This window comes from Tinamus guttatus, unplaced genomic scaffold (genome assembly GCF_059628265.1).
Source record: "Tinamus guttatus ecotype Peru unplaced genomic scaffold, ASM5962826v1 Tinamus_guttatus_pri_ptg000423l, whole genome shotgun sequence".
Taxonomy (NCBI): domain Eukaryota; kingdom Metazoa; phylum Chordata; class Aves; order Tinamiformes; family Tinamidae; genus Tinamus; species Tinamus guttatus.
In genome coordinates this window covers 1,068,967-1,141,055 of record NW_028288957.1, presented here as the reverse complement: position 1 = coordinate 1,141,055, position 72,089 = coordinate 1,068,967, and positions in this window count along the sequence as shown.

Sequence of the window (72,089 nt, the reverse complement as noted above, 5' to 3'; positions counted from 1 at the left end):
CTTGATACCTCTCAATTGTCCTACTTTCTTTTTAAAGGATGTTGCCATAGTGATATTAGAGAATCTGCAAAACTGGCCCAGCTATTCATCATGGAGATTAAAATATATTATGAAATAGATTTTAATATATTATAAATTATACATACTGCAACACCAAATTCTATTATAAAATAGGCTTTAAATAACATATTGTGAAGCTAGAGTAGCCATCCCGCAGTTCAGGTGGAAGATTGCTTTGTATTATAAAGTCTGATTTTTCAGTCTCACTAATGGCCCTGAAAAGGAGTCATCCCCTGTGAAATTTTATCTACATCATTTTATTTATTGCCAGGATCTTTCTGAACAGGAGCAGCTGGAGGAGGGCACTGGGTTAGATTCAGTGCTGCTAGCTGGGCACCCAGTGTCACTTGAGATGCTAGAGCATATCTGAGACTTTCATGGAGGGTCAGCAAATGTGACACAGGACTTTTGGGAGAACACTTGGCTGCTCTGGACAGCAGCCAGAGGCCAGGAGGGACGCCCCAAGACTTTTCTGATGGCACTAGATGCCTATTCTAAGAAAGGGAATTGAGACAGAGAGATGTTTACTTTGCTGCAGGAAAGGTGAGGTTAGAAAGAAACAGTCAGATTTGCTTCTAAAATGGCTCTTGCCGTAGCACTTATTTTCCCCATGTTTGAGAGCTCTGAAATTTTCCACTGGATTCAACATTCCCTTCCATATAGCAGCATATTTAGCAAGTATGAAACTGATTTCATTTTCTGGGCTGGAGAGTGCCTCTTTGGCATCAAGGCATGGCATAACACGCAGCTTGTAAGCCTTTTTTTTTCCTTTTCCTTTTAATTTTCTTTTTCTGCCTAGGTATGTGACCATACTGAATGGCTATGGCACAGAAGTACACTCTCAGCAATTTCTCCAACAACTCTGAAATATGACAATTCATTGGCATCCTCATAAACAAATGGTGACCTAAAGAGACCAAATCTGGGGGTGCCACTTTGCAGCTCAACACCCACAGTAAAGACCAGGCTGCTTTACGGTGTGCTGATTCAGGTACCTAAAAATCAGAAGCTAAAATTGAATATCCAGGTTCACTCCTTTTATCAGCATTATCCAATGCAGGCATAAATCAACCCAGAATTTTCTATGGTTCTCTCTAGTCACCACACAAATCACATTTACATTGAACCAGAAGCATCAGGGAAAAAAAAAAGTCAAAAATGAATCAGCATTTTTGATTACCAAACTTCTCAGACACAAAAGATATAAAGCACACACTTTAATTCATGTAGATCAGCTAAACCCTCAGCAGGAAACACTGCCTGCCTGCAACAAGAGCTGCTTGACATTTTGTCTTGATCATCATTACATATGTTTCTACACTAAGTAGACCCACAACTAGACTAACGATATCTAAGTGCCACTTAAATTGCAAACCAGCTCTTGTCAAGCGAGTACTTTGAAAAGCCCAAGAATATTTGCCAAAATAGATAAGCGTTGAAACTGGCAGTATTTTATGGAGAGATAGGATGACAAGTGTTGCAAGAGAATGTCTTGATCATATGTTTCAACACTTTGAGGCATATGGGACTGGAGCCATGTATTTTTCACAACAAACAGAGAAAGCAAGGAGAATAAAAAATATATATACATATATATGTTCAGCATGTACTGCTTGCCTTATGGTTGTGACCTCAAGCACCTACAGTGAAAGGGCACAACTCTAGCCAGGCAGGATCCTTGCACCATCCCAGGTAGTTACTCTGCAGCATCCTGAAACACCAGAAGCGCGGGGTCAACAACAGGCACCACCTTTGAGAATTGTCTAATTGTATACAATCACAAGAAGAAATCATCCTGTGACCCCATGAATTAACCTGTGATACTGTGAACAAGTCTAATAGCCCTTCCATTGGCAGTGCTCGCAGCTTGCTTTGGATGAGCAAGCATCTGACGTCTACTCAAACACACCTAGAACCATAAGCAAGTTGCCAAACCCAGTAAGAGTTTGACACTACTTACCATGAGAAGTATCCAGAATGACTATAAGGAACACTTATGCTCTCCTTAAGGCCTTTCTGCCTTGCTAGAGAGAGATGAAAAGGCAGGAACATAAAGAAGAATTAGAGATTATCTCAAAAATGTATTTAAATTAAGATTTCCCTAACATATTTGGGCTTTCTAAGAGCAGAGAAAGAAAGGGGAGAAATAATATAGAATTTTCTTGGTCTTGTTCCTAGAAATGATTGGATAATTCTTTTCTCTCATTTTTCAAATGTCTCAGCCAAGATTAAGGCTCTTAGCAAAGAGCAAAAACTAAAAATTGGAGAGCAATACGAAAGATCTAAATACCTGACCCCAGGGAGAAGTCTACAGCATGTCCAAACATGGCTATAACTGATGTCTCATAGCTCTACCAAATTTCTGGTAGCAATGGTGCATCCCTCTTCCCAAAATTCCCGGTAGCTGGCACGCTCTGTAAATACAGCGACTTTTGACATTCTTGACGGGGATCTTGATATTTCTGCTTGCACGGAGGCCAGCATGCATGTGGCATCCAGGTCTCATCCGAGTGACCAGACTGAAGCAGCAGCACACGCTTCCCAACCTCACCAGGAACAAGTTGGTGTGTTTGCTACAGGAGATGAAGCATACGGCACAGTGACGGGATTCATCAAGCCCAGAAACAAGAGCTAGCAGGAGTGAAAACACAACTTGCTCTTTGCTTTGTTATTTTGAAACCTCTAAACTGCATTACTATGGAAATGAGGTTGGCATCTCTGCAAGATGGAAAAAAAAATCCAGGAAATTGCGAGTTGATGGCGGATTTTTTTTTTAAATGTCTGTTTTAGAAATGACAGATGCTGAAATTACAAAGACACATGAACATTCTGCACATGCACATTCACATCTGAATAATGTCAATTGGAGATAAACATTTTTGTTTCCCTTCTTAAGAAAAAAAGGAAGAAAGGAGCTCCAATTGTCTTGACATCTAAGGCATATACTAGTCTTTTCAGAACATACAATAATATACACTAATTACTAATTGTTCACATTCTTAAGAAAATGCCACTGTAAGCAGAAGTTTTCAGTGGCTTAATTATCATTGGAATATTAAGAGACGATTAAGAACCTTTTTGTAATAGGTATTTCCATTTTGAAGAAGCAATACTGATTTTTTCCATAGGATTAATCCAGTTCAATCTGAGATTATTGGAAAATGTATAGATATAAGAAAAATCATAATCATATGTTCTATATTCATTCATTCCCCTTTTTTAAACATTAAAAATTGCTTTGAAATTACAGAACTCGAAAGATGTCACACATCTTTAAAGTCAAATCATTCATCTCTCACTCCCATCAGAACCTTTCACATGGGCAGTATTTTATTACATTAAGGAAAAAAAAAAACAGGGAAAGAGGTAATCTCATGTAAATTCATATTATTTTTGCTCGTGGTGGGTTGGCACTGCTATCACCACAGGATAAATATTGCAAAGACTGTCATTGCCTTAATCCTTTTCTATCCAGGACAGTTAAGGCATCCAAAAGATTACAGGTGAGGCCACAGAGGCTATGCACTTGGTGGAAGACCCTAGAATAGTTTGATGACTCTCTTTTGAGCCCACCAGACTTGCCCAGCTATCTTCAGTGAGAGCTAAAAGGTAAATACAAAAGCACTTTCTTAGAGTTCACCTGATACTTATGAAAAGCCAATTCGCTGACAACCATGGATTCAGTGATGAAAATGAGCAATTTCAGTTTGTCCTGCAAAAACAACAACAATTTTTATCCCGATATCAACTAAACGGCAGTTACAGTGGTGTCTCCGATCGCAGGCTAATTTCTGGAGGACACTGTTTATACTCAGAAGAGGGACTGAAGAGGGAATGCACGTGTGGATAACCCTCACTGCTTCTGGTAGGAAGCCCTCTTTAATTTCATTTGCAGTCTGGCCAAATTCCATGACAAATGAAATCTCCACCCAGAAACCAGTCTCATGTAGTGCACTCCAAAGACCTCTGTTGACATATGAATCCTTGCATCAAAACTGCAAAACTGTATAGGGATAAATGCTGCATGAAATGCCTCCTGGATTGCTAGCAAAAAAATGAAACAAGAGGAGACCTCCAAATATTTACGTGGCAGTGTATCTTGCAACTAATCAAAAAGCCATCCGAGGCAAGTCCCTTCCCACTCTGTTTTGCAAACCTGGCATCCCTATATTCTGGCTACTGTAAACTTTTCATTAAATTTACTGAGTTATTGAGAGCACAGGTTATATAAGTTTTCAGATATGATAATTGTTTTAATCTTTGTTCCAAAAATAAGGTTTCTGTTCTTTGCAAACTTTGCAAATCTCTGGATAGTTGCAAAAGATGTGAAAAAAACAGGAACTATTGGCCAATCCAGCTCCTGTAAACACAGATTAAAGCAGTAGAACAAATTACTTTTACAGACTCTGCTAAGCATTAGAATTCTTGGCGTCTCATTTTTTTTATAGCAAAGAGCGTAACGAGAAGAAAAAGTGACACAAACATGAATCTATCCCCATGACTGTGATTGACAATGAGCTGGTGAAGGACAGCACCGAAAATGGATCTGCAAAGAGACTGCAAAACTAATTCCTTTTGTGATATAATCCTGACTCAAAGCCACAGTAGAAATGCTAATACATTAATCTATGTCTCTAATGTCACCGTTCTAATTTAATACATTACTGAGGAGATAAATCTCTGAATACATCCTGCATAAATAGCATTCATTGTTATGATTTTCTTAATAAGCCGTGGAAAATTAACATAGTCATTGCTAGCAGCTTCATATCACAACACAAATGCAATTTATTGTTTTGTAATGCTATACACATATACAGACAAGTTATGATATTACACTAATTTCTGCAGACAGTCTTGAGACAGTTGACAAACCAGAAGTGTAATATGCTGTCTGATCCTGTCTTTTCTCTATGCAGCTCTTCAGCATGAAGTGTAGCAGCTCTGAAACATGATCAGCAAAATGATTTTAAGCTGAAGATGGAGGTAGGATGGGGAAAGATGGGAATTTGCCTTTATAGAAACGTATAGCATTGCTGGGCAGTGAGCTTGGATAGCACAGAGCAAAGTTTTGGATGTATCCTGCCCTCTGGCTTCTGGGGAAACGTTTCTGCTTAGAGCAGGGACAGAGAGAAGTGGCAGAACAGATCCCAGTTCTGCGCCATGTACTTGTCCTGCAGCTCTCACAGTTAGAAGTTTATCTGTCCACTCAAGACACTGGCATAGGAGGAAACTGCTGCTTGTCCTGTTTTTACACATGAAGAGGCAGAAAGACATGAGGGAAGGAACCAGGGCATCTGGCTACACATTTGACTCACAGTCAGGGAGCATGTTAAGCTCCTTAACCTTCACCTTGCCTAGGACTTCAATACTTACTCAGTGTGACCACTTAGAGATGCTGATTTTAGTCCTGGGATGCCTGGGACAGCCTAGCATGAAGAAGGTCCTCCAACAGTTTCTTCAGCCAAGCATCACTTGCTACGGCCTAGGGAGACCCCAACCCCCAGTTTAGGAAAGCTGGCTGTAAAATGAGGACTTCAGGTCTGATCTCTCTTGTGTAAATGATTTTTCCTTCACGGGATAGCTCTGGGACTGGAAGAAGGCTGCTACTCTGCAGGTATTGTCAGATCTGTGGGGCCTGGCTATAAATCTTAGGTACCAGTTGGACAATTTTGCCAAGAATCTCAAAAACATCATTTGCAACTCCATTTTCCAAGCCTGGAAATTTTCTTCTGAATACAAAATAGTATTCCAAGAAACCTACTTGGCAGGTCAGTTTAATTACTGGGGAAGCCCTGAAGTGCTGCACTGACTGCAAGAGTACATAGCTTGGAGCAGGGGACACTGAAACCTGCAGCTGCATGGAGAGCCAACCTTAGGTGAAGCTGGATGAAAAATGTGATGGGGATGAAGTAGCAGCACAATTTTATTTAATCCCACAGTGCTCCCAGTTTAACAATGCCACAAAATGAGACGGAAAATATTGCAGTATCACTTACAAATCCATGATGCTTTAAATACTGCAAGCAGAGTTGGACTATGTCAAAAAAAACACTAGCGTAGACCTTGGAAAAGGTGGAGAAAGGCAGCAAGAATGACTAAAGGAACAAGACAACTTCTACATAGGGAGAGATTTAAACAGAACTAGGGCTTCAGCATGGAAAATACAATTTGTTAGGGGTTGATAAAATCAAAATTATCAGGGAGAACAGGAATAGGGAAGAATTGCCTATCATTTTCTTGAGTGGAAAAGTTCAAGGTCATCCAGGTCAGCAAAAGAAACCAGAAAGTTCATAAATGGACCAAAAGAGATACTATTTCGCATGAGGCACAGTTAGCGTATGGAACTCAACCACAGGACACCTCAAAAGTTGACATCTGTCTGGGAACTAGAGGAATTAATAGAAGAAAAAAATCTGCATGTTATGTGGGATAAAGAGCAGCATCAAAATGGCTGTGTAAATCACAGCATTACGAATTTTCCCTTCCTCTAAAGAAAAAACACAGTTCTTGTTTAAGGAAAACCCTAGTTTCGATGATTGTAACAGTACATTGAACTGCTGTCTACAACTTGTTTACCAACAGGGATGCTGCAAGGCCAGTCTCTGGATTTTTCCTGGCTAGAAATCTGTTCTGGAGGAAAATCTTTCAGCCAGAAATGTGAAAAAATAGACTTCTCAGATTGCTTCTTCAAGAATCAATTTTAGATAGATATTACAAAAAGTAGCATGGTAAACATGTATGCCATGTTTCCTTATCCAGCTGCAGCTGGGAAACCAAGCAATAAATACTATTTATTTATTTTAATAGTATGCTTGGTGAAAGTATTACCAATATTTCCTAAGCTTAAAACCATCCACAAATGTATTTTACTGTGAGGCTCAGCATTTTCACAGTAATTTACAACTTTAAAAGGGTAAACTCTATTACTCTCTGTCAAACCAACAACTGGGTAAGTGCAGAATGTTACCATATGAAGTATGATGAAATTTATTGCTGCAGTCATTAGTACATATTGATTTTGTTTATAACAACCCAAGGGGAATACTAAACCTATTAGGCTTGTGCTGTGGTCCCTCTCGCGTGCTCGGACAGGAAGCAGACTTGGCAATGCCAGTCTTCAAACCACCAGCTCCCGTTCACTTTCCTGAAAAGAAGAGTTTTCCAAGCGAAAGCATCGCTCCCATTTCCATCACTTAGCTCTTTGGATCATGCTCCATTTGGTGGATACACCGTGTGTCTCTTGGTTTGAGCATTCCCCGGCTGCCAAACAGCCAGGACAGACACAAAAACTGTTTTGCTACTCCACTGTATCCCAAACAAATTATTGGTAAGCATCATTTTCACAATTTAAATCAGTCTTTGATTAGCTTACCCCCACATAGAGCCTTGAATCAGTTTAAATTGTAGGTAGTCAGTAGCACTGGTTGAGAGATTCCCTTATAATTATTTACATTGAAAATGCCATTTCTTTAAAATATAGGAAAAAAGACTTTTACACAGAAAAATCTGAAGCAAAATGTTTCTTCCTGGTTTGAACTTGCATGGTAAAGTAGCATCATAGGCAGATTTAATTTTTAACTGACTAGAGACAGGACACTTTATACTTCGGTAAGAAAACCACATAATAAATTTGGTTTATTTGATCAATCTGATTGATAGAGGAGTTTCAACTAAAATGTTTAATTATTTTCACTCTGCAATCAGGACAAAAGACACAGTGAAACAGAATTTCCCACATCCACACAGTATTAAGCATTAGAGATATCTTAGAAACTTCCCTAATTAACCTCGAAGGACTGATAGAGTTGTTTCATTCCATTTTATCATTGTTACCTAAAAGATATTTCTTTAATTGAAAAGTTATTTGAGTCTTAATCACATGAGTTCAGGGGAGAAAAAATGAAAGAAAAACACAAGCCTGCTGATTTAATTTGCAAAATAAAGTTACTAAGTCTCAGGCTGCAGAGACAGTCTAGAAAACACCTTCTTCCAGACAAAGTTGGCAGTGAGAGGCAATGCATGTGCTTCTAAAGCTTTGGGGTTGAAGCAGAGACTTATGGAGGACAGGCATCCTGCAAAAAACACCTCTGCCTTCAACACCCTCAAGATATTTTTCTTGGTCTACTTCAAGCACTCCTTTTATTAGTGTCGAAGAACAAAACAGTGCGGAAGAGCATTTAGGGTGAAGAATAAATTATTACATTCATTACTTTCATTACAAGTGCCACATCTCCTTCTACTGCAGGTATTACAGAAGTCCAATGAAAACCACTAGAATAAGAAACAAAAAAGAAAATTATAGTGACTCCACAAGCAGTTCTCACAGGCTGTCTGTTCCAACTAGTGTCGGGCTAAAGAAGTATTTCAGTGACTGCATGAAAGACCTGACTGGTATGAAAGATTGTCACCTGAGGGGGAATGAACCAGCTCTTCCCACTGAGAGCACCAGTTTTGTCAAATCCACTCAAAGTGGTGCAAAGGAGCCAGCAAAGCCAAGGACAGGAGGACTCTGGCAATATGCAGAGCAACAGCACCCAGCAGCTCAGCAATGCCAGCAAATCACTTTCTGGGTGCCCTGGCACAATCCTTTGACGTTGTCTGCCACAGCAAGGCATGTAAGCCATCATCCTGAGAGCACGTCCAAACCCGGATCCCCGGAACCCTGCAAGCATGCCCACCCATCATGTGCCTGATCCCAAATGCTCAAATCCAGCCACAATGTTAGCAGTCCACAACGGATCATTCCGGAAACCCTGAAGATGGAACGCAGGCTTCAGGCATCCATTTTGTGCCTTCGTTTGTGTTTCGTTTTCCTAGTAAAGCACCACCAGCAACACGCAGACCTCCCCAGGTTCTATCAGGAGCTCTAGAGCAGCCACTAGCCTGGCATCTCTCTGGAGATGTGACTCCCTGCACACACATGAGCCGATGGGAACGCCGCGGTGGCAGTGGCTGCGTACTCACCACCAACCGCTAGCAGGAGGCCAGTATCAGACTCCTGCAGAAGAGGAAGGTTCAGAAGCAAATGGCTTCTCCTTGCCCCTTGAGTAGGAGAGTCAGGGTCAATACTCACTCCAGCAAGGCTCCAAAATGGCTCCCGAAAGCCACGTATGTTTATGGACACATAGAGTGCAAACCCTCAAAGCCAGCAGCCCAAGAAGGGGCAGAGAAGTCACCTTTGAGATCAACAGGCAGTCCTAAGAATAATAAAGCTCAGCACCACTGGAAAGCTATGTGACTGAGGACATTTGTGACAGCAAGTACATGACTACATCGGGTCTCTCTGCTTGGAAAGCAACATCATAAAATCAGGCTATCTATCTCTCAAATCTTCATTTTCCATTCCTCTTCCCAGATGCATTTACTTGTTTTGCTCATCTGCTGTCATCCTTCTCATACCACAGCCTGCCCTGGACACTCAGAATTCCTCATGAAGTCACTAAGTAATTTTGCCACTTACTGCTTTCCACCTGCTGTCCCATCAACACTAATTACAGCCTCCATAAATTAGTTCACTAGTGACATCTAAATGAAGCCATTTACAAATTGCAGTAATACTGAGCAGACCATCTCTCTGGTAAGGGCAATGATGGCCTGTAAACACAGTCAGGGTGCACAGGAAAGATGATGTGGTGGAATTGCTTTCAGCCGATGAGTGTCATTACTGTCTAGCAAGGAGCCCAGATGGCATGGAGACAAGGCTTCTCCTTGCATATAGGGTTTACCCGTGCTGCTTGGTGCACAGAACTGCTACTTTGACTGCTCTCGCTCTCTGTATTTGCTACAGAGTGAAAGAGGGAAAGGCATCCTGAAATTTGACAGCTTCAGTTCCTTGCTGACCGCCAGCTTCTAGCATAGTTCCAGGCAAATCTCCCTGCTGCGATCTCCTACTGACTGTCACTATATGGCTACAAAGTGGCAAAATTATGTTTGTGACCTACCTGGAAGATGGGGACAAAGTCAAATGTATTCAGAGGCCATAGCCACTGGAAATCTCTTTAACAAGGAAGGCTATCTGCCAACATCTGCTCTGTCACAGCAATTAAGATGGAGAAGGAGGTGGTTCATGCTGCTGGGTCCTCTAAGTAAAGCCTTAATCCAACCCATTTCTCGGATCTTTCCTCACCAGTGGAATTGCATCCAGATACATCTTAAAACGTTTCCCTCAAACTACTGATTCATGCTTTCCGATGGCAGGTCCATCAGTTTTAGTTGAGCTATGACCCTATTACTGGGTGCAAGCGAAGTGAGGGTCAGACCCATGCTAAGAGATAAAAGGATTTTCTTGTCCGATTCCTGGAATTGGCTCACCCGATGAAGCCCATGTCAGGCATCGTTGATGCACACTTTGGCCTGGAGCTTTCCACACTGCCAGCTCCAGTAGGTGCATGCCCGTTCCTTCATGAGCCACTCAACAAGATAATTTTAATTTCCAGCTTTTCCTTGTGCACCACCAAGAGGGCTACTGCAAGAGGAGCACCCACTCTTAGTAACATAGGGGCCAGACATGCTCATGGCTCCCCGCCTGTTCCTCCTACCCAGACATAGGCTGAACAAGCAGTAAAGGCCACGGAAGACACGTATGGATGTGTCTACATATGAGGGGCAAGAGGGGAAAGGCTAGAGGAAACTGTCCCAGGCAGTGAGGCAACTCTGTCCTCTCTAATCTCATCTGTTTTCTCCTTTTTTCCCCATGACGCAGGCCCTGGGGTTCAGCAACAGGACTCACACACATCTTGGTGCCAGAAAGAAAATCACCTGCAATCCTAGCAATCCTCCAAGCTACTTAATGCTCTGGTTAGACCACGCTGCAGAGATGCAGTCTCATGTAGCTATAGTGAGGGTGTCCTGGAGCAGCTGAGAAGCTCTTCTGTGCTGGCTGGAGAAAGCTGGAACACACTCACAGCCAGCTAATTTGAAATGAAATCAGTGCAAGAGAGGCAACCACAGAAACAAGAGCTGCTCTTATCCCCTTGAAAGGCAGCATAAATCTGGTAAGCTTTCCCTTCCTCAAATTCACCCTCTGCAACCCATAGCATCACAACTTGTTAATTGCTAGCTAGTCATCCTAGAGACACCCACTGCACAGGCTTTCATGGGAGAAACAATAGGCCACAGACACCCACAAAAAAGTATACAGATGCTGTTACAACACTTTTAAGTAAGGTGCTCTTGGAAAACAACCCATTCAAGTGCATTGATTGTTTCTTGCTTGCAGAAAACTCTGATTTAGGGCTCCCATTGATTTATGCCACATTTAAAAGCCTAGTTCTCTTGAGTTATTCCACTACATTTCAAGTCAAGCAATTAATTGAAGGTTTTTTTTTAAAAAAAAAAAAAAAAAACTATCCAGTATAGAAAGTTTCTGGAGCTACACACACCACTACAGAAATTAATCTCTTAGAAATATGTTAAGCATTCCTAGCCCAACATATTTCACGGATTTAATTGTTCGGGTATTAGCAGCCTTTGTAGCACAAGTATGCATCACGTGTGACATGTCTGGAACATTTTGTCACTTTGGGTGTCTAGATGGATGGCATTTGGATGTCTAGAGAGTGAAGCCTATTGTCAGTTACTATGAAGCACATCCTATTCATTCATCAGATCCGTGCTTTATATGCCGAGGTAAGCCAGGCAAGAAGGGTTAATTACTTGACCACACAGACACAGACTGAATCAGAATACAGGAATGTTATTCATTCCCTCTCAGTTAAAACTTAATTGGAAAAGAAAATTAGATGCATCATATTTTAGCAGCTAAAATACTAGAACTTGCATATGCAGTTAACCTGAAGGGATCCTGCAACTCCCTAGATTGCTTTGGTTGCCATTCTGATCCTCACTATCACAAAGACTTTTCTCTTTTAAACATCATTCAGTTAAGGGCTGTTATTCAATTGCTTATTTTGAGTCCTTGGCTGTTGTGCAATTGCCAGGGAGCCTACAGTCACAGGCTCCAGCAGGCTTTGAGAATAGCAGCAAACACCATGGCCAGGCTACAGGAACGAGCAAATCTGTGGATCTGTCACGATTATGCCGCTTTTCCCCCTGGGGTTATAGTGAAATTCATGTTGTTGCATTGAAGATGAATTTTACTTCTGATTTAATTCATTCATCAGAAATAAGGCTTGAAATTCAGCTGGAGGCGGCTATGAAGACTGGCTGGGTCCCTGGGCCATGATTACTGCACTGTCAGTCTGTGCTGCACAGCCGAGACCTGCTGAGCTCAGTACAGCTATGCCTGTTTGTTAGAGAACAAGACATTGCACCATGCTTTTTCATCTGCTCCATTATCACTTCTAGCACTTCTGAGGGTCCTGACAGATTAATTCTGCTGATTTTTGTTACTGCAGTTTAAAATACTATCAATCACCCACACATGCCTGGGCTGGAGGCAACCCTCCAGAACTCCATCACTCAAGTATGGACTTCCATCAGCTTTAAATACTGACAAAAGTATCTTTGCACTTAGCCACAGGAGTCTGGACGAGGACAGCTGGGGCACAGGTATATGCTCCCTCCTGCAACCATGTGCAAATAGCACAAGGCACAACAACTGGGGGAGGAAATGTCTTAAGCAATGGTAGCAACACTCACGAGCACTTGTCCTCTTAAGCCTCTACTGCCTCTTACCATCCTCGTACAAAGATCACGAGCTTCCCAATAATCTTGTCTTCCGTGAACATGCAAGAAGAAAACATTGCACTATGCACTGCATAGTTTCTGGTCTAAAACCGTATGAAAATTGTTGCAAGTCCATTGTCATTGTCCCTTTCTCCTGATCTCATCTCATTCCTCTGTCTCTCCTTGTCTTTCAGATGTTCTTCCCATATAGCTTGCCTTCAACACTCTCTGCAGTTTTTATCAGGATTCACGGCAATTGCAGTTGCGCTTTGCAACCACAGTTGAAGGCTGCAGCCACAGGCACATCCTTTCCCACAGATTTCAGCAAAGGTTCTGACTTCCCCAACATTTCCCATCATAAATACGGATGGGAGAAGCACCCTCACCCTTTCCCCAGCCTGGGAATCACAGCTTGAACGGAGCAGGAATTGGGAGCAGAAAGACCTTACAGTTGCCTAATGTGAAGAGGAAAAACCTGTGACTGTCAGGGCTTCATAGGGGCAAGCTGGTGACAGGCTCATTTGAGCTGCCATTTAGAGATTTCCAGGCAAAATTTGTGCTAGCGCCTCTGAGGCAGAGAGCTCGCTGTAGACTTGCTAGTTGCTATTTAAAAGGAGGGCAACATGGCTTTTCTTTTGCCTCTATTTGTGTGGGGCTTAGAGTAGAGCCTGTCTTCCCTCCTTACTCTAAATTCCAAGACTGTGGAATAAAAATCATTTGCTGTTAGTCAACCAAAGCTGCCTTTTCTCTCTCTCTTATTGATTACTCCTGAATAATCAATCGACATTTGGCACAGTCTTATTTATAATAATTCAAGTCAGCAGCAACATTATTTAGAAACTGGCTACTAGGCATGTGTTGGTAATGAATCGAATCCATGGATAATTCAAATTCATAGACTAAAAAATTACATTTAAATAATGTTAAGGTTGTGACAACCTGACAAAAGACTGCAAATTCAATGTGAAAACTTTGCCTCCCCCTGTGGCTGGGGAGAAAGACTGGGGAAGATGTGAAAAGGGAAGAGCACTTGCAGTCTCCTGCATGATAGTGCTTTAGGATTGTGCACAGATGATACTACCTTTGAGCTGAACCACGGTATGCATGACGTACAGCTAGGACACATGCATGTGGTGAACATCAGGGGGTGCATCCTGATGTGTTCACCTCATCTGCTCTCTCATGAGGGTGGAATTTGCTTCCAGTTGCTACTGGCTGGGAGTAACAGCAGCCCAGGCACAGCTTTGCTGGGCTAGCCAGTAAGAATAGCAAGTCCCACTGGTTTCCTTAGTTATCTTCTCTGAAGGGGCTCTGTTTTCTCCTGCTTGCTCAGCAATCTGAGGATAAGAGGTGCCTGCTGCTTTTTGCCAGCTGCATCTTACGGGAACAACTATGCATCACCAGGTAGGTGTCCATGGGTTAATTATACCATCTTCCTCACCACCTCCACAACTGAATTTATAAATGGTCGTGGAATAACGTGATAAAATACCCTCCTGAGAAAGGGTCTCTGTCAGTCACTGCACTACCTCCTTCTTCCTTATTCTGTCATCTCTAGTGCTGTCATTTTATCTGGTAGCAGGGAATGGATTTTTATTTTTACACAACAGATTGCTTTGCCTGGTAAGAAGCCAATACAGTTTACCAAGTAAATTTCCCCTAGTTTTCTGGATTACTGAACTGGTGGGAGAAATGTGCTGTGTTTATCCAGCTGTTGCCCAGAAGCAGAAGGAATGGAAATCATCAGTCATGTCTTGCTGGACAAGAAGCTCCCAGAAACACCTCTCTCCTGTAGTGAGTACAAAGATGGTCCTCTCATTCTGCACCCTGTGCCAAGTTTTACTGTGAACAGAGCCTTGGCCTAGCATGGAGGGCTACCCTTAAACCTACAGCAGAAAAGGCCTGGATATGGTAGGTAACTCCACACTGAGCAAACCGACAGCCTGCCTTGGGGTGCAACATAAGCCACTCAACAAAATAAATTCATTTTTAGTCAAAGTACAAGCAATTATGAGCTGTCTGATCAGAACATGCCCATCACTAACCATAACTGGCCGAAGCCTGGCAGGACGTGGAACATGAGAAAGCTTCAGGCAGAAGTGGAAAGGGGAGCAGAGGAACACCAGGCAGCACAATATATTTTTTTGTGACAGCAAAACTCCTTGCCATCTATAAGACAAGGCCTTTATCATTGTCACATTGCTGTCTGATGATCTTTGCAAAGATGCAGACATTCACAGTAGTTGTTGTACGCAACTTGCAGAAATAGAATAATACAATTTTTAACTGTTGGTGATCCTGTTCATTTTCCATTGGGACTGCAGAGCTGCAGAACCCCAATCAGAAAACGAGCATGTATGCAGATATCCCAGAAGGGCATGTACTCTCGGGAAGCATCACTGCTTACATGGCACCCCTGTGTTTGCACGGGTCTTTCACACTGTGGTGGTGGCACAAAAACCTGAAGTCGGAATTCTGACCAAAGCTAGTTCCTTTATAATTCCTGAACCTCTCTGTTCAGCTGGGATGGAGTAGAAGCCTGTCATGCAGATGGTCAGCAGCATCTGACTGCATCAGATTTACAGCCTGTTTCACACTTGGCCAAACTCTTTTAGTTATTTTCTAGAGTTAAACACATTGATATTGGAGGCCAAAAATGTTCCAGTATGTATTATTTGTTTGCTCTAAGAAGCATTCCAACAAATTATTTTTTCTCTAAATGGAAACCGCAGTGATTGACTGTAACATTTCTTTAGTGGGATTAAATAGCTGACACTTCATTAAAGCTGTTATGTAGCAGAACCGAAGTGATGGAGCTGCCTTGCCTGAGAGGAAGCCCTCTCCAAGGTAGCAGCACCAGGGACTCACCCCTTCTGCTCTGATAATATGGTTGAGACCATCCTATGAGCAGGTTCACTTCAGCTAGACACCTGAAAGTATTCATGCTTCTCCACTCTTCTTATATCTGTGAAGTTTAAAAGTACTAGATAATTTTTACTTCTGAAAATGAAAGAATTTCCAAACTTCTGGATTAGAAAAACTGCAGAGGAATAACTAAGATCACCAGAAAGCCAGGATATACAAAAGATGAGCCCAAAGAAAGGCTCTTGAACCTCTTCACATTTATACAGGGCCTGTATTTGGAAGTGCTGAGCAACCAGGACTTCCCTTAGGGCTCACTGTACAGACAATGCTTAGCCCACATAAATATTTTGTGTGAAGCAACTGGGTGTCTCTGTTGGCTACTGAATTCAGAGGACATAAAGAAGGCTGCAGGCTCTAACTGCACCAATAGCCCCTTACTGCTATTCCTAGCCTCCCCAGGGGCCTTCACCCACACAACTTCTGCTCCATATTGTCATGCCTGAGCTATGTTGTAGGTATTTTTGTGTCTGGACCTGTCCCTTGCTGAGTATGGCTGGCTCACTGCACCTCCCATATTGCCCTCCGGACCTGGCTGTTGCCTTACCTGTGTCTGATGATCCCGGATGTTTGGATGAAACCATTGCTGTCACCAATCCTGCTCTGCTCTCCTTGCTCAGGTAATGTGGGACGGTGTCCCTGCTGGTGAGATGCTTGCGATGTGGTCAGTCTTGGATCCTGGCTTGTATTTTCTCATGGAGGAGCCCCACTTTTGCTGCTCCCCGATTCAATCCTCCTGAAGTTGATAGGAAACCCTGGGCAGAGAAAGATAGGTAAACTTTAGCAGCCAGATACAGCTTCTGCTGTTCTCTGCAGCTTGGAAGAATCACACTGCTAACTGAAGTTCCAAGTGTAGATGTAGTAGATGGATTTCTGCCTTTGAGTTCACCTACCAACTGGTTTACATGACTTGGACACTTAATTCCCATGAAGTAAGGCATCCAAATAACTTCATCAGCTTTCCAAATCTTCAGTTTTATTTGGGCTCATGTTAGATGAAAAGGGGAGACAAAACCAGAGAACCTAGAGCTAAAACCATGCACCTCCTGTAGAGATGGACAACGGTTCAACAAGGAAAGACTGCAAGGAAAGGACTGTTATAGTCTCATAGCCTTTGTGGATCAGGGCAAGGGCAAGATGGATACTGCATGATAGAACATGACACTGAGTAGTTTGCCTGTTGCTGGACATGTACCTAAAATTCAGGAGACCCTGGTGGAGTACAGAGAGAAAAGCGATTTATACAGGGACTGCAGCATAGTTATTCATGAGCCCAGACCTTCCAGAGGCATCACCCCTTCTGAGAAAAAGGCCCCAGAGACCAGTAAATGCAAATCATTTCCTCTTCCCCACTGATACTTTTTGATTTCATACCCTCATCACCATCATCTCCCTAATTGCCTTATTAAGATGGAACTACACAGACAAACACATTAATGAATTGTTATATATCTTAGCTATTCAGAGGGAGTTTGATATAAGGCAGCCATTCATTTTAACCTACCTTGTATATATTGCCACAAAAACCACAGAGAAAACTTATTGCTGGGTACTAGATTGCAAACACTATGGTCTTTGCAGTGGAATTTCAATTATGGGAGGATGCACTGTCAAGCCCTCATTCAAACCCTTAATTACCAGTGCTTAACCACCACGTATTATTAAAGGAAACTATAATTCACTTTAAAAAAGACCGAGTTTATACCTATAATTAAATTAATCATAATTAATTCCAACAGCCACAGCTATAGCTACTGAAGGAGAAAAATATTAAAGAAACGCATTGTCAGGGATTGCTTAGGGTTCTAATAGTGTGGAATAAAATGGTGTGTTGTTTGAAGCACTGCAGTTTGTTGCAGAATTTTGGCTTTTTTTGCCCCAACACAATGAAGGAAAGCTTCAAGGTGACCTTTTAGCCCACATTTGGTATTCTCTGATGCACGTCCCAGGACCATGCCTCGTGGGCACTGAGCTGCTCTTGTCTACCTGTGTCTCTACCTACCTGTGCTGCTGTGGTGGCACATGCTGATGTGTGTTCAGGCATCCCTCCACTGAACGTGAAAACTGTCCATGTGCCAGCACGCCCCAAGCTGCCCCGAAATTCTGCCTCCAGGTTTCTGTACTCAGCAAAGGATGCTAAAATTTTGTCTCCTTTTCATTCTTGTCCTTTAATGCTCCTTTCTCCCAAGATAAGCCAGGTCGAGATTTTGGACATTTACGGGGTAACCCTTCTAAGAGCTGGCCTTTCCTGTTTGTCTAATAAATACATATTTTGCACTTTTTTTGAGCTGTTTTGCATCCCTTCTGCCAAGTGAAGAGTCTGCCAAGGGATCATCTTTCCAGCCTGCTGTTTGAAGTACATGGCTTCCCTTCTGCATCCTTCATCTGGCTCCCTAATCCCACACAGAAGGGCCTTCGCTCTTGCCCTTTAGGCCCTTTACCCTCCACTGAGGCAAGGCCTCTTTCTCTGATACTGGAAAATATTTACATTTCCTTTTCCTACCTCTGACTCACTGCCTGTGTTGCAATTTACTGCACATTCTTGCCAGCCTCTGTGCAGCCTCTTAGCAGCACTATGGAAGGCTAAGTCATAGGAAAATTCAGCCGTGAAGAAAGCTCTCAGGGAGCCCTAATCAGTGCCAGGGGCAGGCAATCAGGAAAAAGAGGGCATAGAGAAGTCACCGTTTCTCCTCTTTCTTTAAGGGAACAGGCAGCATGAAGGGACGGGAAATATTACCCTACAAATTCTGAATTATAGTTGAAGTGTGGTGCGCAAACAGATTATAGTGTTTTATTGCACAGAATGGTTAAATGGCAGGAGCCTTTTCAAGCATCCACATCAAATATTGCACTCATCTCATAAGCAATAAGCTGCTAAAAGAATACAGTGCACATCATATTTCTTGACTTGCACAGCTTGCTCATTGGCTTTTATTCACGCCTGCTTTTTAATTTTGAAATCAGAATATATCAAGCTGCTTTCATTCCTTCCACATTCTTTTACAAAGCGGGCTTGTTTTGGTTTTGTGTTTGAAAGGAATTTCCTTTCAAGTGTATGGATTCATATCCCTTAGCAGCCTTCAAACAAATTCAAGTCCGCAGGGCTTTTAGCACATTATTGGCCAGCAGAGCAGCCTAGGTTGTTTCTTCTTTGCATCTCTGAGCATTGCTGCGCTGGCCCTGTCTACCGCAATGACGACATCTTATTTATTTTTTTGTAACTTCAGGAGCCCCCTTTGCATTATGAACTGGTTCCCTATGAAAAAACATATGTGTCCAAACGTCTTAGAAAGGCCAATGAGCACTTTAAGACTGTGCTGAAAGAACTACATGGACTTGGAGAAGGGGAGGTAGATGGTCTGAAAACAGCACACACTGACTTTGACGAAAGCAGTGTCTGCCCCAAAGAGGGTGTTTTTGATTGTCTCAGTAAGAATAGACATCTCTGTTGGTGCTATGCAAGATGCACTGGTCTTCTGCTAGCCCCTTAAGTGCTGGAATCAAATGAGAAAAAAAAAATGTTCTAGTGACTGTGATTCCCATCACACAGCCCAGATGTGCAGAGCCACAGTTTTTACAGCAATAGCAGAAAACTTGACTTTTTAGGGCCATCTTGTTGTTCTTGTAACCTTCTTCTTTCAGCAACTATTTTTTTTGCCTGCACCTAACACCGTCAATTTCAACAAGGGCTTTGCTGAAAAGACTGTCAAAGTGGAGGCATCAGTCTGGCTGGTTTTTGTTTGTTGGTTTCCTATCTGGGAGCTTTTCGTTACTTCAACTACCATAAACCCAGACCAAAATTTGAATGTTCCATTTCAAACAAACTATTTTTTAAATGAGATGGTACTGATCTTTACAAAAGTGCTTTACAAGCACCTTTCCAAAAATAAATGTCACCTCCAGAATTGTCACACTCCAGACAGCCATGCTATCCATATATAGTGTGATAATCCTTACTCAAATCCAGAGAATTGGATGAAACAATACTTTTTGAAAGTGATTTTCCTAGAACTATTTACTGAATGTTGATGTTGTAGCTGCTTTTTCCATAGTATCCATTCCCACCAAATCTTGAACTGACCCTGTAAGCAAAGATTCGCAAAGCTCTGGGCGAAAAATTCTCGTTGGAAATGTGCAGTTTTTTCCATTGGTCTCTCTGACACTTCATTTTCTGGGTAAACACAATCTAACCTCTCAAAAACACCCAGATATGTGTGCAAGCCAATAAGCAAACTGCATGAATAAAGAAAAGAGATCTTTCCCCACTTATCTGTGTTTTTTTTCCCAAAGACTTTGAAAGAAAGATTCGGGACGAGGTAATGTATCAAGGTGAACTGCATCTCTTAGGTGTGACCTTGACTTCCCGTGAACCTGCACACATGCAGGCCTGAGATTTCAGCCTATCTAACGTGGCTACTGCTGGCAGAGATGGAAAATGTAATGATAATCCTTCAGTGGCAGAATGGCCCCACTTCAGATTGGTTGGGACTCTGGGACTTTAGGAAAGGTCTCTCTCCCAGGGAAACCCCTGCTGAATTTAACAATTCTATAAGCCAGTGGATGACCTACCTGCAATGTCACTTTGATCTTAAGGGTGTAATAACCTTCCACCTGGAGTTTTTTTTTGTTCCGTTAGCTTAGGGAATATTTGCACGTACCCTCAAGAGCTGTAATGAGCTGATGGCAGTGATTAATTATCTACAGCAATTCTGTAATAGATGAATGAATATGATATCTCATTTGTCAGGGAAATAACCACTTCTTTAAAGTCCATGATCAATCAAGTGAAAAGACCCAGGATTTGTTGACAATGCCAAATGCACTCAAGATGAGAGGTCTTTAGCTGGTAAGGAGGCTGCTGTTTTAAAGCAATGATTTACAAAACCATCTCACCGACACCTTCCCTGTCTGCTCTGCCCCCCTTCTTTTTCTGAGTGAGTTCAGTGAGCAGCCTGATTAAAATCAACACGTCAAATACTAAATGCCAAGGTCAGGACTCTAGTCACAAATGGAAGAACCATTGCCTTGCTTCCCCTGGCTCTGATTAGAGAGCAGACCAGCCAGAAACCCACAAAGTATCTCTTACTTCGCACTAAAATGTCTGCTGACCAACATCACAGAAAAAGGATTTAAAATTGTTTATCCTGAAACAGGACTTGCCTTACAACACAGGAGTCTTTCACTGCACTCATTCCATAAGGACTTCAGGGATAAGGTATTTTATGTTCAGTTATATTTTTATTATTATTTAAAATGTACTTATAGGAGTCTCTGCAGCAGTGTTGATAATTTCTCAGTTATACATTTCAAACATAAAAATACCTCTGAAGCACCTATTTGGGAGTGCCTATTTGTTTTGCTTCACTAGATGTAACCTCAGACTGAAGTATAGATGGGGAACGAAGGCCTTTAACCAACAGAGTAAACTCCGGGATTAGAGTTTGGATAATCTGAACTTCTTGTGTGTGTGTATCCGTTCAGATAGCAGAGCACTCTGGTCTTAACAGTCCATTCCACCTCTGCCTTCTATGTCCACTAAACAAATACGAACAAAGCATTTTAAAATAGCCAGTTCTCCAGGAGAAAAATAAATAAATAAAATAAAATAGAAGGGAATCTACAGATCCTGGGGTGAGCATTGGTGTGAGCCAGCTGAGATTTGCAAACAGTTTAACTGTTGGCTAATACAACGCAAGGTGAAAACACTTAATGAAGGAAAATGACTGTTCAGAGATTTTCTGTAGAAAACATTATGTTCCTGGCACTGACAATCCTCACAGCCAAAGCCCATGAATAAGAGCAGCCTACAAGCACCCATTTTATCACATCCATCTTTCTGTGGGAGGTGGGAGGCATTTCTCAGGGTGGCACTGGAGAAGCTTTAGGTTCCTGGCTTCCTGTGTGACCTTTAACAGAGCCCTCACTCAGTAGAGCTCCAACATGGCATTTTTTAACTGCATCCAGGGCACACAGTTTTCATGTGAATACAGTGGGTAACAAATTGCCTTAGGCCTTAGAGAAAATCAAGCCTGAGACGTGTAAATAGCACTGAGTTACTCAGATTCCTCTCAAATTTAAAATTAGTTGTCTGCCCAAGGTGTTATTTATTTCTGAGAGTCTATGATTTTTTTCTGAGAGCTCCTTTTCACAGGAGCTTTGCTACAGGCTGCTGTAAGCCTGCAAACTCTTGCTAGGCAGTGGCAAGTTTAACGCGGGCTTGAGCCAACCTGGCCGTTCTCCACCATCAACAGGAGGTTGATCTTCACTGGTTGATTCCTGACAGATCGATACTTGACTTAGATCCGTCTGTCCTTATCCACACTCCATCCATCTTCTCAGCCTGGTCCTAGACCCTCCATGTGCCAACTCAATTCAGGAAAACAGCAGCAAAAAGTACAGCTGTGCTTGTGCTGGGACATTTAGGTGAACTGGTCTACAGCCAGGAGATGGGATGGACAGAAGGAAGATGGAGATATCCTTACCGGGCAAACAGTTATGGGACCTGCACAGTCACCTCATACAGATTTACCCCTCGACTGTAAAACCGTTCACACAGATAAAAGACAATCTGTTTGTGCGGAGCATTACACAAAGCACCTCTTGATATTTAACTCACTCTCAGCTGGGACCTCTGCCTACCACTGCGATATAAACAAGACTAATTCACAGAGACGAATAACAGCTTGTGACAGAACCAAATGAGGGCCCAAAACAGGTCTGTGCACTTTGAAACCTCATTAATCCATGGCATTTTATGACAGCCTAATTAGCATTAGAGAGTCTGTGAGGAGTGGCAAAATACATTTATCCCCACCAAAGATGGATAAAACCTATAATTCCACCTGAATTAGGGGTTTCAAAATGCTATGGAAGGAGTTGGGTGTTATGCTGATTTCACCATTATGGATTTTTTTTTTTAATTAGGAGCATGTAATTCATTATGAGTGACCCCAAGTTGAGCGGAGAGTAATCATTCAGTTCTCCAGGGAAAAGAGACACTGGGCAGGTTGTTGCTCTAGCCAGGCATAACCCAGCCTTGACAGCATGGGTACTAAATGTCCCAGTTCTTCATCCCTGATGAAAAGGAAAGGTGTAGGTCCTTGAGACTTCACATCTTTGAAGATCACACCATACTCCTTACTGTAGCTAACACAGAAGGATCAGCTTTGCATTAAACTGCTCCAGCCTGCAAGAATCCGGGACAAACGAGGTCCCCCTGATATGCAGAGGTACCACCTTAAGCATGCCAGTTACTGAAGCATCAACATCCTCTTCCCCCCAAACACACACACGCGAATTCATGGCTACCAGCAGTTAATGACAGATTTGTTAATTAACAGCATGAGGCAAAGCCAAGGTTGATGTTCTAATAAACAGGTCATTAACTTTGGTAATGATCAATTTGGGATGATGATTGCTCTTACGGACTGCATTCCATGGCTTGTAAAAAGCGACGGTGCAATTCTGAAATACATCTAGCAGCCAAGACTGTAACAGAGCAGTTGGTTGGAAACACTGGCTGTTCCCTGGGAAGCTATCACACCCATTTTTCACCAGACACAATGTGAAATTTGGAATCAAAATAAATGTATTTCGCACTAGAGCAATTAAAATAGATACAGATGAAAAAAAATCTAAATAAACAGCTTCATGATAACTGACCTTCTTCACTGAACATCATTCAAAAAGGATACTTTTATCTTCATCTGCTACAAAGCCCCAAAAGAATTATTGGGAATGCCAACAGCACCAATAGCTCAAGATCACGGAACTACAAAAACCTTCTGGATTGGGAATAAAATAGTGCTGAGATAATATCACAAGAAAAATATCCTGTTTGAAGGACTCACGTTGCTTTTCATATTGCTGAACTGAGATCAGAAGCAAAGGGGGCTAATAGTTACGTGCCAGAGGATCCATTAGTAACACCTGGGGCCTGTTGAGGGGTAATAAAACTTTTGAAGGAACAGGAACTTAATATCACAGCATTTAGGAGCTGCTCATGAAGAAACAGCCAGATATTGGAAGGAGGAAATCCCTCTTTCTAATGATTAGGCAAAAAATAACTCGTCATGCTCATATACTACAAAAGCAGGTGAATGGGAAACATACACTGGAGTGCATCCTTGCAAGAAAGACTTCCTTGGAAATGAATAGAACTAGGGGAGCAGAAATCAGGAAGAATCCTAACCCACAGCAAAAGCAAAAAAAAAAAGAAAAAAGAAGTGTTTGAGGATTAGTTCTAATAACATCTGAGAGTAGTTTGTGGATCTAGTCTGCGGAGCACAGGCAGGGGATACACACAGATGCACATGTTCCTAAAGCTCTGCTACTAGTAATGCCATCTCCAGTAACGCTGTTAAAACATGAGGTTTCAAAGGCTAAAGGAAGCAAATTTTTGCAAAGATGATAAAATGGGGCAAAATACAAATCTGACTGTCTCATAAGCAGAAAAAATATTTGCTTGGGCCACGTGTTTTAGACCAAAAATGAAACTAGTGTGTTTTCAGGGATGATATACATTATGTATTTTTCTTTTATTGTGTTCACCTCTTCCGTTTCAGCCTGGCTATGCAGGTTCTCCAAGATGAAAGCTGTTTTTGAAGACTCCTTTCCTCTTGCAGAAATGCCCTTAGTGCCCCCAGTGACTAATTACCTGCCCTGATGAGAACCAAATCCTTTTGGCAGACCAAAAGGAAGGGTGTAAGAGATGCTGATACTCTGCATTTTTCCTGAGGTCATTGCCACTTTAGGTAGTTGAATGGATCCATGGCAAGGGTGGGATTAGATTAGATCCCGTTGTTTTACACCTGAAAAATCCGGGCCAATGTTGCTACATAACACTAATTCAAGAACTTGAAAATGTTGACTTTTCTCTTTAAGAATAATATGATTGGTTTTATATCAAAACATTGCTACTAATATTTTCTTTCTTAAAATATCTAAAACGGTCTCAGTAGACTAACACAATCAATTTGGTCCCTTGACTTCCTAGAAATCCAGAGATTACTTACGGACACCCTCCTTATTCTAATGGAAATGTTTTCTCTTTTGGCTCCATCACTCTAGAAGTAACAAATATTGATAAATTGATATGCATAAAAATGATGACAGAGGCATTCTTTGTAAACAGACCCTTTCCTTAATTTGTGGCACAAAAAACCACAGGAGTTGACATAGATAAAGACTAAATGGACAAAGACAGACTATATCTAGCCATCCATGTAGCAATGAAAACTCATTTTGGGTGCAGATGGGAATATACCAACAGAAGACAAACGATCATGTAAGGTAGAACAGAATGTTAGTGAAAATAAAAGTTATAAATGACAAAGCACCTGCTATCAGCTGATGTAGCTATCAGAGCAGACACATTCCAATTGTCCATCCTAAAAAATGGGCTTTATCACCAAAGAAGGTCTCGATTCATTATTTCTTCATTGATGTTATGTCAAATATGCAGGTCACATCATCAGCCTGGTATATGAAAGTGAGAAAAAGCTATAGAACACAGTTAAGGACACAGAACACATAAAATTTAAAGGTGTTATGAAATTATTTTTAAAAGTCACAACCAAGTAAAAGCAAAATTCAGCCAGAAGAAGAAAAAAATGAGCCCATATTCACTCATTTTACTGTAAGTTTCTGAGTATATAAGTTGACCTAATATTTCAAAGTAACTGGCATGTTTAGGTCTTTTCATCTTGTGGGTCAAACTTGAGAGACTTATGAATAGGCTAAGGCTCTTTAAAGTACTCACAGTCATGGTTGAGGTAGCTGAACATATGCAAAATAAAATCAGATATGCGGTGTTTAAAAGAGATGGCTCTCCTTTGGGGCACACCTGCTTTTGACTAGATCCCTTTTTTGTAATATAGAGCTCTTTCTGTTCATTTGGCTTTTGATTTTAACTCCATGGGAACACATTCCTGCGGCTGAGCAAGCAAAAGACTTAGCTGTGGAAATTCAGTATTATCAAGGCTAGACCACAACCAGCATTAACTTATCCAATAAACTACAATGGTGGATGAGACAAGATGAATAATCCAGTATCTCAGACACAGCACAAATCTCTTAGCAGTGGCTTATTTCTGTTCATATGGAAATTTATTTTCATTTCGTTGGGAAGAGATTGAGCCAATGCAGTGCCCCAGCTCCCACGATGCCTACAGTATTTATTGTCTTTCTTCAAATGCCAGCTCCTGGACTCATGTGATCACACAAGAATCCCAAATGTAATCAGAGCTCTTGGCTCTGCTGAAAGACTTGAAAATCAGCACACTCAAAGGGAACAAAAGCCATCATGATTTAGGTTTGGGTTTGTTTGCACTTTTTAACTCTCAGATTCAATCTCTCCCGTAATCACCTTTCATCAGAATTGCAGAAAATATTGTGGGCCAGTTTGCATGTCCTGCCAGAGTCCATCAGATACCATGGAGTAGTCAAAGTGGGCCATGCACTGTTTTTGTTGTAACAGCAATATGACCTTTTTACCTTCCTTTTTAACATGCTGAGAAACACCCAGTTAAGTTGACCACTCAGTCCAACAAGGATGAGGGGGAAGAGAGATAGATTGCAGCCTTTTATTTGGAAGGTGAACAGAAGCATCCTTCAGGATCAAACCACATGTGAGAAAAACCCATTACGCTCAAGGATTGAAGTTGGAATTTGTCGCTGGTGTTATTCACTCCAAGCCATCCTTACCTGTACCAGAGAGAACCAGGGAGGAATTAACACCAGTAAGCAGAAGCAGGAGTGGGAAGAGCCAGCACGAAGCACGAGCCACGGGGCTGTGCATCCATTCTGCAGAAACGCAGTGCTGGCCCGGAGATTTGCAGTTCTGACAGATGTACAAAGCAGCATTTGGCGCGGAGATGGTATTTGTGGTCATTTGAAGAAACAATTAGATGGCATCTGGGAGAAGTGGAATCTTTAGAAAGGAAATTAATCTTTAAAGGATTCAATGACCTTTGCTAACTTCCAAAAAAGGAAAAAAAAAAAAAAAGTCTTACGGATTTTTATATTCAATGTGCATTAGTTACTCATTCTCTCAGAGGTGATTTGCCTTTTTTGTTTGTTTAATTTGCATAATGCACAGTCTGCTTGGAAAGACAAGCAGCTTTGTATGTGCTTATGTAGGACTCTGATGTAAAATTTTTAGATGGGTTCACTTTTTCTATCAATATCTACAATCCCCCATCATTTATGTTCCAGAGAAACAATTTACTTCCAAACACAGCTATATACAGCCCTCTAAGATCTGACCTATCCCTGGCTTTCCACCACTGTTAAAGCCAAATCACATTTATTTTTAACAGCTTCATTTGCAAATTGTTTTTATCAGTGGCCTTGTTGCCCTATGAAGGCAGCACGAGAGGAGAGGGAAGATCTGACCTGCTGTGTCATGACAAGTCCCTGTGCCCATTGCCCTTCCAAGCCTTAGTCTATCTAGACAGCCGACAGCTTGGAACAGGCACTGCTGCTTGCTGAATGTCACCGAAGGAGCTTCATTTTGGCGGCATCTCTGAGTCCCACTGTTATGGGGATATGATGCCCTCAAACAGAAATTAAAGCCCTGAAACAACCAAATTTGTATGCAGCTGTAAAGGGAATTTCCCTGGCAGCTGGAAGAGGAATTTTCACATGAGGAAGAGGAGAGGTGGAGGAATTCAGTGCCCAGATCCTCCATACTAGAGGAAGGATCACATCAAAAGTAAAATCCCATCTTATCTCTCCCTCCTATATGTGGTAGAGAAGGGTCATGTCAGCAACAGATCTACTGAAAGCACTTTATGACAGTATGGCAATACAGACAAGAAGGAATCATAAAATCATAAAAGTTGGAAGGGACCTCTAGAGGTCATCTAATCCAACCCCCCTGCACACGCAGGGTCACCTAGAGCACGTGGCACAGGACTGCGTCCAAGCGGGTTTGAAGATCTCCAGAGAAGGAGACTCCACAACCTCTCTGGGCAGCCTGTTCCAGTGCTCTGGCACCCTCGCTGTCAAGAAATTTTTCCTTAAGTTCCTGTGGAACTTTTGGTGCTTCAGTTTGTGGCCATTATCTCTAGTTCTGTCAGTGGCCACCACTGAAAAGAGACCAGCACCATCCTCCTCCCTGCCTCCCTTGAGGTACTTATAGACACTGCTCAGGTCCCCTCTCAGCCTTCTCTTCTCCAGGCTGAACAGGCCCAGCTCCCTCAGCCTCTCCTCATAGGGCAGATGTTCCAGGCCCCTGATCATCCTTGTAGCCCTGCGCTGGACTCTCTCCAGCAGCTCCACATCCCTCTTGTACTGTGGAGCCCAGAACTGGACACAATACTCCAGATGCGGCCTCACCAGGGCTGAGTAGAGGGGCAGGATCACCTCCCTCGACCTGCTGGAGACGCTCTTCTTAATGCAGCCCAGGATCCCATTGGCCTTCTTGGCCACGAGGGCACCCTGCTGCCTCATGGTCAACTTGTCGTCCACCATGACACCCAGGTCCCTCTCTGCAGAGCTGCTCTCCACAAGGTCAGTCCCCAGCCTGTACTGGTGTCTGGGGTTATTCCTCCCCAGGTGCAGGACCTTGCACTTGGCCTTGTTGAATTGCATGAGGTTTTTCACCGCCCAGTTGTCCAGTCTGTCCAGGTCCCTCTGGATGGCAGCACAGCCCTCTGGGGTATCGGCTACTCCTCCCAGTTTGGTATCATCAGCAAACTTGCTGAGGGAGCACTCTGTGCCTTCATCCAGGTCATTGATGAATAAATTGAACAGGACTGGACCAAGGACTGACCCCTGGGGGACCCCACTAACTCAAAACCTCAACAAAGAGGCAAAACAAGAGCAAAAGTCCAGTGGAGAGTGGCAGAAATTACCAGATTCTGCAAATATGAGCAATAATAACCATTTCACCGATGAAATGACATGTGTCACTTCCTCAACTCAAGATTGCCTATCTTTGCATGTAAGGAATCTCAATTAATTTTCCTTGTCTTTATTTCATGCAAAATATTCAGCTTATTTTTATTTATTAAGTTGAAAAGTGTTACTGACTGTTAATTGTAAAACAGGAGGGAAGCAGGAATTACAGTACAGCAGTAACTGCAGTAATAGCATAGGTACAGGAAGATGAAGAGTTGGACCCGTAGATGAACCTGTTCGTGGCAAGTAGAAACTAGAAACCAAACAGAAAACAGGCATCTATGCCTTGAAATAGATATGCTCCAACACACCCATTCAGAGAAGCATTCGTTTAGTACTTTGCTCGTAGTACTAAAGAGGTCTCAATTTCCAGGTTATGCTTGGATGTCTGTCTTGCATTGACAGTAAAACCACCACAAAAGGGAGATATTTTAATTTAATGTGTGCCAGGATCCTGTCAGTTTTCAGACATCTCAATTTCTCCTCTCAAGCCTTCTTAAAATTTGTCCTCTGGGAATATTGCTCAACTGAACAGTAGAAACCAGGAACCAGAAAGAAAAAAACTGATAGAAAATCATGCAGACTTTCAAACACAGTGCAGAATTACACTGCTGGAAAGGAGACTACATCACAAAAAGAAAAAAAAAAAGGAAGTAAAAAAAGAAAGATGTAGCTCATCTGCATCATAGTTTTCATTTAATCCTAGCAATCTCTTCTCACCTTGATCAACAGCTAATTCTAGAAGTGCCAATGATGTCAGTGACGCTACACAGCAGGCATCAAAGATCAATAGCTGGCCTTAATTTCCTGAGCACTTTGTGCTGTTGCACCCTATAGACTTGGTATTGCCCTTATTCCTTTTTCCATATTTTCCATATGTATTTTCTGAGCTGTTAGGACCACCCTGGGAGTGGAGACAGAAGGCTCTGTGGACTGGGACTACTGTTACAATACCCATGTTTGAGGGGATTGGGCAAGAATACCAGAGTTAATTTTGCTTTAAGAAACAACTTACCCAAATATTACATTAAGAAGAATGTTAATGTTGCCAATGCATTAGGAATTTTCAATATTAGCAAGTGTAACAAACAGTGGTTTCTTTTTTGCTGAAGTTTTCTGTGTGACAGGATCAGTGCCTGCCACAGAGATAGGAACAAAAAGCAAGGGGAATTAAAAAAGAATCAGTTTTGTTTCAAAGAGAAATGGACATTTTGACACAATCTCTTTTCTCAAAGACATTCAAAAGCTTTGTCTTCATCACAGAGACATTCTGAAACTGAACTGTTTGTCCTTCAGTCTGCCCCATTTACAGCTTTAATAGTGTTTTTAATGTATTCTCTACCTAATTAATATTTACATTTCAGTAGCAACTAGCAGCTCCAACAGACATTGAACGCCTTACGTGTTACAGGGAGCTGGTTCTCTCTAGTTAGACGAGAAATACAAAGACTGAGGAGAGGGAAATAAAAACACATTATAGAAATGATTTACACAAGGTGATTAATTAATACAAAGACAAACCTGGGAATAAAACCCAGGCCCTACAGTATAATGGGGAGCTTGCAGTACTCCAGATCCAGCTGCCAAGGTCAAAACTTTCCCCAAGTCTATGGAGAGCTGTTGCCTTTTCTAAGCTCAGCCCTAAAGTACTTGCTCAGATTGGAAAAGTGGGTACGGTTCAAGTTTCAGCGCTACGCCATTTTAGACAGTCACTAAACTTATCCTTGTCCCTGACCTCCTCGTTATGGATGAGAAACCAATCATTACAGGAGTACTGGAAGCACAAAATCCACTGTTGACTTCACCAACTTCACACCATCTGCAGTACTGCTGCCCACACATGGCGACACTGGGATGAGCTCCCATCACAGTCACAGGAAGCAAAATCAGATGCTTTTAGGAGACAAATCATCTGAGCTACTTCAAAATAAAGTAAGGCTACTTGCCCTACATTAGGGCAAGAAGATTCACGGGCATCTATTCCACTGACCAGCACCAAATACAAAGACTAACTTGAACACAGGTGTCTGCATTCGGTCAACTGAATCCCACCCAGATAGTCTGAGCAGAAACAGGAGGAGATGGTCATCTAGGAAAGTTCTTCCTAGATGGATGCGTGGATATAGACATGGATACAGGAGTTCATCCTCAGTAGCATTTTCTACCATGATTTTCACATTGGGAAACACATAGCTGTTCTACTTAAGAGCCACGGACAAGCATTTTTGATTTCCAAAGAGTTTGCAAATAAACGGAGCCATTCCAGATAATATTCCACTGCATTAAAAAAGTTCTCTTACCACCTTTGACAGAGCTGCATAATGTGGAGCTCTGGCCTTGATGAGGTCTGGCGAAAGGTCTTGTACTTTCCACCTCTTTCCTTGTTGAGTGCTACTTTAGTAAAAGCATTTATATTCTCTATATTATACTCTAGGCTGATGAGTGTGGGAACACTCAAGGACTGCACTTGTGCACTTTGCCAAGAGACAGACAGTTGGGTACCAAGCTCAGGCAACTGATAGATAAGAAATTGTTTAATGGAAATGTTGAACCAAAAGTTACTTCTGTCAAGATAAGTTTTTGTTTGGTTAAGTGGCAACAAAAATTTTAAGATATCAGGAAGCAATACTTCACTAATTGTTAATTGTCATCTTCTTCCAAAGCACTTTCAGGAGTTTGCATCTTAGGAAAGTCATCTAGCTGCCTTCCTAGAAGCCTGTAGGCATGTTTCAGCCCGTTCTTCTCCATTTTTAATTTCACAAATGAGGAAGCAACCCTCCCTTTGAATAAATGCATTCTCATTGTTTCCGAAACACGTTCATTTTCTGCAGTAATTGCTTCGACATTACACACAGCACAGGGACCTAAAAGAAGGGCTGGTAAATAAAATAAGAGGGCCTGATCTCTGCAGGTAAAGAAGAAAGTACCATTGAACTTTTATGAATAATCTGAAAGGCTAATAAATCCAGGGAAAAATTGTTACAGGCAGGGTCTGCAGGAAGGTTTAGACTCCGGACCTGAGAATCCTTCTTCACTATAGTGTCCCACCATAGTGTTGAAAGGGAAGTGCAGACCAGCATTCAACATCATTACATCCCAGTCAAGGTCAGATTACTAGGAGGATTTTGATTAATGCATAAAACACAATCAAGTTAGCTGAGTCTGCACCCAGCCCTGATATTTGTTAATGAAACTGCCACGCTCATTAAATGGAAGCAATCCACCTAGAAGGTCAGAGCTAATTTCAAAAACAATGCTGAGACGCAGGACTGTGAAAGCAGGGTGAATTCGGAGTGGCAGAGGGAGATGCCTGGACAACTGAGCACTTCTATGGCTTTTTGTCACCATGGTTCTCAGTGTGCTGCCTCCATTTATCCCACCCTTAAAGAAGGGATGTGTTTCCTTCCACATGAAAGCTTGAGCATCTAGCAGATGGAGCTATTTGCTCAAGGATGCTCAGGAAGGGTATGGCTGAGACAACGAACCCAGAGCACCCCTCCAAAGCTCCAGGCTGAACGAACAAAATATAATGTGGAAAAGTTTCGTACTCTCATTGTGCACTTTTTTAATTTTAAAAGGACACAGGTACCATCAGAGCTCCTCATACTGTAGCGTGACTACAAGCTCTTCTTAGATAGAGCTGTAAGAATGGAGGCTGAAAGACACGACTCAAAGCAGATACAAGTACAAGGCAAATTTAACATGAGACTGAAACCTGCCTCTGCTCTTACTAAAAACTTTTGTAGTCTCTCTCATTCTCCCAGAAACCTTTATTGATAGACAGTGCTCATGCCAGAAGCCAAACCTAATTCCCTGCTCTTGCTTTTCCATTGCACTTCTGTTATCTCTATTCCCTCCAACACGCTTTTGCCATGATCTCAGTGACAACCACATATATATACTGACATATCACTAACTTTGCTTCCAGCTGCTCTTTCCACAGCCTGTTCTGCCCTGTCTGGGGCTATGCATGCTGCTATAACCCTTCATTTAGTAGTGGCATTTTCTAGCAAATCTCTTGTTCTATTTGGTTGTGGTGGATACTGTCCTCACGATAACCATATTAACAGAAAGCCAAAAGTGTGGTTTAATAAAAGCAAAAGGCATCCCTTTGGCTTTCTATTTGCTGTACCGTGTTTAATGTAACAGCTTTCAGCTCTTCATACACCTTTCTGCTGTACCTCCACATGAACCTTTTGGTGGGGAGAATGAAGATACCATTTCCTTTGCTTTTAAAATGGAATCTTTTTTCTGATTTATCCTTTCCTAGCAAGATTGTTTTGCTTAAGCTGGAAGTATATCCAAATAATGTCTCCAGTTGACCCATTCACAAAAAAATGACTCCCTGACTATAGATATGCTGAAGAGCCACATGTGCCTTTTTCCATAGTAGCTTTGGGTGTGTGCATGTGAGTGACTGCATGTATATATATATTTCATGTATATGTATATATATATATACATGCACAAACATGCATATAGATATAGATATAGATATCAGAAAACAGTATCAGGAGCAAAGGGATTACAATATTGTAGGGAAAAAATCAGTGCCTTCTACCCTTCCTTTCTTCACCATAGCAACTCTCTCTCTCACATGCACACACAGGCAGAGTAAGAGAAAAGCCAAGCTCCTACCTCATTTTCAATCAGGTCTTCTACAACAACAAGAGCCAAGCTTTTATCTTCCTGTCAGGAAGAAAAGACAATTCTAAGAGTTCATTTTAGAAGCATGCATAGGCTTTTCAAGCCAGTACATGCTTTCATTCACCTGGATATGAATTTAGCACAGACTCCTAGGGAATTCCTGGGTTCCCCACTACAGACATTTCCACGTCCCATGCAAACACATCTAAGATGCAAATGAGTCAAATATATGTGTCTTATGGGCAATGCCACAATAGAGAAATCCACCATCATCAGCAAGCTCAAATTAAGAAAAAAAAAATTATCCCTGCTTTCCAAACAGGTCACTGAAACACAGGAAGCTTAAAGGATCCATTCATGGAATAGCAGAAAGTTGCTTGTGAGAACTTGAATATAAATCTCTCAAGTTCCATTTGCCATCTTAACTGTAGCCTATTTCCCCTTGGTTTGGAGTCTACTGTTATTAGAGAAAATAATGCATTATTCCCCCTCCTCATGATGCCTGGTGTCAGAGCCCTTCTTTCAGAACAGCTACAGCCATAACATTTTGAGTAACTGCAGTAAAAGTGTAGCTAGGTTACAGCTGAACTTGTAATGCATCTTGTTCTGTAGAAAGGACATCTGCCATGCTTTTCGCCTGGTTTTAGGCTGGAGAGACTTCACGGACTTTTGCAATACTGACAAAGGGCATCAGTCACTAAGAAAAGGCCCTTCTTGCTGGCCTCTTGACCCAAAAAGATGAGTGCAATTTCCTTGGCTCAGTTTGCAATCACCTTCCAGCCCACTGTCACTGCAAGCACCTTGCAGTTCAAGGGGACTCTGACAGTGAGGATGAAGAGGAGGCAAGCTTTGTGACTATGCAGATCTCAGCACAAAGGTCACCTTTTGGAGCAGGATTCAATGTACACAAGCTGACCTGGATCCACATAACTTGAGCTCAGGCCTGTTGCAGCACGGTGGACCTGGGTGCAAGGCAAGCTACACTCATGTTTGCAGATCTGCTGCTGGCTGCCCTTCTGCTTCTCCCTCACGCAATAACTGTACCAGCTTTCTGAGTGATAAAAGTGGTCTTAGAGATTAGAGAATAGCTCCTTGTGCAGCTGTCCTAGTAGTCAGGAGGGCTTGTTTTTTTCCAGAATAGTGACTGAGGGCAATCGGACCCAACTTTCAAGGTCAGAAGACAAGTCTATTGTAGATATAAGTAGTGCAAGTCAAAAAAGGGCTATTCCTATCTTGATGCACACACTAAATATTTAGAATAAATCAAATGGTCAGGTTTTATCCTTCTGAAATAGAACTTTCCAGCAAGGCTAAGAAATCCGTTGACCTTAAATACTATCAATTAACAGCTTGCTTCATGCATCCATAGCTCTGTGAGCACCAGTGCCTGAACTATGGAGCAGAAAGGGACCTCAGGCACGTCTCCACAGGTTGCATTCTCATCTTCTGGTGCGAGTATGCTGTTAGAGAAGCAGCTGATGCACCTCCTACCTTGTGGCAGACAAGTCACTGCCACAGCCAAGTGGCATTCACAAGATTTTCTGCGTGAATGAGGTTTATAAGCCCTATCACTGTGTTTTTCACAAGCAGGAATAATGATAGTTACGGTTTGCACTGCAGCTCTTTTGAAGAAGGGGCTGCACTTGGGCTCTGCTGTGGAAGGCATCCAAAGAGAACAGCCAGAGTGGTCAGAGGTCTAGGAAAAAAAGCCTGCAAGGAGAGATTGCAGAAATAAAGCTCATTTAACCTAGAGAAAGAATATTCAGGGGAAAACAATAGTGGCTTTCATAAAAGGCTTTTGTAAGGATGAAGGGAAGAAATCAATCTACATTTCCACTGCAGGTTGAACAATGCTGAAACCAGAAATAATTGCAGCTATGAAGATCGAGGGAAGTGTTCTAAGAATGTGGGCAGCGACGTACCAAAACAAACAAACAAGTCTGGAAAATGCATTGCTGGCAATTCTACAGAAGAGGTTAGACAAACACGTGGGAGGACAGATGCAGGGTAAAAGACAGTGCCCAGTAAAGGAGGAGTGAAATAGATGCATCTAAGGTTCCAGGCCTCTTTTCTACTAATTTTTGCTTGTTTTGAAAACAAGTATCCGCTATATAAAGTGTATTCCCATTGCAGGTGTAATGCAGATTTGTTTATAAATCGGACTCTCCTTTCTTTGATGTCAGTGACTTCCCTCTAACTTTTGTCACTGCTAGATAAGAACTGGATCGTTTATGTCTGTGTTTATCTTTGTGTTTGGATTTTTTGGAGGGATCTTACCCCCTTATAATTTACATGCCATCTTTTTAATATCTGGCCCTGGTGGTTTCACTGTTTTCCTTCCCTACTCAGAGCTCTGATCAGGGCTAACAGGGCTGCCCCATTATCCAAAGATGAAAATGAATGTTCCAAGTGGGGCCATTTTTGAACGGATAAAATCTGACATAATTCTAGACATTCTACATTAGTCTACAGCAGCTACAAATATCTTGCTTGGCAATTATAGCCATATCAGGAGGATGGGAAATCTCCCCATTTGCTGGAGCCTGATTTATTTAACATTTCCTCTCTGTGCCTTCCCTCAAAAAGCAAAAAGGTTTGCGCTGAGCACTGTTAGGCTTTGAAAAATGTTCCTTGTATACAGCATCAGGAAATCAGAGTAGTTCCGCATTACTAGAGCTTATGGGACAGATCACCAGCAGTGATATTCATCAACATGGAAATAGTTTCCTTTCCTAGATGAATGCTTAGGGTTTTCTCTCCCTCTTGTCTTTGATTCAACATTAAATTCACCAAATTAAATTGCCTGAGATGTCACTTTTTGAAAACGCTAAATAGAAGACAAAAGGGCTTGGCACCAAAGAGCCCTGCCTCAACCTTGGGAAAAGCAGCGCTGCAATCCATACCCTCACCTGGGTTCCTTGTTTGCGTGTTGTCATTCATGTCATTCATGTCATTCACTTGTATAACAAGATGATGGAGAAGTGTCTCTGACTACGTGTGCGTATATCTTCTTTATTGAGACATATACGGATGCACAAGGTCTCCCTGAAGACATAAATTCATTTTCCTGTCTTCTCAGCGGAGTGGTTGATTTCAGTCTCATTAGCTGATCCACGCTGCAACTTCGAGTCATTCAGTGAGGTAGATGTCTAGGTTGATGCAACTAATATTTCTCTTTCCTAGCCAGGATTTACTAAAGCTGTACATATGAGGATCAGTAGTCTAGTTATTTTATAGCTGAGAATTTTGAAGGAGGTGGCCAAGGGGCACTCTGCAAAATCAGCACTGACTTTCCAGCAGTGTCTGGAATGCTGCCAACTTCCACAGGGCCAGAATAAAATGAATACAGCACCAAGTTTTAAAAGGGAAAGTGGAATGCTGTGTATAAGCAAGTCAGCCAAAATCCGTTTGGGCAGGTGACAGGAAATGGGTTAATAAAGAATGAAAGGCTGGGGATAATTAACCTCACTTAACAGGGGCTTATGAGGGGAAAGGCCCTGTCAAGTTAACATAATACTAATTTTGGAAAAGGCTCTCAGGTCAAGACTGCAAGGACTGCATCCTAGTCAGTCTTTTGTGCATGGGACCATGCACAGTGTAGTTAGCAAGGCTGTAAACCAGCAGCACAAATTTGAAAGGAATTAATTGATGAGCCTTGATTTTCCAAGTGAGATATCTTGCAGACATAGGGGTGCTGCTAGCCAGGTCCCAGTGTATGTCGCTGCAGGAACCACCCTAGACATTCTAGTAGGATGTGTTTATTCCTTGCACACTTAAATTTAAGATGCCACTGTAGTTGCAACAGTTTACAGAGGCATGTATGTTACATGATTCAGACTCTTGGGGATGGGAGCAGAGCTCAAGGGTTGCATGCTTGTAAGTCTTCAGTAAAGCTGATAAATCTTCCTATTTCTCTTGCAATTCTTAGTTATGCAGAAGACAGGAGCAAAAGTCAATGAGAAGCTTCCTACTGTTTTGTTTCCATCCAGGCTAGAGTGTCACAGTGCAACTAAACCTATCACCACGAAATGTCCAGCTTGTTTTGTCTACTAAAGACGTTATGGGAAACTTGAAAAATGACAGGAATTACTCCAAACTGCTAATGTCCCAGGAGACCATCCTCTGGGATTCAATTCTGACCATTCTTAGTAATTTATCTACATGTCTTGCGTTTAAATAACACTGTTTATCAAAAATGCAGCCTAGTGCCCCCTGTGCTCTCTGCTGTATATGATGGGAATGTGCTTTACCACAAAGAGTTTGTCCAAACAAAGGACAAGTCTGATGCCTTGTCTCCACCTAAGGACTGCCGTGGTGTCAGCCCCATGGCACAGGCTGCAGTGGCTGTAACTAGGATCATGAGCCTGGAAGGTAACTGAAGCGATTGCTGTCATTCATCTTTAGAAACCAAACCTGCCATGGGATGCAGTTCCAGCCAGATGCAATTGCTCTGTACCCTCTTCGCAAGCCCCACATTGCTCAGCACGCTCCTTGTCCCTCTCTAGAGACCTGGCCTGTGTCACTGCAGATTTGTTTTCCCCAGCCAGCTTCAATAACCTGTGACATGATGTCCTTGAATTGCCCTGAAGGTGTGGCACTCAAAAACCTTGGCTTTCTCTGGCTGAATTCAACCAGGTTCATTAGCAGTTGATGCATATCCGAAAAATGCTACTCATTTTTTTTTCTTTTTGCTGTGAACAGCTGGAACGAGTTCAATTGAATTTATATCAAGACTAGGTTTGTTTCTGAGCTGGTGACTCATGTTCTTGTCTATTTCTGATTAAATATTATCCCTGTAAATGCCATGCGCGTTTTTTCCTATTTAATTGTCATGGCTGAGGGGATTTAATCTATGCACCAATTCAATAAAATGTTATCATCGGCTGTCCATGCGAAATCCAATTGGAATGCCACTGCACGCGTGGCTACAGGGCATAAAAGTACACTCCTGACTTCAGGGAAAGGCATTCGAGACCGGGCTTTTGTCATTAAGAAAAAAAAATGGTGCTACAAAGTCAAGCTAAGGCCGCATTGGAGAGCCAGATGTCTTATAAGGAAACAAAAGCCATGAACAGCATAGCAGTGATCCCAGTTCACTGTGATATTTACCTGATGCAAACCTGCTGTCAAAAATATCGGTGGGCAATTCCCACATATACATGCTCACTAACAGGAGGAATTGAAGCTGAGGTGATGGCATTATCCCAAGTCTTCTGAAGGCAACAGACGTTATTTTCGTGTGCATCTCTGGGATTTGCCTCCTGTCAAAAAAGGAGGGTTTTGAGGTGCTCAGGGATGGCTTTTTGGATGTTTGATTTCCACCTGCAATGCTGGGTAGCTGGGTAGCACTCAATGCAGTGCTAAGAATCAGATTTATCCAAGTGCCCTTTGAGCAGTCCGGAACATGCTAAGAAGCACTGAGGGTCTGGCAGTTCCGTTTGCTGTTGAAGTCCATGAGGAATGCCCAGCAATCGTCATGGCTTTCTTGCAGGAAGGACGTTTGCCTCGGCTACTAATTCAAGGCTCTGAAGGTGCTTTGAACTAAACGGTCTCCCTTCCCTGAGGGATCCCACTGTCCTGCTGAGTGACTGGAGGGCAGCAATATACTGAACTATCACACTATTTTTGCAGGGGTCATGCAGAGATGATCTAGAGATGTTCACGGGTTTTCCATTTCTGCCAGATGTGGCTAACGGCACAGACCAAGGTATTTCTAAGGGTACTGACTTCTGCCATGTCCCTAAGCTCAGAAAGGTAAATCACACTTGGAACATGTGTCGTTTGTCTAGGAGTTGCCCATAGCCTACAGGAAAGCTTTCCGCCAGTCATTTCTGCTGTTTGTGGAAATATCTATGCAAGTTAATGGAAGAAGACAGGTTATTACCTCTGCTTGAAATCAAGTGATAGCGTATTCCTCCCAAAACCATCTAGTGTCCAAATGAGATCAGCTTTTTCAGACACTTGTATGATGGGGCTTGAGTTTTGAAAATGTAATGCATCAGGAGATAACCACGAGTTAATAGAAAGTAATGCTAATGAACAGTAAGGAATGCTTTAAATAGTTTTATAATCATCACACAACAGCGCTAATGCATTCCCTATAGGAAACTAGGAAAGCTTAGGCCCTTCACTCACAATTTCCACTAAGCCTTGAGAAGATCTTTTAATACTGAGCTTTCTGGATTTTTGCTGTGTTAGAATTTTACTTTTTTAACTATGTTTCACTTAATGCAACACAGAATGAAACTTTATCTATATGGGAAATGTTGAGACATTTTTTCACCCTCATTATTTCTCACAGAAGAAAAAAAATCCACCAGAACCATCACTTCAGTACTTTAAGGATGTGCCAATGCAGTCCAGGGTCAGGAGAAGTTGTAAGTACTCTGAAACTCTGAGAAAAATCAGGGAATTTGTCCTTTTTGCTGCTCCAAGACTGAAACTGGCCATATGCAGCCTGTGACACTGATCCATTTGCCAGGTGTCATGTGCAGCTTAGCTACCCAGGGCTTCTTCAAAAGGTAGAAACAAAGTTAACAGCCTCCCAAGGCCCCACAACAGCCTTCACGCCTGCCAAGTACGCTAAAAGTCAAAAAAAAAAAATGGTGGAGACGGAGTCAGGGTGTCCTCCTTAGCCAAATAAAGTAGCAGCTTTGACTGGCCAAGTTGGGTCCATATTCTTTGAGGCTTCACTCAGGAAGTCTGAAGCATTTATTTTTGCTCGTTTTTTTTAAAACATTGTGCAATTGCTGCAGTTCATTGACTTCTCCAGATCCTGATTCCATACAGAAACCCTAATTTCTGGCTTCTCTAGACATTGCTCATTGCTTAGCATTATTTGCAAACACTGCTGTCTGCTTCTCAACCATCCAAGTATACCTCTGACTAAATATCTTCACTAACCAGTTTCTGCTAAAAGCCAGAATTCTGGGGTTATTTTAAGCAAGCCTCCAATGGCCATATGGATTCAGCAGGCTGAGTGTTCTTCATAACAGTGACTGAGATGGAGAACTGGAAGGAACTAAGCCCAGCTTTATAAACGGAAACTAAAAAAAAACAAAGTCCCTGCTAGTATCGCTACGAGTAATCCAAAAGTTATGTCTCAGCCGCTTCTAATCATATCACACTTGTCCCCCACCAGGAGGGGAAGGAGAAAGCGTGACATACAAGCGACAGGCTTACCTTTAATTTCAGATCAGCCAGACTGCCATGCTGAGAGACGTGATTCAGGCTCTTAGGAAGGCTCATTCAGTCCTATCTGAGGGATCGTTCTAACAACTGATCAGTCTGCTTCTAATTAGAGCAAGGAGTCTCAGCAGTTTCATCTAGATCAGCAAGGGTCTGATCCTGTTTCTGAAAAGCACGAGGGGACTTGGGGGCACCAAGCCTGCAAACACACACAAAGCAACTTTCCCCACTGGAAAGCTCCCACCACCTCCGTGAGGTTTAGCCATCTTGGACACACGGAATGGGAGAACAGGATGCATGATGACCGCTCCTCTGCCTGACCTGGCCCTTCTCCTCCTTTCTAGTCTGTCTGGTTGATCTGGAAGGGGTGCTCTCTCTGCACCAAGTCTGCATGACATCTGCCTGTGGCACTTCAGTGTCAAACCCAGCAAAAGAAGTCTAGGGAGAGGGTTACAGACCTATGCTCTCAAAAGTATACTTACAGTAAGTGGGGCTTTTTTAGGAATTTTTTGCACACAGGTAAAAAGGTAAAACTAGGCTATAACTGGCTACATATAAGTAAAAAATGGTTTTAATTTAAATTATAAACATTTGAATAAACTTAGAAAATTTAAGAAAAGAATGAGAACGCACACTAGCCAAATGGTCCAGTTCCAGGTAAAGTAAATCCACATGTTGCACAGAGAGGTCTGGAGCTATCACACAGCCCAGCAGAAAGAACAGACACTTTCAAGTGAGTGCCGTCTCACTGCTACTTTTAATCCTTACCTGCACTAACCATCTCTCTTTACAAGGCAGAAGGACACTTTGTCAAGGCTAAGTTAGCTGCTTGATTACTTAATTACCCTTGTTTAATTATTACCATTTGGATCACGGAGGTATTGGTTCTTCAGAAATGCTTTCCAGACCTTCGCTAGGCTCTTCTTCAAAGCAAACTAATATATGTTGTGGAATCAAATCTGCAACATAAATAATTTAAAACTGTATATCATATATGGACTATATTAAAGGAGAGTGTAGATAAAACAGGAATATAAGCTGGGCAAGGATCAGTGGAGAGGACAATCTCTCAACCTTGATTTTACTAAATATTAGGAGTGTTTAATCTCCCAGGTCTTAATTGTTAAGACAGACATCAGAATGCCTATGATATTTTGGTCCTGTTCTAAGCACTTGAGACCTCCTCCACTTGAGACCTCCATACAATTGTAAAAGGCATCCAGTGCCTTTCACAAACAAATTCAGCAAAATACAAGAGAAGGAGCTACATTTTTGGGACAAAACAATGAAAATTTTATAAATTCCCTTTCTGTACTATTTTACTTTTAAAAATAACTTTATGTCACCAGAAAGCTCAGCAACAAGATTACTGCATACCGCCCTAAATTACAGCCTGTCAACAGGAACGAAAGCCTTAAGATAAGAACAGATGTTGTTGCCATCCGTGCCCGTGGGATGTTGCCAACATGGCTTAGTGTGGAAACTAAGGTGGTGCTTTGCGTTCTTCAAGTCTAAATCAATGGCCTGAAGTTTAGCGATCTGCCTAGAAAGCAACACAGATGGGAACGTTCATCAGCGCTGGGTTTGCTAACGAGTGCTGCGAGCATCGTGGCAGGACTCCTGCATGCCCAGCCCAGGAGAGCCTTGCAGCACCTGGGAGGAAGGATGTAGGATGAAAAGCAGCTCGGCCAGACAAGCCTTTAAGTCTTAGCGTGCCGCGCTACACAATTTCCTAATAATACCCTCGCTCAGCAGAGGTCCAATTCAGTTTGTAGTCACTAGCTTTTACCATTCTAAAGTCACATCTGAAAATATTAAATGAATTACATCTGAGAGTTTAGAAATAGGTAGCAGGATTTAAAAACCTCAAGGTTTGGGTTTTGGGGTTAGTTTTGGTTTATGCTTTCTTCTATCATCTCCACTTTTCAAACATCAGGACTTTTTGGACAACGTGGACCTTCAGTGTAAATCAGTGTAAATCATATGTCACATCTTTAGATATGCAGACTCCTGATCCTTAAGAGTCATAACTGAGACACAAACAGTGATATTCATGCAGTGTCAGAGTCCCATTTAAAGGTCTTACGGGAATTCTCATTTCCTTGTTGCTCCATATATTTGGGGAGAAAATTGCTTTTGCCATAATCTGAAATAGGCCAGACCCTCAAGAGACTTCAAACAGCTATTAGAGATAGATGGTTTGTGTTATCTGGGTCTTAGTCTTCCCCTACCTCAGTTCCCTATCTGCAAAACAGATACCCATCAGTCAGTCTGGCTAAGATGCTCGGATAAAAGAGAAACAGGGAGCTGTAGATGTAGGTGGAAATAGGTCCCTCCTGCATCTACTGGCACGCTGCCCCGGTAGTCCACGGTTGCCGAGAAGTCTAAGTCATGACATGGGGAAAAACGGATAGTTTGGTGTAGCCTGCTCCGTCAGCAAGAACAGACCTCTCCTGAGATGTGTGTTCTGGGAGTGGGTGAGCAGGTTTGCTACGTGGCTGTAAGAGAGACTGGTAGCAGGTGAAGAGAAGATGTAGGGTTCCTGATGGGAGATGAGAGAACCTCTTCAGCAAGTGGATTGTCATAAAAAGTTGGAGAGTTGTTATGGAGACAAGTCTTGTGAAAACAATGCCATTTCCATGTATTTCTCTTTCTCTAGACCCTACTGATAATTATATGTTCTGAAAATTTGAAATAGTTGCATTAACATACATATTTCTTCTAAGAAATTACTGCTATTATGAAGGTAAAAAAAACAGTTTATTATTATTACTGATATCAATCTCCTGAAAAACTACCAACAGCATTTTTTACCCTGTGCTTCTGGGGAATTGAAAATACCTACAAAGGCATTTTTGTCATATGTGCTTTTTCTTCAAAAATTTCTAAGGGTTTCTATGCTTTTATGTTTGCTACATCATGTTCTATGGGAACTATTAAGAATTAAAATAATGCTTTGATCATTGTGAGGTGATAAAAACAGCATCATGGAACCGTAAATAATGCTAAAAGGTAGGGGAAAAAAAAAGTAGTGGATTTCTTTCCTGGTTATGGAAACTGCTCAGACTAAAAAAAACAGTGTTATTAACTTTTGTTTCTAGGGATTCATGAATGTTGAATAGTGTGTATGTTAAAAGGATATATTTTCCCATAGACATTTGGATAAAGAGTGAATGCAAAATGCCCCAGCAGGATTTTAATTAGTGAAACAAAACAAAATATGTGAAAGGACTATGCAGATTAATCATAGGAGCTGCGGAGAAAGCTACGTAGCAGGTAGAAGGTGCATTATTAAACAGAAGTCAGTGGTCCTACGCTTCCTTATGCACAAGACTCGGTCCATCAGGGAATCCCATCAGGATTCCTCTCTTAGGACCAGGTTGTAGCATCCTGATTCTGGGTCATTTGGCGATCCCCCAAGAGCTGATCCATCAGTCTTATAAGAGAATACCGCAAGTGACATCCTCCACCGTTTCCTAATGCAAGTCTGCTGTAGGAAGCAAGCTGGTTTCAGACTCTGTGCATGCAAGACCTAATAAACATAAGCAGGGGAACTCTTTAGATTGAAAAAGGTGAAAAAAAGAGATGTGCAATAAGGCAAACTGTTGGGAAGAGTGTGCAACTTGAGTTGGCATCTTCTCTTCAAAATGGCCTGTGAACAAGGAGGTTCCTTTCTACATCATCTGAATTTGCAATGGCCCAGGACTTCTCCCTGATGGTCTCGGAGGGCTCCTCAGGGTCCAGCCTCCTGACACAGAGAGGTCACCTCTGTGAGCAATGTCTCCCTCCTTTCCATCCACTTTGGACTATAGTGTCTGGCTCGCGGCTTTCCTCCTAGTTGGGGGCCTCAGCCAAACCTGCTCAGATGCTAACAGACAGTTTCTAGCACTGTTCTCATCAGGAAGGCCCACCTCACCCCACATGCAGCCTCTCACAGACCACCTTTCCAAAAAAAATCCTTCCAAGATATGAGGACTTAGGCAGCAAGACATGAACAAGCAAATCAAGCAATTTTCCCCTTTGTTTTGCAGTATTTTTCAAATATATATAAGCATCTTCTATCATTATATGTGGGAAGTGATTATATCCATGTTAATTATAATCAATTTATTACTGTCAATTACTATAATCAACACAAACAGGAAGCTTTCCTTCCTGCCACTCTGCCACACTCTTTCTAACAAAATGCCCTGTAAACGGCACTCAGTACAGAAAAAAAAGCAAAAAATACAACCTGGTATCCCCTTCAGCGCAATTTCTTAGTGCTGATCTTCTCATGGACATGTCAAAGGTATTCTATGCTAATGCAAAATGGTAAAGATCGTTCTTTTAGGTGTCTGCAGATCTAATACCTTTGAAGTGATCCACGTATAATCAATATAAAAGACTTCAGAGATATACAAAGAACTGAGCTTTTGGTTTCATTTCAGTAGTACGAAAACAGAGCCCAAGACATGGAGGAAATGACCAAATAAATTATATCCAGGAAGAATAAAAGCTGTTTAGTTGATAGATTTAGTTGTATTTGGAGTGTGAAGGTAGAACTGAAAAAGCTAGAAAAACATGGACACATGCATATATACACACAAGTCAGGGGCTGGATATGCTTACATTAATTTGCAATAGTTGCTTTCAGTAGAAATAAAAGAATGCAGTCCAGTGCATGAAACTGGAATTGATTTTGCAGGAATTAGATGAAGAACTACTAAACTAAGGACTAGAAAGTATAACTAGGTATCCATTTAAGACTACAAAGCATCCAATAGAAAAAGACTTCACAGAAGAATCACAGACTGCAAACCATGAAAAGAATGGTGAAATTTTATATAGGTATGCACATATGTATATGCATATAGATATATAAGTTATAACCAGTCATATGCTCAGTGTACCTAAGAGAGTTATGTGGAGCGGAAATGAGAGCAAGACTTCACTTGGGATATTTTGTGCAGCAAATTCTAAAAGACTTTATGCCAAAAGATTTCCAAATGGCATTTTTTGTTAGATGCTAAATTACATAGCAGAGGTGACAGAAATATTTGAGGCAGAATTCCTCTTGCACCCTTTTCCCTTAGGTCCTGAAAACGAAACCTTCACTTTACGGGACTCCAGCCACAACAGTCATAAAATAACTGAGAATCTTCCCAGATAGAGCCTCTTTCTTTCCACATTTCTGTACTAAAACATTTCTACATCAAAAATAATGTAGACAGAGACCTACAGAAAGCTATTTAGGATTAATAAAAATGCTCCTTTGTCACCTCACAGTCCCTATTCAAATTCTATCCATCCCTTATTTTAGCGCTTGGTCAGATAGCACATCTCATATTTGGACTTTGGCAGAGGGATACGCTTGAAAATGTAGAATTAGTAGTGCAGGTGGCCTTTGTAGGTAGGGATGGCTGTGTCTTGAATGCTAATTTGAATTTTACAGCCTGCAAGCGAATGCCAGAATGGACTTGTTTGCTTTTCTGTTTAGTAAGAGGGAAAACCACACATGCTATTTCTGGAAAAAAGCCAAGAGGTGGAGAGTGTGCAGGAGGCACCTGCCAGCAACACCGCGGCAGGTATCTGGTGTCAGACAACTTTTATTCTCTTTTGGAGCATGCGTGCATTGTGCCAAGCGCTAACGTTGCATACAAAGGAAATGAAATCACTCAACGTATTTTACAGCGCAGGAAAAAAACATTGCTTCATTTTCCCTCAAATGCTCTGTTAGCAGTACATTATTAGATTTATTACCTTGTCAAGACCAGAGAAGCTCCCATTTTAACTCTTAACACAGTGTAAGAATTATTTGTAGGGAGAAGTAGGCAGTGCGCACATTTGAAGCAGGCAGAGATTTCTTAAACATTTAAACTCCAGCTGAGTTCAGTCTTTAAGGCACATCAGGAGAAGCAATTTGTCTCCATAGTTCAGGGGGAGATAAAATGCTAAAAGATATCATCTCAGTTTAGAAATCTGCATGTAGATAGGGGTCAATAGAAGACAACAATGCAATATTTCCCACCTCTTACCTAAGAGCAAATAAAAATGTTTGGGGCCCAATGTGCATTTGGGGGTGTACATGGTATTTTCAAAGCTTGTTTGGATTCTGGATTTAATAGCATTTAAATTCCTGGGTGCCTTGTATTTCCTTAGCTGTGCTAGGAATAAATAAATGGTTAAAGGCTTTAAGTCCAGATTCCAATATCGCAAACTCCTGCTGAGTGGCACCATATTCCAGTCATCTCCAGTGATTTCCTGGGAACTGTTTGTGTGCAGTATGTTACTCTGAATGGCTGGTAATATCCAGAAGCATCCTCTGCCCACCATCATAACTTACCTTCCCTTATTACCTTCCATAGCTTACAGGAGCAACAGAAGAGGAAAACAGCAGCCTCCAATGAAACCTTGCTGCAGTGAAAGTTTTGAACTGCCGTGTCCCCTAAAACATATTTAGTATGTTTTATAGCATTGGAAAGTGCTCTGACAAATCTTTGCATTAACACAGTAACACTGGGATGCTGTAAGGGACCAGACTAGTTGGAAAAAGAACAAAAAGACAAGGAATAGTTGAAAATCCAGGTATGGACAAGGAGGCTTAGTGCATAAGGGGGTAATAGCAGAAAAAGACCATGCTGACAGGTCCATGTTTCCCTGATTGCAACTGGCCTTCAGACATTCACCGAAACAGTTAACTAAAGCCACTGATCAAATTGCATTGCTTGTTAAATGGTGTGGCTTGCATCAGACTGAAATGCAGGATCTTATTGCAATTACCACCTCTTCCAAGGAGCAGCTGTATGGCTGCATTTAAAACATTAACGTCACATTGTACTCTGCTGAAAGAAAACCAAAAGCACCTAGGCAGCACAGACATCCATAGTTATTCCAGCTCCCCAGTTTCTCTGCAGGCTACTGGCTGCCTTAAAAAACACCAATGTACCCATCCTAGTGCAAGCCAGAGCCAAAAACACATGGAAGTGAAAGTACCAATCCCTGATATACAGCTGGACACCTGCCCAGTTCGGAGCTTGGAGTGGAACATACAAGTCATCCATCCCAACTCCCTACAGCACAGCTAACCTAGAAACACGTTTACTAATCTCCAACCATTCACAATTCAGTGGGAAAGGACCCACAGCACCTCTTGTGTTCACCACGCAGAGTGTCAATTCATTTGGAACTGATACAAATAATATTTACACATGCATAAAGAAACGTCAGTTCCGAAATGCTTGAGGTCTGGCACACTCTTCAAAAAAAAACAAAAACAAAAAAAACAAAGGGAATGGCCCTGCCTTTAAAAACGATGGAAAAGAGATGCCGTTGTGGGACTCTCCAGGCACTAAGGGCAGATGCTGGGCTGCTAAGCTACCTGAAAAACCAAAGCCAAGCAGGCAGGTAGGGAGAACAGAAACTAATAAAAACACCCAAATATGCTCAATTGTTTCCGCAGCCAGGGCATCTTCCTGCGGGAGAGAGAATTCATCTTTTACCAGCTCCCCTTGCCTAGAGATCAGTCGCTTGGTTGCTATCAGCTCAACCTACATATAGCACAGTATTTCCAAATAGGAAACCAGATGTGATGCAGCCTGCCCCAGCCTGTGACAGGTTAATTATGACTGATGCCATATCACTCTTCAATAAGTACCTACTTGCCACATCAGGTATTTTTACTGTCATTTATGTAGTGTTGCTGGAGACACTGGTGACAGTGGTCTAAGGTCAAGGAGAAAGGGATGCAAGTGTGTAACAACCTATTAAGCTTCCCAGGCTTGGGAGGAGGAGTATACAGAAACACGCACTAAACACAAGCTATGCAGTAATTCTTCCAGCAGGTGGAGGGAGGTGATCCTGCCCCTCTACTCAGCCCTGGTGAGGCCACATCTGGAGTATTGTGTCCAGTTCTGGGCCCCACAGGACAAGAGGGATGTGGAGCTGCTGGAGAGAGTCCAGCGCAGGGCCACAAGGATGATCAGGGGCCTGGAACATCTGCCCTATGAGGAGAGGCTGAGGGAGCTGGGCCTGTTCAGCCTGGAGAAGAGAAGGCTGAGAGGGGACCTGAGCAGTGTATGTAAGTACCTCAAGGGAGGCAGTGAGGAGGATGGTGCTGGTCTCTTTTCAGTGGTGGCCACTGACAGAACTAGAGGTAATGGCCACAAACTGAAGCACCAAAAGTTCCACAGGAACTTAAGGAAAATTTCTTCTATGACTTCTGTGGCCCCATCCTGCCAAAGTTACACACGCCCTGCTTAGGAAGGTTAAGCTGTTGCATAAAGCTGCCAGCACTGAAGTTCTCAAGGCCCTTTACCAGGACCATTTGGCCAAACCAATAAGCAGGGTGAGGTCCTGGCATCAGAGTGGGATCTTCTGAGCCCGACCCAGGCTGGGCAGAGGACATGGTGCCATTGAACATGCAGCTCCCAGGAAAGGGAGAAGCCGCGTCCTGCTGGAGACGACACACGTCACCCAAATGGAGAAGAGCTGTGCTACAGGCCTGGCTGAGGCGCCGGCCCAGAAACGTGCCAATGCAGGACAAGGTGTTATTTCACCTGCTCTGGGAGGTCCTCCCACCTTGTTCATCACACAATCCTAGGCTGCCCCTGACTTTCTCTGCTCTTACAATGCTCATATTGCCTATTTCAAGTGACAGGAATTTCCAACCACAGCCCTTTCGGCACATCCCATCCTTGGCAGCATGGACTCCATCATCCCGCAATCTAATCCAGGCGAAACAGAAAAGACCCTTCTTGTCTCGCTTCCAGTGGACTAGGAAACAAGTTATCAATGTCAGCAAAAGGACAACTGAAAAGAAGAACATTCTTCCTCACCCTGGGACACAGCAAGTCCCACAGAGCTGCAGTGACCCCACAGCAGGCAACTGCAGGCTGTCCTACAGGGAAGGCAGCAGGGAGCTGGCTATGTCCCGCATAACAGCTGTAAAAACTGCAGCATTTTAGACATGATTTTGTGGCACAGATAATATCTCCGTTGTAGGGGCTACACACTATTGAGAAGCCCCTCCCTTCTAGCACGCCTTTGACTTTATAAGGGGAAAATGTTGAGAAATATGTGAATTAAAGTGTAGACAAATACAAGTTTCATGGCATGGTCCTGACTTGTATCCAGTAATGAATATATGTAGTATACACATGCACACAGACAGATGAGAACTATCCTCATCCACCTACCCTCCAGCACTGGCTGCTTTAGAAGGGAGGAAAAGCATCAGTCTGGAATTTCACAGAAGAAAAAGGTGAAAGCCTCTCACACTTGAAATGTGCTTATACATCTTCTCTTACATGCTAATCCCCTCCACAGCAGGTTTCATGCTTTCTTTTTTTTTCCTTCTTTTTTTTTTTTTAATAATCCAGCCACTGGATTTGATTCAATTACTCAGCAAGGCAGCAAATGCTGGTCCTCCTTGCACACAGATTGCTGCCAGGCAGCAGTTCAAGGGAGGCTCTGAGAGACCACGAAGCCCTGCCACTCTTTTGCACTATTTATTTCCTTTACTTTGCTGGAGAAGACAGCGCACTGGCAAGGGGATGCATTTTGTGAAGCAGGTTGGACATCATTTGAGAGGATGCTGCTCTGCATGTTCTCTGCAAGAGCCTTCTCATCCTGCTCCCTGGTTTGTCCCCACAGTTTGTCAGGGACAGCCAGGAAGAGAGGGGGAGAGGCAGTGTGTTTTTAGGCTCTGTGATCTGCCAGGTGCCACAAGAGCAGGTTCAACAGCCACTCCTGACTGTGGTCTCTGGCAAGTTACAATTCCCTGTCTCCTGCTTGGTCACACTGCAAGAGCCATGAGTCCACTCTCTGGGTGATAACTCTGGTCGAAACTGTTGGAAATAACAGAAGCAACGAATGTGCTGGTGAGCTAGGGAGGCAAGACCAGGCACTCTCTGGTTTAGCTCTTAATCGTTGAGCAGCATTTGGAATTGGGCATGGGTTTGTGTATGACAACTGCAGCTGCCTTCTCACATGAATTACATATACGGATCAATGCTAAATGAACTATTGTGCCTCACTCAATCTGTTTTATGAGTTAGACCAACTTACTGCATTTTAATGAAAAATCAAGATAATAAAACTCATAAATTAATAAAGGCAATATTGTCTGCAGACCCTGGTATTGAACAAGTTGGGTAATTTAACATGTGAGGTTATTTATCCTCCAATTCCAGTGTTATCATTTTTTTTTCCTATTTAAACACATCAGAGAAGTTTCATGCAGTAAGGTAAAAGGAAAAACCCTAAAACTGGTTTGCTCAAAAGTTGCCACTGAGCTGAAGGCCCCAGGCAGCAACAAGACAAAAGGAGATATCAGACAGTCCAAAGAGCTTTTGCACACTATTCTGAAATAGGTGTCAAATGATCTGTGTTCCTCCACACAGGTGTGTTACATGTATTCATTAATGAATTCAACACAGAAAAATGCCAATTAAGGATTAACAGACTACAAGTGGGGAACTCCTTTTACTGCCTCCTAGGTATCTTCCACCTCAATTATGCTGCTCACATTAGAAAGATTTATGTCCAGCAGCAGGTTTTTGTAGTGCTGCTATGTTTGCACTGCCTTTTTTTTCATGAAAATCCACAGGAATCCTTTTTGGTGGGGTCAGATTGGAGCAATGGATGTGTGTACCTATGTGTACTCGCAGTGCATAGACACATCTTATACGCCCACACACATATAACTGCATTACATATTATGTGTGTATGTAATAAGATAAAGAGAAGCATAAGCACAAAGCAGGAACTCCTCAGCTGAAACAAATTAGTCTTGGACCATTAGAAGTTCATAAATTAATACTGATCACACTATCTGAGGTTTTGATTCAGAAATCCTAATAAAACTAGTTAATAATAGAGATCTGCTAACGAACATTACTAGCAAATAACTCTGAGTTTGCTTTGCCAAGGCAGAACATCATAGCAAAGACTTTGTTTTGTAGATTTGTGTTCTTGGAGCCCTTAAGGATGACACCCAGGACTGGCATGAGAAACAGACCGAGGAGACATCTTGGTGGGGCTACAGCTGTGGAGAACTGGTGGAAAGGAGACCACATGGGATCACCACGGATGCCTCCTCACTTTCCAGCTTGTCCTATGGGAACCTGAGTCTAGCAGAATGTCCTGACCCATATGAAAAGGGGTCTGTGTGAGGGCACGCACAGGGCACATGAGTTGCTTTACAGATCTGAGGAGTCCGATATAGGATTAAAGCTTCATAGGGTTGTCATAATGGAAATAACTGAAAAACATCAACTGGATATTCATTCAGACGTTCAAATGTTTGCTTGGCCGATTTAAATTCAATGAATAAAGAATAAAGCTCATGTCTCAAACTAGTCCTGCCTACATTTTTTTCCAGCTAACATTTTAGGGCTTTTTTGCCTAACCTTGCAACCCTGACATCCGTCTTGAGTGATATGATTCTAACCAAAATGAGGGATCATCTGGGTATGAAGAGGAAAAAAAATAAACAACTTTCACATTAGTTGCAGAGAAGTGCACAAATGAATTACCCGCTGTTTTCAGCCAGTCATGAATAATTCAAATTCCCCCGTGTCAGTGGATCTAATTAGTAATCATCCAAACTATTCTTAAATTATCTAGTTTGGAGTTACTTGCATAGCAACGACATTCATTTCCGATAAGATTATTAATCCATTTGCCAGTGTGAGATTGCCAGGGCAAAGGCAGTGGGAAGCCGAACCAGCAGTTAATGTTATTAATGTTTCTTTAACAATTAACCTATCCAGTGTTCAGGGACAAACAGCATATGTCATGTAGAGAGATATTTTTAAAGTTCCATGGCTACATGCCATACATCCTGCTGCTTCGGCCACCTTGAAATGCAAGGAGCTGTCATTAGCAGAGGCTTGACCCTGAATGTGAGAATTGCACAGGAACTGAGAGAGTATCAGATATGGAAGAGAAATAATAGTTACCACTGCAATAGATGAGGTGCAAATCCACTCCAAAAAGTGACCTTGTAAATATAAAGCCTGGTGGAGATCCATATAGGCTATTTCACTGACTTCAACCAAGTTAAAAGGAGATTTAATTTCTTTCCTATTGCTAATTTGAAGCCCCTTATGTCCAAAGCTCGGTAGGCAAACTGAGCCTTTCCCAGTTCACTATGATTAGTTAAAAAAAAACTCCTTAGCTGGAATCTACCCAGTGACCCAAAGCAGAAAGAGATGTGGTCACCGGATCCCCTGGTTATGCAGACCCCAGGGAGACCGGTTTTGTTGAGATCCAAAAAGAAGCTCCGACTTGGAACAAAGGCAGGGATGAGATTGAAGACAAAGGCCAAAAGCCAAAACACAGGGAGATTAAACACAGGGGGAAAAGTTCTGTTTACAAGGGTGATTGCACCCTTGGAAGAGGCTGTCCGGAGAAGTTACGGAGTCTCCATCACTGGAGATACTCAAAACCAGACTGGACACAGGTCTGAGCAACCTGCTCCAGTGACCCTGGTCCAAGCAGAGGAGTTGGACGATACGAGTTGCAAAGGTGTCTCCCACGTCCAACCAACTTAATTCTGATAAATAATGAATATATTCTAAGGTTTCAGGTATTCATAGTATTACACATGCTTCAAGACTGATCTGTAACTATACAAGGTTGGGGTGAACATCCACTACTGTGAGAGTTTCTTACCTCAGTTAGAAACATCTGGCACCGATGCTTGTCACAGTACTTGCTCAGACGAAGCTTAGCTCATATGTTTCCTAACTTGCTTGAGTACCCAGAGAGGCAGTGTCAGCTTGCAAAATGTAATATTATACTCCAAAGAGAAGCTCTTGCTCTTAGTTGAGCAGTATACAGGTGTCTGGACAGCCTGGTTCCCTGCCTAATTCTAAACTGTTGTTAAATCAGTATTCATACAGTTAAATATGCAGGGATATGCTCTGGATAGCTCCCAGCTCTAACTCCGTCATGGGATGGAGCATGGCAGCCTAAGAAACCATTCCAGCATGCTCATGGGCATAGCCACAAATCCTAACAACTCATTCCTACATCTTTTAAACCTTTCTTTGTAATTTTTAAGAGATTGTCTCATTTTGAAGCAGCTATGGCTTTCTCCTGCACTTTTGGAAGAATGTTTACAAGAATGCTTAAAATCCCTTTAAATCAATAGAAGTGAATGGTAGAAACAGAAAGGAGAATTCAGCCTTCACCAGGTCAAGAAAATCAAGAGAGAGACCTGTAATTAATTAGGATTGTGAACGGTTCCTCGTTAACACAATATGTTCTGCTGGAGTTGACCACGTAGAAAAGTTCTGCATAATAAAGTAGCATGAAAGAAAGCACAGCACAGCTGATATTAAATAAAAAAATAAATAAATTGATGCCACCAAAGGAAAGGAATAAAGCTGTAAACGTATTTCCCAGACATCATCTAACAGCAGGAGTTTACAGTTTTTCAGCAGTGGCCAAGTGTAATAAAATTGATCTGTTGACTATACAGATCCATAAAATAGTTTACACAGAGCTAGAGTTATTGCCAGTTGGAGCAGAAGCAAGATTCTTCCTGAAAAAAGTGGCCTTGTAAGCATCCTTTTTCTATTACACATCATTGCAACCACAGGGTGAACGAGGGCCAGGTTTCCTCAGAGTTCAGCACTTTAGGATATTGTGCATTAAAACGTTGCTTAGGAGCGAGCACGCTAAGAAAGGTGAAAAGGAAAGGACTGAGAAGCCCTCATGGACTCGGATGTGAGCAGACGAGGTCTGGCAATCTCACGGGGATTGCCCAAGGTGCTTATCCCAGTCAGGTCCAGATCTGCTCCAGAATATGGGATAAACATAATCTGTGATATATGAACAAACCCCATCGGGCCAGGCTGTCAATATCACTACTCCATGTAATCACTTTTCATCTATTATTAGGGAGAAATTAATTAAATTTTCATTCAGTATAATTGCATCATGTCTACAAGGAGCATTAAAATTCCTGAAATACCTGGAACAGATTTTCGAGAGCTTCCAACAGCTTATTTTGGCATCTAATATAATTCACTGCCAGCTTTGCAGAGGGAAATACATCATGCTGAGTCCTTTGGAAAATCCACTCATTTTGTGCAGACCCAAATCTGCGCAAAGCTCTTTTGAAAACCTGGACTTGGGATTTTCCCACAGGGACTTTCAAAGGAAGCTCCGGAACATAAGCACCATATACCCCAGAGCTTTGCAAATCCTCTCTTAAAAACACCTGACTCAAACTTGGATGATGCTCACTTCAGAAACTCGATCCAGGAATTCAATCAGTGCACACAAATCCATGCAATCGCACGCACATGTGATCTGGTGATGAAGAACCTTATGTTGAAAGATTTGGGCAAAAGGAAAGCAGGGCTACTTGCACACTTCTCCTCGTGTTAGGGATCACAGCCACTCTCCTGCAGGCCTTCACTCTGTGCATGGCAGAGCCACAAACACTTCAGTGAGATGCTCAAAATCTCCTACCTGTGTTTGTGTTGCACACACAAAGTTAACAGTGCTGCAAGAAACCACTGGCACAGCAGGCAACAACTTAGGTCTCCAATATCCCAGGCTAATATCCTAACCCACCGACGAGTGGAAATCTCCTTTCTCCAACATTATCTTCACGATTAATAAAGAAAACTAATATAGAGAATATGTGAAAAATAATTCATTATCTCACCACATAATGTACACACTATCTTCCCCAATGTGCCAGCATTTAGTTTCAAATACGCCAAGGTTAATAGCTATAATGTAAAATCGTTATCTGCAGGAGAGTATTAATTAGGGACCTCATGCACAATGCATTAACAATTTGCATGCAAGGAGGGCTGCAATGCTCCTCAGCGGGAGGTCGGGAGCATTTTATAGACAACTGATAGCTAGAAGACTGCAGGAAAAGCCTCCTAATGAGCTGGCTTGCGACCTGAACCTGGGCAGCCTGACATTAAGCTCTCTTGGCTTCTATGTGCTGTATTTTTAGAAGGAAACAATTTTGATAACCGAAAGATTCGGATATGTTTGTTGTTGCTATTAACAGAGCCATGCAACCCTCAAACCCCACAACTCGATAATTCAGCCAAGGCCACTGCCACAGGCCTCAGAGAGGGGAGGAAAACAGTTAGATACCAGAAATAGTAGTCCTAGGCTTTCATAAATGTCCACAGAGAACATAAAATTAAAGAGAAAAAGGAATGGATGAGATTCAGACTGCATCACACCCACCACCCTTGCAGCCCAAGGCAGGATGGTCTCTACTGGGATCACTAACATAGACCCCCATGTAGGACCATTCACATCTATACACATACGGGCTATTCATTGGCAAAAAATATCTGGGAAAGGTGCCCCTTCAGAAGGGAAAAAAAACCTTGTGATTTTTAACCCTGGAGAAGAAATGAAGATCTCACATTTCAGAAGTCTTTTGTGAGAAATGAAGGTGCTGCCCTCACAATCTACACATATCCTTTTTCATTTTCCAGATAAAATCCTACAGCTGGAACAGATGCTCATGATTTAGATGTGGTGGATCTGAGGGTCTTATTGATGTGATCTGCCAGCAAGACAATTGTTAATGCATCAGTCTTTTTGCAGGGACTGTTATCTGCTGCCTTAACTCCAGAAATAAATGATGGCTGTGTGACTTGCAAATTGCTGGTTAAGAGTCAGCACAGCAAAAATCAATACTCCCTCTGGAAAATTCCTGCTGCTAATCAGGCCTGGATCTGATATGGTGAGGAAAGCACCGCTTTCTCCTGATGTTTTTATGATGTACATGACAGGGATCACTCATGTTACAAACTGAGCAGCTGCAACGAGTGCTGGAGGGTACACTGGAGACCACAGCCACCTGAGCACCATCACCACCATCATCTCTTGTGGGAGATGTTCTTCGGTTACAAACATCTGGGTGTGCTCATCAGGAGAGCTGAGAACTGGTAGGAGATGAGCAAAAGCAGTGAAGGAAGGAGAGGCACGTGTGATCCTGGGGCCACACAAGAGCTTGGTAACTATATAAGCAGGATTACAGGACAGGGCTATGTGTGACGGAGGGACAAACAATGTCCCCTTACTCTGTTCTCAGAATAGTTTCCAGTTTTATAAGAGCATTCACCCTAATATAGTTGCCGGATTAATCCCTTGGTTCAAAAATCAGAAGCCAAGGTTTGCCTTGTGCACAAAACCTGGTGGGCACCCATCAGACCCGACTACTAGTGACATGCAGGATGCGTTTTTGAAAGGCTTGGAAACTGGTTGTTGGTTCCATTTTCTCCCATGGCACTGTACTGGCCTTCTATACCTGCTCCAACACACTCCTGCTTCTTAGCCTGCACCTCCCCGTCCTCCTTTTCCTGTTTTCCATCCTTTACCTCCTTCCCTTATGTCTTCTCTTATTCGTGCCACTCCTGTAATCCCATCTAGAGAGGAACCATGCCTTGCCAGCTGCACATAGAGCTTTCAGCATCTTCCTGTGGGAAGATGTGGAAAGTGTGCGAGGAATTCACGGAGAACGTCACTCCCAGGCCCCTCTCTGCCAGCGGCCGCCTGCATCCTCTTCCCCATATCGTGCTTACTGCGTCCTCCCAGGGCCTGCCACGGCTTTCATGCGGCCTCTTGTCCCTGTCAGACAGCATGGGTGGTTTGAGAGCATAGTTTTAAACACCAGGATGTTTAAAGGAGCGAAAGTGGTCTGAACTGTGGATTATACGAAGGAGAAGAGAGGCAGTTCCACAAGCAGCAAAGCCAGGATGTGTCATTTCTCATGTTTCTTGTCCAACATTTAAATTATCCTGCATTTAACAAGGGGACTGAAAGCATCAATCAAAGCTTTACCTCAGACAGCAGAGAGAGATGGCAGTGCAGATTTTTCATAGCTTGTGGTTTTTTTCTTCAGTAGAGCTTTTTTGTGGGTCTGTCCCCTGTACCTGGCCTCCCATTTCCATTAAACTTGAAGGTTTTAACAGCGTGGAGATTGCTACTTCTCTGTAAAATGTGGCTCAAACTGGGCACTGCATTTAAGAGTTGCTAACAGAGGGACGAGACAGTACAGAAACAGTTTGTGAGAGAAGCTTTTTTTGAGAGCAGAGAGCCTTGTATTTAGTTGCATTTCTCTGAGTCTAACCACTAGGATGAGAACACATTTCACCTCTAGCAGGCTCAAAAAATATTCATTCAAATGCTTTCCCCTCGCCCCCTTTTCTAACCATGGCTAGAATACCCTAATCAGCTCGAATCTTCTTTTCCTTCCCAGCAATGACCTGCTGGAGAGCAAGTGAGGCTTCAGTGAAAGCTCAGGCTGCTGCAGACTGAAATTACAGCCCTGTGAGTGCTGACGAGAAAGCCAGGGAAATAAATCTATACGGGGAGTTGCCTCATAGCTTGTCATCTGCTAAGCAATAGCTTCTCTGGGACTGCCTGGACTTCTTAGGGGATTTGTTTTGATTTCAATAATGAATATGCAGAGGTTCTGTGTTTCAGATTACTCTTTGCTATATATTTTTTCTTCTTTCAATGCATCCAGCTTGTCGGGGTGTTACTGCTGTGCACTGCTGAAACCCTTGAGCACAACAAAGCCGAGAGCAAGTGTCCACTCCCAGGGACTCAGCAATGAGCTCAAGGCCACTTTTACAGTACAGGTAGTATTTGATGGGCCGTTGACAAGTAGTTTGCAAGGAGGTCAGGAAGCTAAAAACACTTGGGACTACTGGGCTAGGAAACCACTCCCAAACCTTCTGAGTTGTCATCTGTTCCCGCTGTTCCTGAAGCCTTGGTGCTCTCTGGGAAGGCAGAAATGTATGTTCAAATCACCCTAAGTAGTGGAGATGTCCTAGAGCCACTGATAAATACTCTGTTCCCAACAAAAGATACCAGAGCCACAACAAAAAGAGTAACTTATTTGGATGAGGAAAAAGCAGCTCTCCTTCCCGTTTTAGTTTGAGCCAACTCAAATTTTGTTTAAATAATCAAAACAAAACATTGTGTCGGTGATTCACACAGCCTGTAGCCAGCGTTCTCACCTTCACCACTTTTGTGTGCAGCCCAGGCCTGGAGGTCTCATATCTTTGAACCGCAGAGGCAGGCCCATCCCCTGACACTGCTCGATTGCTCGGTAACATCACCCTTCTCTCTGTAGCAAATGTCCCTTTTGTCCTTTTGCCCATGACCCCTTACTGTACTCTCAGTCACCTGTTTGGCCCCTGCTTTGGACCTGTTTGGTCCATGCACCAGAATGGCCGCTGGTTCGAAGGAGCACAGACCCAACCCCTTGCTCCACCGCACTGCTAGGCCTCATCTGCTCACTTTGGGGAGACTGGGGGGTCCAGACCTGCAGCAGATACAGAGCACTGCAGCACTCTTGAAAACAAAAGGCCAAATCCCCCAAAAACGCACCAGGGAAGCTGACATTGGGAAACACAGAAAGAAGGGACCTCCGGAGATCACGTAGTCCGAGAAGGCAGAGCTGCTGCCTCTGCACTCCAGTGCATACTGCAGCCAGTTACACAGTTTCTAGGGCCTCCACAATAAAGTTGCTTCCAGTTTCCCAAAACAGAAAGGGAGAAGTCTGAAAACTCAGAGATCTCCAAAGAAGAAAACATTTGACACTTACTAAGACACAAGTTGTCAGTGAATAGGAGTCTAAATTATTTTCACATCTAAATAAAAAGACCTTTGTTTCAATAACACTATTCGGCTTTTAATTTAGGCATCTAGATCAATTGCCCACACACTCTCATTTTTTACACTTACAATATTTTCACCAGATCAAATTCTGCACTCGTTTTTACTGGGAGCAGTCCCTTCAATTCTAGGTAAGTTTAGAGTTGTCTAGATGATCTTTTTGGATAATAGCGACTCAAATACTTTTCAATAGCTTTTTTTGTTTGTTTGAAAACTGACTTTTCTTTAGCAATGAAATATCCAAAATACAGGCCTGACTTTTTTTTTTCAAGTGGCCTTGATTTTTCTTGAAAACCATCTTTGTAATTTTTTAGGATTTTGGTTGATCAAGATTATTTTTATAACCCTCTTTAGCGATAAAAATATTTTGATAATAAATTGAATGATATCATTAAAATGTTTATTCAAAATCCTGCAATACAGGACAAATTCGGGGAGAACTGAAAGACAGCCTACGTGATATTGGAAACGTTACACCCTTTTTTAAAATAATTCTGCTCTACAAACTGTGTTTAAAAGTATTATTAAATACTTGAACTATGATTGCAGGCTTCCCAAGAGATAGGAAATGAGAAGGCAGCAGCCCTGCTTTGTGGTTCTCTTTACCATTTCTTGGCCTTTTCAGTATCTTAGTGGGTTTTTTTTGCTTTTTCCTCCCTTCCATTTAGCCGGTTCTGGGCTCTCAGCAGCTCGGAGAGTGAGGTGAATCCCAGGGAAGCAAATGGACCTGGCTCCAGGCTCAGCAAGGGGACAGCCCATTCCCCACGGCTGCCGGGAATTCATTGCTTACATTTGCAGGAGCACAAGCTGCAGAGCTTTTCCAATCAATATGAGGCTCTTGGATACCACGGAGGAAGGGCTGTTTCAAAGCACCCCTGGAGATCCTGGCAGGCCATAGAGAAACACAGTTTCCTTACAGCGAATCCAGAGCGCTGATGTTCAGCTGGAGTATCAAGCGATCTCTAGCACTGCTTCTGAACAGCAAAATTATTAAAAAAGAAACAAACAAACAAAAAAAAACCCACCCACCTTCTCTTATTAAGGTGGGAATTTCCAATTGCTTTTAAATTTTGCCCTCTATTTTCCCTTAGCTATAGGATTTAGAAGACATTAGTGCTACTTCAGCAGGAAGAGTGCATGACTTCTCTTCTGGTCTTCTGAGGGATATAGTCAAGGTTTTCCCTGCAAACCTCCCTTAATTTTCAAGAAAAAAAAAAACCTCCCCTTTTCCTTAAAAAAAAAAAAAAAAAAAGACTGAAATTCTCATATAATCACTTGACTCCAGAAGGAGGAGCTGCAGGAAATATGCCAAGCAGCATAAGACCTCTCATGCCCTCCATGAATTTGTCATTTTAAGTCCTGTCAGACAGAATGTTTGGATTCAATATTGTCCCACCAATTGCCATTCGCTTTCATGGCACCACTGAATCAAACCGATGGATGAAATTCTGTTTGCTAAGGCCAAAATTCACAAAGAATCACACACACCTCCTGTGAGGGACAACAAGGAGCCCTCGAAGACGCTCAGTGAATATAAACACTCTGATATTGACAGGAGTTAAATATTCAGTGAAGAATATTTTCAGCAAAGGGAGGAATCCAAGAGTGGTGTGGCTGTTAAAGGAATGAAAAAGTAATGTACTGCCATAAGCCCGAACAATTTCAGTTTTGATGCAGGCAAACTTGGCATTACAAAAACTACTGTCTGATAGAGCCTGATTCACTAAAAGTATCAGACCGAATCACCAATATGTGAATCTTATCCTTTTCTTTTAATGTCTGTATTGAGGCTGTGCCTTTCTGGCAATTGCTGGTCCAGTGTGCATGCCCCTCAAGCTTTGTAAAACTACCAAAGCCAGTGACAACTATTAATGCAAATTATACCATGTCATGCAATATCCCCATTAACCAAGCAGTTGATATTATCTTCCATCTTACTAAGTCCCTGAATAGGCAGTTTGCTATTTGCTACAGGAAGATAAGGCAGATGCCCACACAGTTGTAAGAAAGGTCCTACTTTCTAGATATATGTAACCCATTTCAAATGCAATAAATGCCTATCAGTATACTACTCAGCTGTCTGCCATAACCTTTCTCTCGCCACAATGTGATTATTGCAGGAATTCTGCTTTCAGCTTATTTATTATATTTATTATTGCAACCCACTTATTGTACTTGTCCATTATTCTCCAAATCTGGATGTACAGAAGGAGATAATGAAGTCCCTGTCCACATTTCGAGAAATCCTGCAAGAACATATGAATGACTCCCCCATAACCTGTGTGTAAGACGTATCATGCAGAAGCAAGACCTTCCCCTGCTAAAATTCTACGTGTACCTGCTAGTGATTTAACAAGAGGATTATAAAGATCTTCTTTTCTGGTCTGCCAGGAAGGAGAAAAAGAAAGGAGGTTGTGTTCACTGCATGCATACAAAACTTCACTGTGACCTGTGTGCACAGCTTGAGGATTCTTGCCTTGTATTTTGGAGATCTGAGCTTTTTTGCCTACTCCTCCCAGTTCAGCTTTGTGTCTTTCTCCACCTTCACTTTTGGAAACAAAAACTTCTGAAATTAAAACAGCTACAACCCAACCTACAGCACAAGCCCCCACAAGTCAGTCATTTTCCACTTCTCCGAAATGGGCTAAATAAGAGCAAAAACAAAAGCTAACAAATGGTAAACTTTTGTAAATACTTTTGATCATTATTCACTGGCCTCATAAATCTGTGACGTATTAGACAGTCAGAGTAACAGGACAAAGAAATTTTGCTCTTAGTACTATAAATCTTTCTCATGTTCTCTCTATGGCCATAATAATAGAAATTTATTGTTGCTTTTGTTTCCTCCCATATTCTGTGTAATTAATCTCAATGTATTGCTGTGTGCTTTTAGAGACAATACATTTTGTGCCTGCCTATTTGTATTTTTTTAAACAGCAAGTCCCATCTGAGTTAATATATTGTGTTATATTATATATAGCCACTGACCATAACTCAGATGATAGCACACAACACATTTTCATTTTGTTGCCCCATTATTTTTGCAGTAAGTCAATACAATATGAAGTGAAGCCTGCCTTGCACAGCCCTTATCGATCTGTCTGCTCATTGCTTACATCAAAACACCACTTGTCAGTTTGGGTTCTATTGTGATTATCTTATCATACAGGAAATGACTCAAAGACTAAATGCTGGTCAACACCCAAGGTCAGGTGACACCAAGAACCAGGACAAAGTGTTTTCCTCAAGACAGACACGAGTAACTGGCGCAATGACCAAGTTTGCTTCACAGTAACAGAATCTCTATATTTCAGTCATAAAGAGCAGCTATGGAGTATGCAGAAACACTTTAGCCAGCTAGACCTGGCCAGGTGGAAGCAAATCCCCACCTGTCTGCATGTGCTGCAGTCCTGACTCAACGCAGGAATGACAGCAAAGTCATGCTGCTCTAAGCCTCTCCAGAAGAAAGAGGAGAGCCTTAAGGACAACAAATGGCAATGAGGCTGTTTTCATTTCTTGGTAGTGAGAGCGTATCCAAAGGCTTGTCCAACCCGTAATAAAACATGATGCTGTAGCCGAGCTTTATGAAAGAGGAACGGCTCATGATCAAGGAAAGCACAGACGGGCCTTTCCTTCCCAAGAGCAAATTTCATGTGCCCAGTCAAGAGCTTACTGAGACAAATTAGCAATGCTCTCATTTTCATGTTTTTCAATGCTAAACATTCTCCCAATTTTTTTCAGCGCTATTCATTTCGTTTCATGAAAGACCTGAAATAAAACCAGAAAAGTCTTGGGAAAAGGATACTTGCATTTCTAAAGACACCACACTCATTGCCAGTACTGATATCCCGGATTCTAAAATAGTGTTGGTTCACGGTGCATTTTAGATTTTCACATAGTTTTAGGTTTAATTTCGCATTCAGAAGGAGAAAAGGGATCCTTCTGCTGTCTGGCAGCATTGGCTTGAGGAATTCCAAGCATTTGAAATGTAACTACCAAAAACAGACGATAGAAGAAACAGGTTATGGTAGCAAAAGCATAGTGGGATTATGGAGTTGGCTTAACCATCAAGAAGAAGAGTTCTCTCCCATGAGGAGAGCACAGAGATCCTCAGACACTTCTTCCCTGCAGCAGCTAACAGAGGGGGAGCAGGGAGTGTGAGCACAAGAGACAAGATAGAAAGTCAATGGAATATCTGCTCAGAGCCACTTTTCAGCCCTCTTAGTCCCTAGACAGCAATCTTTTCCAGGCACTAGAGCCCACACGCTTCAGCGTGGCTGAAATGTCCTTGTTGCACTCCAGTAGTTGAAATGTCAATATTTTTTACAGCTCTGAAGATTTTAGTTTGAGAAATACCATTATAATGAGTAAAACCTCTCTGTGTTTAATGGAATGAGCATTCAGTACAGGCAACAGTGCCAGAGGTGAAGAGAAATATTGAATCCACACAGTCCTAATCTTGCCTACAGTGAATGTGAATATTTATGCAAAAATTCATTATAAAATCACCAATATAGAGGCTAAACAAAAGCATTTCATTCAGCAGGATCTAAACATGCATGTTTCTGTCTGTAAGCCAGTCTCAAATCACCTCCTCAGTAGAGCATTTTCTGATCTCAGAAATTTGCACTCTGAAATACTTAGTTTTCTTGCTGACACAGTATAAGCAACGCTGACCTTATGTGACATTCTGGTAGAGCAGAGACATTGTGATGACTCTTTGCATCACCCTGAGGTTTTTTCCTTCTGAAAAAAAAATGCCATGAATGCTAGAATATCATAACTTGACTTGCTCTTCAGGACATTTGGACCTGGACAAAATGTTAGACATAAAGTCATGTCTTTTGAGATGGCTGTGTATTCAACTTAACAAAGTATCATCTGGTTTTCATCCACCTTGTTCTGACCTCATGCAACACCACTTAAGCCTCAGCAAAAAAATTACCTCACTGCCTTTCCTCCCTGCTTCTAAATGGCATGCTCTCCCTCCCTCCCCTGTGCAGACCACTGCTCTTAAGTTGTTAAAACACTTTGAAAAATGCATTTGGAAAGGCAGCTATGCTCTTTCAGAGCATGAAGCAGGGCAGTACCTGAATAAATTAATGTGATTAGTGTACCCCTGCTAAACGATCAATCACTTTGCCTTTAGAAAGATGAGTCAGGGAGACATAGATGCTAAACAGCCAAGAAACTGATGTGTTTTGGAGCTCGTCTGGGTGGGGGAAGGCAGGGCTGTGAGTGACAGCAGAGCCTCTTTGGGGTTTGGGTCCTGCTACCTTTAAAGTCTGGACAGGAAAGATCAAGATTTACGGATGGAGTTGTGATCGAGTTCAATAATTTGCCTGCCTGCTGCATAACGGCAAAGAGACAGTGGCATGCCCCATCGTGTCACTCTGCTGTTGCATGAGGATTGTGGCTTGGAATAAGCCAGGTTCCAGCTTTTGGGCATGTCCATGGGGTTAGCTAGTTTCTCTAAGCTCTCCAGCCTCTGCACAGATGGACTTGCCTTTAAGGTGGTCTGAGTAAGAGGGAAAGCTAAGCTCTTAGTGAGGGAGTCGAGAGTGCTAAGCCTCAAGATGACCAGTCTATTTTCCCTAAATCCAGCCCTTCCATGGGGCACCTCCTATAAGCAGGGCATGACATCCAGAGAGAGACTGCTTGTAGAAAAGGCTACAGATGAACAGTTCTGCTCCCACTTCAGACCCAAGAAGCAGCTACATTTTCCTCAAAGGTTCCAGGAATGACAGAGATGGGTCTTAGCCACATTTTCTTTTCTTTTATCCTAGCAAGTGGGATGTGAAGTGTTATGCTCTTAGGGAGAACTAGCCCTTGGATTTACTACCTGCCAAACAGCACAGTTCAGAGCTTCAAGGACTAGTAATCATTCACTACTGAAGGCACTGAAAAAATAATGTCAGGATTTTTAAAGATCTACCATTGAACTATGCTGCCTTTTCTGCTCTTTAAGGAAGTAGTTACATGACTGCCTTCAGTAGCAGTCAGTTGTATTGGCTTAATTGAAGGGTTTGCAAACAGCAGCCCAGAGGGGAGGAAGGGTAGAAAAGAGAATTTCTTAAACTGGCCACTTTCCCCAAAACAAATGTAATTACACTCTGAGAATGCAGCTCAAAATAAATATAAAGGAACAGATTTATTACGTTTTCCTTCCCTCTTTCCCCTTATAAAAGAGCACACTCTGCACCTGCAAATTGATGAACGTAGCTCCACGCCATCAGCCCTGCGGTAAATCATCTCAGACCAACTAATCTCAGCAACAAATGTGTTAATTCTACCACTCAGCATTCCCTCCACTTCAGTTAATCTCAATGAACCTTTAATTTCAAAATCTCACTCAAAGTGATTAAATAACGTTATCAAGCTCAGGCAGCTCTAAGAACAGCCACAGAAGGGAATGGATCTGTCTGTAGAGTGGGATTGGGTCGAGGGCAGGTCAGGGTCAGGCTGGGTCTGTGCTACACAGTGTCCCTGTGTGGGCATCCTTGGGCACGTGCCCCTTAAGGACGTGCCCTGTAGCAGGGACGTCCTCCCCATGCTCTCATGCATCACGGGCTCACTGGAGCTCAAGCACCAGCGCCCAGCAGATTCTGTGGAGTCTATGAGCCTCTTCTCTGCAACACAGAAGGGTTCTGGAGAGCCCAGAGGGAAATGGAGACGTCTGGAAAAGATGTCTCACACAGTGTTTTAAAGACCTCAGCCAACATAAGCTATTGTCACTCAGCCTCGATGGAGCATTGCCTGTCCTTTCTACCCAAGGATCCAGCTCCCTTAGCTTTTTTATTTTTTCGGTCTGTCCCTTATACACATTGCAGAGGTTGCTCACTGAATTACCCACATGTGTTGACACACAAGAAATAAGAACATACTGGCAAGGACACATCACCTTTCTCTAACTTCAGCATGCAGAGTTTTCTGGTCTAGAGCCCAAAGTTGCCACAGTCCTCCACATTTCAGTTTCTATAGCATCACCAAGTAGGAGCACCCGCTTCCCCTGAGGTGTGTAATACCACATCGTTCTTTACCCTTACATTAAACCTGCATTATAACAATAATGACAAGGAATAGAAATTGAGTCACCAATATTTGAAAACTTTTCCAGAACTGTGATTAACTGTACACAAAGAGAATGATTTGAGAAAAGAGCAGAATGACTCAGAATTGTAATCTTTGCACAGACAAGATCTCCTTTTCCCTTGTCATTGTACCTCTTCATGAAAATCAAGTACTTTACTCCCTCAAGCTCCCTTTGGGCTCCCAGTCTTGGGACCAGCCCAGAAATACCTACATGTTTTTCCTAGCTGTCACCGTCACAGTAGTTTTGTTCCTGCGTTTGACACTCCTGATGAGATGCCATTGCCATTATCTAAAGAAAGTGTGGCTACAAAGGTCTCTTCCTCCTCACACATGGGCTTTTGGAAGAAATAATTATTCCCATCATTATGCTCCTTTTCATTTCTAAGATTTAGTGACATTGACTTTGGAATTAAGCAGTCATTTTTTCTTGGAGGTCAATTTAATTACAGCAAGAATCAGTTCCGAATAGGAGCCCTGCAAGAGTCGAGGGGCTGACACACACGCGAATGCCTCAGTTACCGCCTCCGGTTCTGAGAGCTGGACGTGGTGCTCAGGAAATGCTCCTTTGCTCCAGGCACGCATCTTCTCATAAGGAATTCAAATGCATCTAGAGAAGAAGGACAAGCTTTGGCTTCAGCATTTGACAGCGAATCGCTGTTCCGAAGGGCTCTGGATCAGCATCTCTCCCACAAGGTTCAGGAAAGAGGAGAGCAGCTCACCTGTGCTTTCTGCTACTTCTGCTCTCAATAACTCACCTTCTTGTCTCAAAGGCCATCATTCCCTTTCTCCTCCATATACTCCTTTGCCCTGTGGTTTCTTGCAGAGACTGTTTTGCAACTTGAGGACTCTTTCGTATTTTTTGAAATATTCCTGCAAACTCCTCTCTATTAGGCATGTTTTCTTGACCATACATGCTGCTTAAATGCAAGCCAGGTTGAGACACAGCAGGCTTTGGATGAAGTCTGCTGGGACTCCCCCAGAAAGACAGAAAAATAGGCACACAGCTCTCTCCAGTCAGAGAGCAGGCATGGATGCCTACAGGGATTGACTTGTTGGGGACCACACCATAAATGTTGGAGGGCACAAGGCTGCTGGGCCCCTCACTTCAACCCCTTTGGCTGGCCCCCTTCTTCAGCTGCCTGCAAAAGCAGACCCAGGAATGCTTTGCAATGCAGCGGATGCTGGTCCTTGCAACTTCTTCAATTACACTCATATGCTTTTATCGATAAATAGTAGTCCCCGGAGTCCACAGCCTTTGGACAGAACCCCGTAAGAGTTTACACAAGCCAAGAGTTTATACCAAGAGCCTGGTACAAACACCTATGACTGAGGTTCCTCTGGTCAGCGATGTCTTTACGCTTCCCCTGTACATTAGAAATGTTTGGAATTGGTTCAGCTGATAGATGAGCCCAAGTTTCTGGCTCTTCCCAGCCAATTCTGTTTGCTCAGTCCTATTCCACGGAAATGGGTGGTACAGTGGAGAATTTGTGGGGGAAACACCTACTCTCATGGTGTTCACTCCTGTACCTGCCTCACAGGATGGGTGACATAGCACCAATGTGAAGGGGTCCCACTCATGAGACTCAATGGGGACCATTTAAACAACAGTTGTTGCATTTTATTTAGCAAACTTCTCCTGCCTCTCCACTGCACTTCCATAACTGTGAGGAAAGGCAAGGAACGTACGTAGGCTGCCCCTCCGAAAGTTATGCAGTGCATGTGTTTTCTTCCTTGCTGAGCATCAAAGGTAACAAATATTGATGCAATGAAGTGGAATTTCCTGTTATTTCAATGTAGTTCATCATTACAGCACCAGAACTAGGTATCAGAATGGACTGCACATGGGATGTCTTAATGGCCCAATGGCCATGATAGGGAGAAATTAAGAACTTTAGAGTGGTATAATTAGATTTGTTGTGTCTTTGTAAGAAAGGCCAGGAAGTTCTTTTTGCCCAAGCTCAGCTCCATGAAAATTAAGAGCACTCCTGTTTTACAAAGCTTTCTCAAAGGGACCAGTGCAGAGGCCTAGCCAGTGTTGGAGCCACTCACCTCATCTAAGTCCCACCACGGCAAATATCAATGTGCTGAAGAGGTGAATCTGGACATTTTACAGCATCCAGACTATCATAATCACCTGTATCACTACAGTGTTTTGGAGGCTCTAAGCGAGATTCTGCCAAGCACCATAGACATGTCAAAAGACCCTCCCAGGCAGCACAATGCCAAGATGGCAAAGTCTCAGGAACAACTGAGACTTGGGTCACCTCTAACAAACATGAGTTTACATGGAAGCAGGCACACAGCTCACCAGCATGGAGTCTAAACAGAAAAAGGAACACACAAAGATGGCATAATAATATGGCTTAAGTGCACTTAAGAGTGGCTTAGATATGCTGAGAGCATCCATGCTGCACTCAGGGTTCCTGATGGGGGACAAAGCTGCATGAAGCCCAGCCTCCTGGTCTTGAACCATTCCAGCAGAACAAATAAGGAGCTGGACCTTGTCTTAAAGCACAGAGTTTGCCTGCACTGCCCCTTCCCAACTGAGGGCTCACATAGCCTGTGAGTTCACTAGGGCAAAGCTGCTCTTGAGAGCGGACGTAGACCCATGCTTACTGAAAAAGGTAGAAATCTTTCATAGTTTTCCTTCACATCTCATGCACAGTTGCTGTTGTAAGTGAACTGAGAGCAAAGAAGCCTCCCATAGCACTTCATTCCTATTAAAATTAAAGCAGGACTCACAGGTGTTCTTCAGCTCAAAGGAGGGAAGTTTGAGAAAGAGCACAGATGTTTGATCTTAATAAGTGATTGAAAAGCACTACATATATATATATAAAACCCTTTAGTTCACCTTCAGGCTGTGACTTTTCTCCTGTTTAAAACTAATGTCTGGTGGGAGCCCGGAGCGACTTTCCACAAGTTTCCTATTTCATGAGGCAGAAGATATCAAACTTCTTCGTCTGATTTATCTGACTATTCTGTGCACTCTATCATACACTCTCTCTTTTTGCCAACTCTGAACAACAACTAAATAATTTTCTGGGATAATAATGAGGGTGGGATTAGACCTATATGCCAGAAAAAACCATCTCGCAGCTACACAGTCTACCTCTCCTTCATTCCTCCCTTCCAGAGTGGAAGTCTAGGGCCCAGCCCAAGCATTTCACAGTCCTTTTTGGAGCCCTTCACACGGAACTTGTGGACACAGGGAGAGCTAAGCCACCACTTTGGCATTCCTGCATGAGAGACACCGGGTAGAGTCTGTTAGGAATCCATAATTTGTTCTGCTTCTTTCAGTGTAAGGCTGCAGAATAGGTTAGACTAAATCATTTATGATTCCACAATGCCAGCACCAAGGAACTCCACATTTTAGATTAATGCAGACCCAAATTATTTCTTGTAACATGCTTATAAAGAGGAACTGAGGAGCATTTCCACGCTCTGCATGTTTTGCATTACCGGTGATTTTTTTAATGTAATCCAATACATTACAGATAAATCCAATGAGGAAACAGCTCACCAGAGTTCCCAAAGGATCATTTTCATGTGTCTCTCTGATTTACTTGTATTTGATTTCACTTTCATGCACTGGATTTCTAAACGCAACATACCCACTATTCAAGCTGCAGACTGTATGCCCTTTTGGTGATTGGCCAAGGGGGAATTCATCGCAGTTCAACAGATACCCTGAGATATACATTTAGCTAGGGCAAATCTACAGGCATCTACACTCCCCTGGAATGTATTCACCTTAAATAAGGTGCTCAAGGGGAAACTTGAGAGGCTGTTTTACACAAATGAGGCTTTTCCAACTTAATTTTTCCCTTTGTAACGCCCAGCAGGGAACCTTATAGCACATCCCCACAAACAGCAAATAATTGCTCTGCCCCAGAAGAGGACCTGGGGAGGTTTTGTGACCCCTTGTACCAGGAGCAGCAGCTCATTCAGCCTGGCCCACTGCACCCAACTGTGTACATACCAGTAAATACACAGACATATCCTGTCCCTGCATGGCATCCATTAGCGCATGTGCTTAGATGATCTTTAAAGAACATCCTCAACAAATCACTGCATGGGCCATCCGCAGGAGCATCTGCTGCCTCGCAGGGGACAAATCAGCCTTAGTTGCTTTATGCTTCATAGCACACTCTGTTTCCCTGCCATAGCTCATCCTCTAATTTCCTGACTTGGAGCTTCCCATTTTACAGAGCCATGGTCCCTCCGCTAGGAGGTGATCACAAGAACTAGCCTTACAGAGGCCAGCAGCATCTCTTTACTGCAGCCTGGCAGGAGAATTAGGAAACTCTTAAACCCCTTTTGGTTTTGTTATCTGCAACGCTCATTTCTCCTGCAAAAACATGAGGGGCTTCTCCTAGTAAACTACTCCCATAGCCTGGTGTTTCCCGGCACTCCCTCTGCAACCCCTCGGAGTGATGCGAGGGAGAGGTGCTAATGACAGGATATCCATTTCGCAGCTGCCTGTGCTCCTAGAGGGAGATAATCTAATTGGTACCTTATTACTGGAGCACTTTCCCAGCAAAATCAGTGACAGAAACATGCACGCTGAAGTGCTTGGGCATTTGGGGAGAGTTCATATGAGCCATGGTGACAGGTCTTGTCACTGTGAACTGTGAGAAAATTAGATGGAGGAGAGCTTAGAAAGACAAAAATTCCTGAAGGAAACTGAACTCTGCCTGGATCCCAGAAAGGCCAATTATTTTCCCCTTTTATTCCTCATCCCTTTTGGAGCAGATTTGATTCTGATACTGTCATTCAAGACCTCTCACTCTAACACTTAATTCATCAAAATCATAGGGCCTGCTTCTGGAATTTGCTTAGAAGCCCATGGATGCTGTACCTGAAATCTTCCCAGGAGGCAGATACACAGCCTGGCCAGCCTGGTTTCCCCAAACACTGCTGCTAGGGTGTGGGATAGGATGGGAAGTTCATGAATCTTTTCCACTGAAGAGCTTCCAAGAGCTCCTCGGTAGCTGGAATATCTTCTGCCAGTAGCTGAAACATCTCTGAAGACCCCTTGAGCATCGGCCACTTCTGTAACTGGGGACAATGACTGAAATAGCAGAGGGTCAACATGACCATTTGGATAGACCATTTAGATTACATGCCCAGCAAATTTTCCCCCACGTACGTCACCAAGTCATTGAACTCACTACAATAACATCAGTGAACACGCTGCGTCTGACAGCTTCCGTATCCCTATCCTGGAGGAGAGCACATCCAAACTGTATCACAGCAGAGATTTGAACCTCATAACCCTGTTCAATCTTGCACAACGCGATCAACCAAGGAAGGCAGGGCAAAAAGTGCACCCTGAACCACCCACCTTCTGCCTTGCTTTCTGTTCAAGCAGCTGCAAGACATCATCCTCATGTTCAGCAGACTGTGACAAGGAGATAACAAGATTGGAAGGCATCAAGAAGACATGGTGGGGAAAGAACAGCACTCCACTCACTGCATCCACTAAATGGATGTTGCATGTACATCAGTGCAGGACACAGCCCCTGTGCCCACGGATTGAGGGACTGCTGTCAGCTCCTTTGGGGCTTTATCCCCTCACTCAGATGGGGACACTTCCAGCATCCTGGCAGTGCTGACACTGAGGTGATCAAAAACCACAACCAGGCTGACAGTGCAGCTGAGTCTTCATTTAAATACTCACAAGGGAAAGAAAAAAAAATCTTTTATTCAGCTCATCCCTCCTATTATGCCTCTTTGCACATGCTGGGTTTGTTTTTGTCATTAGGTTTCTAGTGTCCCTAATAAGATATTAATGAGATGCTAATTCAACATGCAAATTACAGGAGACTGGCATGGAAAGGTTGCTATATTTAGAGCCAGAGTAGGATTTTAATGGTTGTCTTCACCCATCCTGCGCCTTTTGTCAGCTCCTTCCTTACTTTCGTGAGCTGCCTCACATCTCTGAAGTGTTGGGGTGACCTTGAGGGCTAGGAGAAATGACAGGA